At 32.7% G+C, this 72089-nt stretch overlaps 1 pseudogene; it reads left to right on the forward strand.

Moving 5' to 3' along the window:
• Window positions 1–17397: 17397 nt before the first annotated feature.
• Window positions 17398–27886, forward strand: LOC149138067 (glutamate receptor 2.7-like; annotated as a pseudogene).
• Window positions 27887–72089: the final 44203 nt, after the last annotated feature.

The following is a 72089-nucleotide window of genomic DNA, read 5'->3' on the forward strand; positions in this document are numbered from 1 at the left end:
GTAAATGGCAATAATAGTTAAGGTAACAATTCAAACATTTGCAATTTCCCATAGTATATTGTTACCAATAGACCAACACATGAACTACCATAATCACTTATTCACAACTTGCAATAAGCTTAAATGAAATCCAATTCATGCATACAAGTTTTATTAGTTAGTCAGGAAACGCTAACCAATCACTGCTACCAACCATCTTAATGCATAGTGCATTGTAGCTTCAGTCATGTTCATTAGATGTATCCTTAATATTTCCATATTTGCAAAAGTTGGCAGTTGATTGTCACTTTCCTTAGTGAGTTTTCAAAATTATTCATAAGTGTGACAAAGGTTTTGTTGTCTTTTATCCTCATCAAGATTCCAATGTCATGAACATAGTTTTGCAGCAGACTTTATTACTTACTACTCAATGCAGTTATAAACATGAACCACACATTTCATGTCAAAAGTAGTCTACTGTATATATATCAATATGTAGATTGTTGGACTCATACTTGAGCTAAGTCCCACTGGTGGCATACCTAAATTTCTTTTCCACTTACCAATTTCCAAAGGCACCAATGCTGCAACCTTTTGCTTTGATACCACTTGTAACATACCCTGATAGCCTCACATGAAAATGCAGGGAGTTAGAAAAATTTTACACAAATTACCCACCAGTAATTATCCAAACCACTACTTCACATTCCTCATTAACCATTAAATAGAATGTCCATTAATACATAAAGTAACTTTAGTAGAGGAATAGTAAGTTTTGTAACCATTAACCACCACTCTTGTAGTATATTAACATAAACTGTATGATGTAATATTGCATCCATTTCATGATTCCATTAACCATATTAATTAATCACATACTTGACATTATCAACATCACATTATGCAAGGAATCATATCATCAAACTGACATAATAAGCAATCACATCATTGAACACCAATGTACCTTGGAGATCCCATAGGGTGAAAACCAACAAATGTTTAACTTTATTATTAAACACTTGTGAGGGTGTTCACCCCTCACTCAATGGCTTATAAGGGAGCCCATCCCTTAACCATTGTCCCAAAATATTACAATGAAATATCAATTAAAATACAACATACCTAGCTAAATTCTATTACAATGATCATGAAACCATTTACCCACAAATGACCACTCTTTATATGTTTGTGGCATGATTGTCCCATCAGTGGACCATCCTACAACTCGTACTCATCAGCGTAGACCATTAGTTCTCATCTGTCACAATTTTAAACATAATTTGTCTTATTCACAAATCGTCATCCTTTCATGTCATTGATGTCGTCAACAATATTTGGTAACATGATTAGATAAAGTATTAGTCAATCAATAATCCTTCTTTGAAAGCAATCTTCTAACATCTATTCATGTGCATACATGAGATGTAAATATAATATCACAACATGCTTCTTCTTACAACACTATGCGTGTATAAACAAATAATTATCAAGCATGTCAAAATAATTACCTCATTACTATGATGATTCTCACACCAACACATATTCATATCCAAAGGAAACCACTGTAACCATTCATTTCACTTAAAGGATACTAGAAACTTATCTTTGTTTTTCATGCATGTAAGTAGATAAAAACTTATTCAAAGAGAGCTAGCCCCTTAGCTTCTTCTTTGTGCATGTAACTAAGTAATCTTTCCAATACAATAGATGTTCCCTTCTAAGGGGAAGCTAACATGATAGGCCTTATTATCATGATTGCAAATGTAAGTCCCTTTTCAAAAAAATATCTTTTCCAAGATAGATCTATTTACAAAATCTATTGTATGCACAAAGACATGCATTGTTCTAAACCAAAAGTAATGTGTTAGTCATTATTTCTTGCATGTGGATATATGTATTTTACAAAGGAAAACTAGTACATTTATTCCAACTACTTGTTTTACTTTCCATAATACTTACTCTTTTCTGCACACAAATCCATCTTTCTCTTTAAAATATCTAACACAATAGTTCTACAAATCCATGTTTCTCTTTAAATATCTAACACAATAGTTATATCTGCATACATGTAATCAACTATGGTAATCAACTATCGTTTCTATGCTTCTGCATATGTGCATATGTGTTCTTTTCACATAGTTATTTTCAAGAACCAAACATAGTTTCTCTATCATTTATGTACAAAGTTATTACACATTTGTTCCTAAGAAATTATCATAACAAAGTTTTCATGCATTTGTTTTCAAGAAAGTACCATAATCAACCTTTCTTTTGGGCATAAGAACTAAGATAATAATAATGGTAACCTTTTATGCATTAAACCATGCAATTAAATCAAACTATCCAATATGCAACACACAAATCATTTACTTTTTTACTCACCAAAACATGTAACTTTTGCAAATCTTGCAAATGAATTAACACCGTTAAATTATCTTTCATGCCCAAGGAAAACATATTCTTTCCAAAAAAGATTCATAGGACTTATATTATTTCTGTGTATTTCATCTATGCATAGGTTATTATATTTTCTCATAATTCTTTTTCAAAAGAACTCTCTTACCCATGAGATTATTTCACAAATTACCCTCTTTAGTCTATATTCACTTCCAGAAAAATGACCTATCTTTTCTTACATAAAAGACATATTCAATGTTATATAAAGACAAGAAAGGTTACTCATCCTTTAATGGTGCAAATATATTTATAATAACAATCTTTTCTATATATATATAGTAATAACAATCTTTATCTACATGTAGTAATATATTTTCTCTACCAAGAAAAGTATATAGTAACAATCTTTATCTACATGCAATAATATATTTTTCTTTACCAAGAAAAATATATTACTAACCAATATTTTTTTTACCAAGAAATTTATGATAATCATGCACATATATATGTATATATAATCACTAACACAAAACATTTTTTCATTTCTTTACCCAGAAATATATGATAATCATGCACATATATATGTGTATATATAATCACTAACACAAAAAACAATTTTTCAAATTGTGTATAAACTTGTTTTTACTTTTAAGAAAATCACATTAATTTCCACTATTTTATGCACAAGATGCAAATGTGAATTGTTTTTAAGGAGCACGATCGCTTATCTAGGTAGTTGACTCTCATAGGAGAAAAATGAATGGTTGTGAGCCCTTTTCATATGCAAGCATGGGATCCATGTCTAAACATACGACCGTACTCTTGCATGAAGTTCGACCCTCTGGTTTGAACATTGGTTGTGAGCCCTTTTCATATGTAACCATGGGATCTATGTCTAAAAATATGACCATACTATTACATGAAGTTCCACACTCTGGTTTGAACATTGGCTCCTTTCACGCAGTGCCACTAATATCCATGGAGTCCAGCGGAGGAAGAACTTTCCTTTGCCCTTTGTTACCATGTCGAGCGGAGGAACAACTTTCCTTTGTCCTTTGTTACCATGTCCAACGGAGGAACAACTTTCCTTTTTCTTTTGTTACCATGTCCACTAGAAACAAAGCTTCATAAAACAAGAGAGGAGCTCCATAGTCCTTAATGACTGAACATATTATCCAAAACCTCTCAAAAACAATTATTCCTCTCTGAGCACGAGCCCGATTCATTGTGAGATCAAAAATATATAAGGGAAATTTCCAAGAAGTAGTTTAATTCATTTGGCATATGATAGCAACTATTGTCAGAGGTAAGAGACTGATATGCCTATTCTCCTTATCTCAAGATCATTCCTTCATGTAAAACAAATGGTTATTCTCTGGTAGTTTCACCCTACCAAACCCTAACTATCTCATGTTATCACAAATTGAGAGTTTAATGGCATAATCTATGTAAAATCTATAATCATGCAACCCCTAGTTTTAAATTAATAAATTATAACCCAATAGAGTTAACTCAATCTCACACCCATGGAGCATGTTTACATAACAAGCTAATAATACACAATAATCTACAAACAATTTAGTCTTGTTATAAAAAGAAAAGTAACTAAAATTAACACAGATTGTTAATAAGCTAAATTGTTTTTATTTAGCTTGTTTCCACTATACTATATTCCAACAATATGAATTTGTAATTTCTCAACTTTGTTATTTTGATTAAAGATTTCGAAACTTGAGCTATTAACTTTAGAGTTTATAAAATTTTATGGTTTGAAATCTGACACATTTTAGGGCAAAAAAATATCAAATTTGTTTAAAAATATGCGCAATTCTTCTGTGGTGGGGGGTTCCAATCCCTTACATTAATTTTCCGTACAATATTTTGGTATGGATGAAGAAATCTGAATGAATAAAATAGTTCTAACAGCAAACAAACTGCTGCTTTTCCACAGCTGTGGATCTATTGAAAAAACAATCATTCTAATCATTCTATTTTTCAATCTTTGTTTTAAAAAAACACATATATGTATAAATATTTCCAACACCAAAAACTCCAATTGACCACTATACTTTTCATTATAATTCAACATCTACGTACATAATTCTTAATCATAATCTGGCTTTTCGTGGTTCTGATAGATTAATTACGTTTGTAAATTGTAAATTTGATAGATAGGAGACTTTTTTTTGTGAGGATTGGTGCATTTTCGCTCTTTCAAAAATTATAAAATATTAATAATTTTATTTTTACCATTTTTTGTTAGGTAGTTTAGTTGTTGTGTAAGCTATATTGTAATGTGCGGAGATATTATAGAATGTGTAAAGAGTGTAAACATTTAAATGTCATCTCAATAAAAATGTAATATAGAGAAAATATGGTAGTGTTTATAAATGAATGTAAATATTTATTTAATAAAAAATTATTTTCTCAATAAAAATGTAATATAGAGAAAATGTGGTAGTGCTTTAAATGAGTGTAAACTTTTATTTAATAAAAAAGTATTTTCAAAATTATAGATAGATCACACATTAAAAGTTATTTAATAAAACTAGTCTTAGATCTATCTTAACTTTGAATTTATTAAGGCAATCAAATCTCTTCACGTGTAAATCTCTTTTTGAGTGCAAAACTTGAGGAAAGACTTACATCTAAAGAAATTTAATCTCTCTCATTCTTTGATAGATGAGAATTAGATAAATCTAGACTGGTTTTTAATTAATCAGTTTAATTAAAAAGAAGAAAAATAACATAAATATTTTGAAGATAAATTTAAACTTTTGATTTAAATATTATTATAACAAAATCTATTTATAAATTAAAAATCTTCCAAAAAAATGAGATAAATCATCATAATTTAAAATCTTGTTATATATTTTTTAAATAAATATATGTTAATTTTTTTAAAATTAATAATAACAATAACTTAAAATAAAATTATATTTAATTTATTTTCAAGATATTTTTAATTTTAACACTATAAATATTTTATTTTTTAATTTTACAACTCATAAGGAAATCAACGCTTCCCATTTATTTGCCCAGCCCTAATCTGTTGGTAATTCAACGAAACCATGAAAATTCAAGTAAACACGTTTCTTTTTCGTTCCAAGTCCTGCCTTTGTATATCATTGTCATCACATTATTCCAGAATTCCAGAATCGAAGGTTTGACTGGGTTGTCGGTCTGGTCCGTCAAAAAGTATGGGCTTAGGAATCTGTCCCCGTCTGTAATTGATTTATAGGAAGGAAGAGAGGACTCAATGAATATGATTGATTTTTTCTCAAATCTACTGCCTCATTCAATTATTAGCATCGGGAGTAGGTTTAGTTTATGTAATTTGGCTTGTTCTTTGTTTTTTTTTAATTTTTAATTTAATTTTAAAGTATATGTTTGGTTTATTTTAATAAGATTAAAAAGCAGATGTTTTTTTTTAAATATTTTTAACTTTTATTAAATCATAAATTATTAATATAACTAATTTGGAAATTGTTAAATATATTTTTGATGTTATAATTATAATCATCGAATTTAATCTTATATTTAACTTAAGCTATTCTAACAATGTCAATTCACCTTATTATCATATTATATATATATATATAAAACATCTAACTCTCATCCTCATGAATATTTATAAACAACGATGATGTTTTTTTGTTAGCAAATGAAAATTATATATCTGGTTATATGTACATTTAAGAATCTTGTTATATATTTTTTTAAATGAATATATGTTTAAGGTATATTAATTCTTTTTAGAATTAATAATAGCAATAATTTAAAATAAAATTATAGTTAGTTAATTTTGAAGATTTTTTTTAATTTTAACAATATGAGATATGATTTTTTTAATTTTAACAATATGAGATATATAGGACATCACCCACTGACATTCATAGGACATCAATGACTCACATTCATTTTCCCAACCCTAATCCGTTAGTAATTCCTATCTCCTTGCACATTTGGCTCATTCATTGTTGTTTTTTCTTATTGGTGGCACAATGCTTCTCACGGCTCCTTCCGAGCACCTAGCCCTCAGCGCTAGCACAAATGCCATGATGCTCAGTAACCATAACCCTTTTCTAGGTATACTTGTTTACTCCTATGGTTTTTGTGATCAATGTTTTCTTCTAATTGTTGGGCAGAACATTTAACATTTTTAACCCCTATCACTTGCCCGTACAGGTTCTTCTTCAACCACCAACCACCGGGGGGGTTTTCTCCACTCCCTTCAAGAGAAGCTCACACATCCAGGGTTGAATGTTGTTACAATATATATATATATATATATATATATATATATATATATATATATATATATATATGCAGCAAAGTAAGTTGATCTCGGCTTCCAACCCTCAAACCCTTCTTTTAATTTATTCCATTCATGGTTTTATACTTGTTTCTTGTTTAAGAGTGAAGTTGTTGGCATCTTTTGTAAGAACACCTAAACCGCCAAGGACGACAACATGGTTTCTTGGATGCCGGGTCTCCGCTTGTTGTTGGATTGTGTACCTCTATCTACCAGATACGGCATTTATTCCTTGCATACTAAGCAAGAAAGAGATTTTTGTTTATGTTCATTGTTTGGTTAGCGACAACTTTGAAATTGATTTTCTGAGGGTTCCATTCCTACTTCCCTATATCAACAGTCTGGGTTTCACTTTCTTGTTTTACTTTTACCCTGTTTAGAGGCATGGGGTTTCCGACCTAACTCCTATGCCCTCACCTGTCTATCTTAGGCTAATCAAAAAATGGTATAGTCGTGTTCCTCATTTTTTTATATATTTTTTCTTTTCATGGCTAAATAGAAAGTTACAGTCATTTAACAAGTTCGTTGGGGTTTTACCGTGGCAACTTTCCCCTTCATGCCTCTCTAAGGACATTCTTTTCATTTTCCCTTCTCAAATTGGCATTTCCCCCTCTACATTTAACTCTATGGTCCGATAGCTAGGTTGACATCAATTCTCTGCTTCCCCAACACAACTTGGTGGTGGAATTCAAGATAGAAGGGTAGGCGTCCTGCTGCTCATGCAAGCAGGGGTGACCTCTCTTCTATGTCCATTCCCCGTGATAGGTTGAAAGCGTATTTCCCTTTTGTTAAATTCTAGAAATCTATAGGTTGTCGTGTTTTTGTTTTTGTTTTTTTTTTGTTTTTTGTTTTTTGTTTTTTTTGTTTTTTGTTTTTTTTTTGTTTTTTTTGTTTTTTTCTTTTAATTCGCGTCTCATTCTACATTTTCTTATATGCTGGCTATTTGTTAAAGGCCTTTGTTTCCTTATGCACACACCCTCATTCGATTATGCCTATTTGTTTTTCCATGGCATCACAGGTGGCTTATTGGCTTGGCTCACTTTCCCTTCTGGCTTCTCTATTGATAGCATTACTTCTACATTTTTCCTCCCAGGCGTATTCCCAACACTGGGTTCAGTACCATTAACGTACAACGGGTTGTGATTACAACTTCTCTTTAATTTTATGTTGTCGCTATTCTCCAGTTACAAATCATGTAATAATTTTTCCTAAAGATGTTGTTTGCACTGATACGCTACTCGGCATAAGTAACAATTTCATATAATGTTATGTAAGGTGTAAATATTTTTTGTTAACGATTGTTGGGCTATTTTCTTCCCTTATAAATTCCAGGACTATTGTGTAATGTTATAATCGTTGTACTTAACGATGTCAATTTAAAGAATGCTTATGCTTTGACATGACTAGTTGAGTTGTTTATAATATATGATGCTTGGATTCATATTAGTAGGTCATGGACACACAGATAGACCTTTGTATACTAATTTAATTCTCGTTTTCTCTATATGTAGTCGGTTTCCGTTTTTGTTCTTATGATTTATGTTTTCACAAACCCTTCATGCACAGTTTAATGTTTATGTGCTTATTTTCACAAGTGGATGAGCTCTTACAAGGATATTGTGATCATGAATTAATATTTTCGTGTTGCTACCAAATCGAAAGGAATATTTCTTTTGTTGATACTTCTAAGTCAGTCACTAAATAGTTTTATTTAAAAACTTCATGAATGCGAGATACGCTCCAATTTCCAATATTGTCTCTTTCTTAAGAAATTGGTAAAGCATAAGTAGTGATATCGATATTGTAATAGCAGGCTTAGAAATTTACTAATATATGACTGTTGGTTTTAATTCCAGAATTTCAGGGTTTCACTTATTTCTAATATTCCCAAATTCTCTTGGTATTTCTAGACTGGTTTTTATATAAATATATATGTAATGTATTAATGTATGTCTTGATAATCCTCAATGACATCTAATGCATACGCTCATATTCTACTACATGCATTGATATATATTAAATTACATATCGCAGCTCTAGGTTTACTGACTTTCCATTACCCTTCAGGGTTGTGCCACTTATATAAATGCCATTGCCTGATTTAACAACAACGGGTTTAGCTATCAGTCCACACACAAACGATTTACATAAGAAAACAAGATCTATGCTATCACATCTAAAATTATCCTGAGAAAAATGAGGTGCCTTTTACCCTCTAATGTAATGTTCTGTAATGACTTTTACTTTAGACAATTAGAAAGTAGTTAAGTAGTTTAACAGTTTTGGTAGTTACCAACTATCTCGTGATGTATAAAAAGAGGGAAAATTATAGAAGAAAGGTCTGAATTTTGAAGAACTTGAAGACTATACTATTTTGTACTTAATAGATTGATGATTAATGAAAGAATCAGGTGTTTTCCATACAATGTTGGGTATGATTTTGTAATTTATCTGTTATGTGTCATTATATTTCTTCCTCTCTTTAAATATGGTAATGAAGTTGTAGGTATTTGTTTGCTTATATGAATAAAGTTAAAATTCCTTAAAAGAGCGCTCCCATATTTAAAACTCCTTTCTCTATGTTTCTTCTAAGTTACAGATGATAGTTTCTATCAAACACAACATATTGTCTTTAATTTCTCAAAATGTTCTTCACACGGCATTTATATTCAGCATCACATGGCATCTTGAGATTTTCATATCAGCTAAATATTAAGGGTTTAAGGTCAGGTCCTTCAGATCCTTCAAAATAAGATACATTATACAAATAAGTGACATGCATAATAAAATTTAATGTCTTAAACACAATTTCTCCACAGCCTAGAAATTGGTTTCTTAAGGGACAACATTAATTGGTGCCGTTGCCGGGGATCGAAGGCAAGAACGATTTTCCCTAGGTTTTTAATATTTTCCTCTAGTTGTGCAGTGATGAGGAAATATTTGGTTGTATTGAGTAAGAATATCAACTCTGGCTTCAAAAAGGCCTCATACGAGGTCAGATACCTCACAACAAAAAGCTCAAGCCCTTTTGGATCCTGAGAGATTAGTTTCCAAGAGGGTTGGAAGACCAAAAACTCCATTTACACCAAATCCTACACTGTCTACACCTGGTAGCAGTTCTGCACATCTTTCATCCAAACATTCACCTTTTCTTGATCAAGAATTTCCTTTTACATCCACTTTATTTCAAGAACCAAACTACCAAGAATAGTCTTTAGAGTTTGTTTCTTTTTTCAGTATTTAAAAATATATCTGCTATAGTTGTTAAACCTGAACCTATATCTACATTACCCCCTTTTCATACTCCATTTACCCCTCAGACAGGTTCTACATCTATTGGTACTCAAGGTTCAATAAGTTCAGGTGCAAACATGGCAGCACCTGCATTCTTGTTGAATAGGTATGCACCTATTCAGTTGCCACAACAATTGAATCCAATGCCTCAAGAATACCTAAAAATTCTTCCTCATTTCTCAGGGGAAGATGAACAAACAACAGAGAAGCATATAGCAGTGTTTTGTAATTTTGCAGAAAATCTCAATGTTGAACACCTGGATGTTGTTTTAAGACTTTTTGTGCAATCCTTAGATGGTGAGGCAAGAAAGTGGTTTAAAGGGCTTGCTAATAACTCTATTACTACATGGGAAGAGATGGAGCGCCAGTTCACCCAAAGATGGGGAGAGAAGCGAGATCATGGGTATTCACTTACAGAGTTCAATTCTATTAAAAGAAAATATGATGAAAGCGTTGTTGATTTTATCAAAAGGTTTAATAAACTTTACAACAAACTTCCAGTGGAGATCAAGCCGCCTCCTACTGGTGCAAAAATAACTTTTGGAGGGGCATTTGAATCAGATTTTGGGTTTACATTAAGGGAGAGAAGATCCACAACCCTTGATTAGATTCAAACTGATGCTCTAGAAATAGAAGAAAATCTGGTGGCTGCAGACAAAGAACCAGAGGCACAACCTACCCAAGATAAGGGAAAGGCCAAAGAGGAATCCTCTCAAAGTCAAACATTAGAGGATATGAACAAGGTGATTAAAAATTTGTCTAGCAAATTGATTAAATTGGAATTGGAGAGTAAAAATTCTCAAAGGAAAGTACAGAAAAACAGAAACTTTAATCCCCAATATAGAAGACAACCTCTGCAGATTTTGCAAAAGGAAAGAAAAGACCAAGATCAGGTTCAAGCACCACTTTACTTAGAGGCAGATCCTAGTGAAATATCAGAAGAGCATTCTAAAGATCATGATGATCATATTTCCACATTGTATGCAGGAGATGAAGATGAACTAGGTGTTGAAGGAGAAGAATATACTGAAACAAATGCCACTTATGATGAATACTGGAAGCAATTTACTGATTTTATGTAGGCAGAATTGCATAAGAAATATGACTTGAGATCAAGAAAAAGATCTAGAGTTCAAGAAAATGAAAGTGAGCAGTGAGTTCCTGCTCCCTTACAAAAGGAGACTCCACAGGAAGCACAGCCTACAAAACAGTTAAATAAAGGAAAGCAATAGCGGAGTACAAATACAAAAACTTAGATGCATCAAGGTGAACCTTCCCAGGATAAAATTGATAAAATTCCTTTAGAAAAAATAGTTTCCATTTCAGAAGAGATTCCAGTTATGAGGAAAAGTGAAGAAAAAAAAAATACCAAACAGGTCCATGCATTTAGTCTCACTAAAGAATTGGAAAAAAATAAAATTCAGGTACCTCTCACAGAGTTGGTTAAGACACTAGTTTATAAAAGGGAGATTACTGAGTTTATTAACTTGTCCCAGAATGTCAATATAAATAACACTGTGAATCTACAAGAAGATAAACCAATAGTTGTTTTTGGCCCACATGTGGAGGAGGTAGATTCTTCAACACCTCCTTTCTACATTTCTTTATTGATTCATGACTTCATCTTGCATAATTGTATGCTTGGTTTTGGAGCTTCACACAACCTTATGCCACTATTAGTAATGAAACAGTTGAATTTACAAGTTACTAAGCCTTACAGAGACCCGTATTCTTTTGATTCAAATAAAGTCAAGTGTCTCAGTGTCATTAAGGATATGGTGGTGTCATTAGCCCAGATCCCAGCTAGAAGCTTAGTAATGGATGTAGTAGTAGCAGATATCCCTTCTAGGTTCGAAATGTTTCTATCTAGGTCATGGGGGGCTAAGTTGGGGGGAGCTTTGAAGTTGGATTTTACTTATGCTATCATACCAGTTTTTGGTGGAGAAGAGAGAAGGTTGTACAGAGAAACAAGGTTTTCTAAAACAATTACAAAGAATGGAGCAAGTAATTCACCTGTGTACAACCAAGAAAAATATGACTTTTCTTGTTTCATGGTGCATGACAATGCAGAATTGGCTGAAGATAATCAGAGGCAACTCTCTTCAGCTTGTGAAAATACATAGCTGCAAACAAAAGGAGTATGGAAGTGCTTCTTTGATGGGGCCTACTCTAAGGAAGGAACAGGTGCTAGTTTCCTATTAATTACACCTGGAGGTAACATGATCCCATTTTATTTTAAATTAGAGTTTGAAGCAACTAACAATGTGGTAGAATATGAGTCCTTAATCATTGCTCTTCAAACAACAAAACAAATGGGGGTTCAGTCTATTTCTGTTTTTGGAGATTCAAAATTGATTATAAAGCAAATTAAAAATCACTGTCAAACAAAACACCCTAGGCATAGGGCATATAGAAATGAAGTTTGGGATTTAGTTGAGAATTTCTTTGAGGCTTGCAAAATACAATTCATTCCAAGAGATGGGAACAGGTTAGCAGACTCCTTGGCTGTGGCAACTAGTACCTTTAGGCCTCCTATAAATCCAAGACTGAGATATGAGGTCGAAATGAACCACAGGCCATCTGCTCCAGATAACATAAAACACTGGTAGGTTTTTAACGATGATCAGCAGATTAAGGAATTCTTGACAATGATTGAAGACTTTCAAGGCACCGAAATTGATCAATATGGGGATGAAGTAACAGAAGGTGCAGAAGTAAGTGATTTTAAAAATTCTATAGTTAATCAGAAAATTATTCAATTGAAAGATAATATTCTGCCAAGAGGACTTGTCCCTCTTGAAAGACTTTTTAATTCTAATGATGTAGTTGTTAGTTCAGAGAAAGTTTCACAGTATGAACAGATTCAAGATTACAACATTGGAACCCAGAAGGAGCCCAAGTTAGTCAAATTGTTTAAGGGAGTTCCATTTAATTATAAAGAAAGGTATATTGAGCTTTTCAAGAAGTACACTGATGTTTTTGCTTGGTCCTATGAGGATCTCAAGACATATGATGTGAACATCATTCAGCACAAGATTCCCCTGAAAGAAGGGATTATCATACTAGCGGTTGGAAGTTCTATTGTTGTTTTTATATGATACCTCAATAGAGAATTTATTAATGGTGGTGCAAAGGGCTGTAGTGAAATCATGGTAGGTGAGATCAATGTTATCGTTATATGTTAGGTAACCAATGTTCCTCTTTAAATCTTGTAAGAAGAGGTCATTTTCATTCTTGTTAAAAAGAATGTGCTTTTGACTTTCACCATTCTTTTGCACCTGGTTGGTGTGTATGTCAAGCTTGAGGGTGAGAGATAAGAGTCTATGGTCATAATCATGCTTGTGGTCATTTAGGATGTTAAGATTTACTATATAGTTGAGGATATGGGTGTCAGATATCACATAATCAACAACACTACTTCCCAACCGATGAATGCAAGTCATCTAGCTAGAGGTAGGCTATTTACTAATCCCATTACAAATAATCAGGTCTTGGGAACTACAAAGTTTGATAAGCTCGGTACCAAATATGTTCTCAGTGGTGTCTTCGGAGTATTCGTTGAATCTATTAGCTAGGTCACAATCTTCATCAAGCCATAGGGGCTAGGGTTAGAGTTATTTCTTAGGAGAATAGCCTGGCTACTAGCAGCTCTAGCATTGAAGTCCCCAAGAAAAAATATATCACCTTCGCTTCGAATATTATGGATATCTTGTTCTAAATTGTTGAAGGGAAAATTCTTATCCAGATTGTTTTTCTTATAGGAGGTAGAGTTGATAGGGGTGAAATAACAAATTGCAATAAAGATCTTATTGGTGCTAGAATAATAAAATTCGATCCACATGTACTGATTGAGGGGGTCTATCTTATGAAGTCGAATGTGAGGAGAAATATTATCTTTTATATAACAGGCTATACCACCAAAACCTCTACGAGAGGATTTCTTGTTCCAGGTTGACTAGAGAATGAATCCATCCATGTGGGGGACCCTAGATTCATCATGCTCCCAGGTTTCAACTAAGAAAATAAGATCGATATCACTCAGGATCCAGCTTAACATAGGTCCTTTATGCCATGGGAAGCCACAACAGTTCCAGAAGAGGATCCAGAGTGTTCTTAATTCCTATTTATTACTGTTGTTTTGAATTCTCTCCCTAATAATAGCTTTTGTATTTCTAATGATTGCCCATTTCCCTTCCCTTCTTGCCTCCTTTACCTTTTGGACTTATTTTCTTAGTTCAACTTGATCTTCTAGGATGAGATCTTCATTTATAAAGATTCTTGATCTTTCCAAGCTTGGTTATTTACTGAGTATATCTACTTTATGTTCATTACAATTTAACTTGAAACATGTTAGTCATTGCTTATGTTTAAGTATTTTTCCCACCCTTTGTGCTTCTATTAGATAGGTTGTTTGAATTTTTGACTTAGATTTTAGTTGTTCTTTTACTACATCTAAAGTGTCCGCACCATTTTTCTCTTGTAATGCTCATGGTCCAATTCAATTAGCTTGGTCATTTCTTGTGTGTCGTGCTACTTTGGGCTGAGTTATTATTCAAATTTTCTTTTAATACTTTAATCTGGTCTCTCATGGAGTAATTTTATTCCACCATTAATTGTTTTTTGTATTTAAATTCTTGCATCTTATCTTTCATTCCTTGAATTTCAATCTCAAATGCTATTATTTTATTTCTAAAAAATTGTGAGGTTAAAATTCTTAATATTAATGTTTAGAAACCTTAATCTTAATCCATAGTAAAATAAACTTAATCTTAATCCATAGCAAAATATTGTGTGGAAATCTTAATCTAATAGATTCGAACCCAAGACCTATTATTGTTTTTTTTTAATGTTTGTTTTCTTAATATACTTTTATTCATATTTATTTTTTAATTAAAGGTTTTTTTCCTAATATTTTATATGATTGGGTGATATTTTTCTTATAATTCAAAATATATATATATATTTTCAATCTCTGGTGGTGGTTTGTAGATCTCTCCAGTGGGTTTTCTGTGGTACACCCTCGTGCTTTGTGGGTTTGACGTGGTTCATAAATTTGTGCGTTGGGTTTCTACGGTGAACCTACCCTAATCTCTAGTCTATAGAGCTTTCCTTCATGCCATCACCTGCGATCGCTCTACAGTCTACGTGTATAATCCGAGCTATCACTATGCGGTCTTCGTACTCATCTCCTGCCGTGTTCTTCCAAGCGCATTCTTTCTTTTCTTTTTATTTTTTTTTGGGTTATTTCTCTTAAATTATGAGTAATGTTCATCATATTTCTTTCTTTTCTTTTTATCGTCTTTATTTTTGGTTGATTTCTTTTAAATTATGATTAATGTTCCTCGTATTTCTAAATCTCTCCCTACAAAATGGAGGCTTAGTAAAATTACTTCATAGAAATTTTTTTTTATTACATTGAATTTTGAAGGAAGAAAAGAGAAAGAATCACAACTTAAATAAAAATTATACAAATACATTGAATTTGTAGAAAAAGAAAAAAAGAAAAAAAGACCATTAAAACAAGAATTACACAATTTTTGTAAAGCATAAGCTGGAATTATCTATAATATTTGATAAAGTTATAAATTTTTAGAAAATAAAATAATAACATTTGAAACTGAAATCCAAAAAACTAAAGATAAAATGCAAGAATTTGAATATAAAAACTCTTGTATCTTATTTTTCATTCCTTAGATTTCAGTCTCAAATGTTATTATTTTATTTTCTAAAATTTTGTATGGAAACCTTAATTTAATAGATTAAGATCAGATTAAAATAAAGATATTTAAAAAAACAACAAAATTTATAGAAAACCTAATCCGGGAAATAATATTCCAACTTAAAAATCATATTAAAACAGAGGATGATAATGATGATGAAGAAACGAATTATTTAGTGGTGAGAAGCCTCCCCAGCTCACTATAATTTTGACAGCCTAAAAGGCTAGGAAAGTCAGTGTTGCAACAAAGATTATGACATTGAGATCTAATATGGTTATAAGTTAGGCACTTTAAGAGGAAGTGAAAATCATATTAAGAACATAAAGATAAAAGTTAATAAATATATTTAAAAATAATATATAGATATATATATATATATATATATATGAAAAATTAAAGATAATAATAATAGGAAAAAATTAAAATTAAAATCTCAACAATAAATAATAAATAGAAGAATCAATTAATATTATTATATTTAATTTTTCCATATTGCAAATAAAATAATTTATTTTTGTTTAGTTTGTTATTTTTTAATGTTAAATATTCTGGTATATTTTGATTAAACAAAATATAATATAAACTTATTTATTAATTTATTATTTAGATAATCAAATTAATAATAAATGTATGGAGTTTGTCTAAATAATTAAATTAATACAACCATATAAATTAAATAATTAATAGATGTTGATAAAAATCAATTTATAAAAAAAAATCAAAACATCTACTTTATAATATGTTTCATATTACTAAAAGCTATATAACTAACTAAACTATGCTTATTTTATTATTATTAAATAAATAATATATTTCATATTACTAAAAACCCGTATCTCTTATTATTATTAATAAATTAATTAATATATAAATTAAAGATATATAAAAAATATGTAACAATGTTTTTTATTTAATTTATATACACTCTGACGAATGAAATAAATAGAAAAGAAACCAGTATAATGATTTTATAAATAAATCTCAATTTTTAATTTAAGTTATGTAAACTATAATGAATATTCTAAACTAATGCATAAAATAGCTCCGGTTCTACGGATGCGGAGAAAGTAGATACGGATGTGGAGTTATTCATTGCCAAATTCTACGACGGAATGAAATTGCAGAGGCAGAGATCTATAGTTGAGTACTTTGAGATGCTCCAACGAGGTGCTAGCTAGCATTTCTGGCGTTGAATTACAGTAAAATTTTATTGTAATTTATTTGTTCTCTTTTCAAAGTTATCTCGATTGCAACTTGTAGTTGCATCTAACCAGCTAAAGAAAGTCCATGGAATCTTATAGGTTTTGTTTCATTCTAGAACGTCCAGGAAACACATATTTGATTGTCTGGTTCTACGTGAGTCGAAATAAGAATGCATCTCTCAAGTCAACATCAACAATGAATTCTGGCTCCGCGTTTTGTTGGGTCAATGAGTACGGCATTGCGAGGAAGCTGATAGTAAGGAAAAGTTAAGTTGTTCAATGTTGAATTGTTCAGGTTCAACCATACCAATATATTCTTCAATAAACAATCACAACCGCTCAAATCTTGCCACACCATACCTGATAATCCTCGCAAGTCAGTCCAGACAAAATAGCGGGTTTCTTTCCGCCTTCTGTTGACAAAATAGAGTTGCAGGGATCTATTTATCGAAATCTTTGGCTCCGGTTGTGGCTGCACACGGCAACGATCATGGCGGTTTCCATTCTGAAGTTCTTCGTCTGTCTTCTACTTTGTTTGGTGAATTTCTATGGAGAGGATGCAAGGAATGCTGTAGCAGCAGAAGATGGGAGGAGGGCAATTAATTGTCAGGAATTTCTGGTTATTCCAAACAAAATACAGTGGAAAAATCCTCTGTTTCCACTGTTCAGAATTTTCTGATAAATTCCGAAACAACAGAAATATGGACAGAGAGTAATACTCTGTTTTCTGATAATTCAAAAACACAAAAACCGAGCATAAAATAATACTCCACTTTGCCTCAGGATCACAAACTAATCAAAATAACATTCTGGTTTTGACACAGGAAAATACTCTGTTTTTAACTCAGAAAAACAGAAAAATTCGTTTGCTGGAAACGGTGTTTCAGCAACACAGTTTTTTTTTCTCAGTTGCTGAAACAGGTGTTTCAGCAACGGTGTTTCAGCGACGTAAAAAATTTTCAGTTGCTGTTCGTGGTGTTTCAGCAACAGGAAATTTTGACGTCAAGTATTTTTTGAGTTACAAGCTGTTTCAGCAACTAAAAATTTTGACGAAATAACTTTTGGTGAAACAGAAACGCACAGAAAGAAATTTCTATTTATGAAAGTAAACCAACACATAAAACTAAGTCTTCCTCACGTAGAGGGATCTTCCTAACAGATTACAACAGGAACACTTCAGTTCCAGAAAACATTTATCTCAGAAAATTTCAGCACTGCTGTGCAATACAAAAAAAACTTACAAAACTGCACTTCTATGCATTTCACTGTTCTAGAAATATTTTTCTTCACGCTGCTGCGTGCTCTCATCCGCTCTCTATCTCTCATATATTTCTACTTCTGTTTCTGTTTCTATTTATAGTGCGGGAAAGGTTCTTCACCGCCTTAACTTGCTAATGAAATATCTGTTGTTCATAATTAACAGATTTGATTTCTTACTGTATTTCTTGAGTCGGTTGTGCTGAAACCCAAGACTGATAAATGCTGTTACGGCTCGAGGCTGGTTCTTATCTCTTTCAGCCGTCTGCTCATTAATACGCTTGCTGAAAAGTAACGGTGTGGCGCTGGATCTGATCTTCTTCATTCAGGCAATACAAAAATTAATTAAAGAGTAAAAAGATGGTAATAGCGGTGATTTAACAGATCGGGGGAAAAATGTGCGGCGCGGGATAAAGACAAATGAATAAAGTAAAATAGCTGCTGCTGCTGCACAGCAGTTGGAATTAATATTCCAACACTCCCCTTTTAATTTCAACTGCTGGGTTATCAGTCATACCCAGAAGTTTCCTTAAAAACTCAAAACTTTTCTGATCCAATGGCTTTGTTAGAATATCTGCAACTTGTTCCTGAGTCCTGCAATGTTGTAAAATGATTTCTCCATTGTTCACCAATTCTCTGATGTAATGAAACTTTGTGTCTATGTGTTTTGTTCTCTTGTGGAATACAGAGTTCTTAGATAATGCAATAGCTGAGCTATTGTCACAAAAAATCACTGTTGCTGTTGCTTGCTCCTGGCATAGACTTCTCAACATTCTCCTCATCCAAACCGCTTGACATGCTGCTGCTGTAGCTGCCACATACTCTGCTTCTGCTGTAGACAATGCCACAATTGGCTGTTTCTTTGAAGCCCATGAAATGGCTCCTGAACCTATGTGAAAAATGTAACCAGATGTGCTTTTCCGGTCATCTACACTTCCAGCCCAATCACTATCTGTGTATCCAACTAAATCTGAACATTCTGAAACAGTATAAAATATGCCATACCTTTTTGTACCTTTAACATACATCAGAATTCTCTTTGCTGCCTGCCAATGTGTTTCTTTTGGCTTCTCCATGAATCTGGAAATTAAACTAACAGCATACATTATGTCTGGCCTAGTTGCAGTCAAATACATGAGGCTGCCAACTATGCTCTTGTACACACTAGGGTCAAAATCTTTGCTGCTGTCCTCTTTGCTGAGTTTTAATCCCATCACTGTGGGAGTGATTGCTGCCTTGTTGTCCTGCATGTTAAATCTGCTCAACACTTCATTTACATATTTTGCCTGTGAAATAAAAATTCCATTTTCATTTTGATCTACTTCTATTCCTAAGAAGTATCTCAGCAAACCCATGTCAGTCATCTCAAATTCTTCTTTCATGACTGATTTGAAATTTTCAATGAGGTAGTCATCATTACCTGTAAAAATCACATCATCAACATATAACACAACAATTAAAATTTTACAGTCTTTTTCTTTGATGTAAACAGTGGGTTCTCCCTCACACTTCTCAAATCCATTCTCCAGTAGATAGGAATCTATCCCACTGTACCACGCTCTTGGTGCTTGCTTCAGCCCATAAAGAGCTTTCTTCAATCTGCAGACTCTGTGCTCTTGGCCTTTCTTCTCATAGCCTAGAGGTTGCTCGATGTAAACCTCTTCCATTAATACTCCATTCAAGAATGCTGACTTCACGTCCATTTGGTAAACTTTCCATTTGTTTTGTGCTGCTATGGACAACACTGCGCTTACTGTTTCCATTCTTGCAACCGGTGCAAAAGTCTCCTCATAATCTCTCCCATATTGCTGCTTGTATCCCTTGACAACAAGTCTTGCCTTATGCCTTTCTATCTTGCCTTCAGCATTACTCTTGGTCTTGTAGACCCATTTAACTCCAATGACTTCTTTACCTTTTGGTAGATCAACTAAATCCCATGTCTTATTTCTTTCTATGGCATTCATCTCCTCATCCATAGCTTCTATCCATTTCTTATCTTTAATTGCATCTTCGAAATGAATAGGGTCATCAACATTACAATACAAAGCAAACAGAGAATTCATTCCTTCATCATAAATATCACTTAAACTTCTGAATTTCTTACCTCTTTCATTCGGTGTGCAAGTGCTTGTAGATGCACTTGAATTTCCTCCTTGTGGTGTGCTTGGAGAAGCATTCTCATTTCTCCTCAAGGGTGTCTCTTGCTGTTCTGTTGTTGGTGCTGTTGTTTGGGGATGTGTTTCAGCCAACTCTTCATCATCATCATCATGAGACAAACAGTTTTTAACATTAACTGTTTTCTCTATGCTTCCATCCCAAGCTTCTTCTTCAATAAATTGAACATCTCTGCTCACAAAAAACTTCTTGGTGGATGGGATATACAACTTGTAAGCTTTGGATTCTTCACTGTATCCAATGAAAATACATTTCTCCCCTTTGCTGTCCAATTTCTTCCTTAGCTGATCTGGAATGTGTACATAAGCCACACAACCAAAAACTTTCATGTGGGTGACTCCTTGCTTTCTCCCACTCCATGCTTCTTCTGGCACTTTGTTCATCACTGCTTTTGTAGGACATCTATTCAAAATATATACTGCACAGTGTACAGCTTCAGCCCAATAATCATTTGGCAAATGCTTTGCCTTCAACATGCTCCTCGCCATATCCATGATTGTTCTGTTTTTCCTTTCAGCAACTCCATTTTGCTGCGGGGTGTACCTTGCTGTAAATTGCTTATGAATTCCATTTTCCCTGCAAAAACGTAAAAATTCTTTGGAAATATACTCACCTCCTCTGTCAGTTCTCAAAACCTTGATACGCAGCCCACTTTGATTTTCTACAAGTGCTTTGAAATTTTGAAATTTTTCAAACACTTCACTCTTATTCTTTAGAAAATAAACCCAAGTCTTTCTAGTAAAGTCATCAATAAATGTTAGAAAATATTGGCTACCTGCAAGTGATGGAGCTTGCATCGGTCCACATAAATCTGAGTGGATAATTTCTAAGGGTGCTTTTGCCCTTATGCTTTTCCCAGTTGGAAAACTTTCTCTGTGTTGTTTTCCCAATATGCAACCTTCACAAAGGCTGTCTGGTTTTTCTATCAGTGGTAATCCTCTTACCATTCCTTTTCTACTCAACAAATTAAGACCTCCAAAGTTAAGATGTCCAAACCTCAAATGCCACAACCAATTTTCATCCTTTGGTACGCTTTGGAGAGCCTCTTGTGTCACTGCTGCAACTACTTCTTTATTTTTCAGATCTGCCCTTATTCTGAGAGGGAACATCCTGTTCCTTGTCATCTTCACTTCAGCAATACAACGTTTGCTGGGTAATCTGTCCATGATGGTGCATACATCATTCTCAAAGAAAACATTGTAACCCTTCTGAATAAGCTGTCCAATACTCAAGAGATTACACTTCATTCCAGGAACATAATAGACATCTGCTATGGTTTTCTTTTCACCTTTCTTTGTAAATATCTTAACTTCTCCTTTTCCCATAACAGAAATTTTACTATCAGTCCCAAGTGTGACTTGTGACTGCACACTCTGATCTAAAGCAGAAAACAAGGCTATGTTTCCTGTCATATGGTTGCTGCAACCAGAATCTAGAAACCATATATCCTCACTGTTTGTTTTAGCCATATTACAAACTAACAACACATTATCTTGACTGATATTTTCTCTAGTGATGTTTGCACTAGATCTATTACTAATATCATGCTGCTTTTTCCTACATTCATTTGCATAGTGCCCATATTTTTTACAATAATAACATTGGACATTGGATTTTTCATACCTTTGTCCTTGAGCATGATGTTGTCCACTTTGCTGGCTGCTGCCATGGCCTTGGTTCTGATTTGGATTGCTGCCTCTTCCTTGAACGTTTGCTGGACTGTTTCTTCAGCCTCTGTATTGGCTTCTGCCTCTTCCTCTCTTGTTTCCTCTGCCTTGACTTCTTCCTCTTCCAAATGACATCTGGGTCTTGAAGGCTTGCTCTAGAGATGAGTTTTCATTTCTACTCAACCTCTGCTCATGAGTTATTAGTGATGCATGAAGTTCATCAACTGAAAATTTTGAGAGATCCTTTGTCTCTTCTATGGTGGTGACAATCACATCAAACCTTGAGGGTAGGCACCTCAATAGTTTCTCTACAATCCTCCTTTCTTCAAGAGTTTCTCCATGAGACCTTATCTGTGTGACCAAACCAATCGCTTGTGTGAAGAATGAGTCAATATTGTCTGACTCCTTCATACGCAGGTTCTCAAAATCTTTCCTCAGCAACTGTAGTTTTGCTGTCTTCACTTTCTCCATGCCTTGATAGGTTGTCTTGAGAGTTTGTCATGCTTCTCTGGATGTCTTGGCTGCTGCTATCCTCGGAAACGCGCTCTCATGCACTGCTTGATATAAGAATACAAGGGCTTTTGAGTCCTTCTTCTTATTGCTCTTCAACAGCTCTTTCTCTGCCTGAGTTAATCTAATAAACTCTTCTTCATTTGCTGGTTCTTCAAATCCATATTCAACAAGTTCCCATAAATCATGTGAGACAAACACGGCTCTCATGGTTATTGCCCAGTAGTCATAATTTTTCCCATTGAACTGTGGGAGTTGGGTATTAAACATACCCACGCTGGTGCTGGCCATTCTTTCAATACTTGACTATAAAAAAAACACTTAATTGTCTTCAGCAGCTACACAAAAAACTAATCTGAAAAATACCTTGACAGCGTTTTCACTCTGCTGAATAATTTGCTGCAGGAACAAATTTTCTTTCAGCTACTTTGATGTCTTCAAAGAGCCTGGACAAGCTCTGATACCATGTCGGGAATTTCTGGTTATTCCAAACAAAATACAGTGGAAAAATCCTCTGTTTCCACTGTTCAGAATTTTCTGATAAATTCCGAAACAACAGAAATATGGACAGAGAGTAATACTCTGTTTTCTGATAATTCAAAAACACAAAAACCGAGCATAAAATAATACTCCACTTTGCCTCAGGATCACAAACTGATCAAAATAACATTCTGGTTTTGACACAGGAAAATACTTTGTTTTTAACTCAGAAAAACAGAAAAATTCGTTTGCTGGAAACGGTGTTTCAGCAACACAATTTTTTTTTCTCAGTTGCTGAAACAGGTGTTTCAGCAACGGTGTTTCAGCAACGTAAAAAATTTTCAGTTGCTGTTCGTGGTGTTTCAGCAACAGGAAATTTTGACGTCAAGTATTTTTTGAGTTACGAGCTGTTTCAGCAACTAAAAATTTTGACGAAATAACTTTTGGTGAAACAGAAACGCACAGAAAGAAATTTCTATTTATGAAAGTAAACCAACACATAAAACTAAGTCTTGCTCACGTAGAGGGATCTTCCTAACAGATTACAACAGGAACACTTCAGTTCCAGAAAACATTTATCTCAGAAAATTTCAGCATTGCTGTGCAATACAAAAAAAACTTACAAAACTGCACTTCTGTGCATTTCACTGTTCTGGAAATATTTTTCTTCACGCTGCTGCGTGCTCTCATCCGCTCTCTATCTCTCATATATTTCTACTTCTGTTTCTGTTTCTATTTATAGTGCGGGAAAGGTTCTTCACCGCCTTAACTTGCTGATGAAATATCTGTTGTTCATAATTAACAGATTTGATTTCTTGCTGTATTTCTTGAGTCAGTTGTGCTGAAACCCAAGACTGATAAATGCTGTTATGGCTCGAGGCTGGTTCTTATCTCTTTCAGCCGTCTGCTCATTAATACGCTTGCTGAAAAGTAACGATGTGGCGCTGGATCTGATCTTCTTCATTCAGGCAACACAAAAATTAATTAAAGAGTGAAAAGATGGTAATAGCGGTGATTTAACAGATCGGGGGAAAAATGTGGGGCGCTGGATAAAGACAAATGAATAAAGTAAAATAGCTGCTGCTGCTGCACAGCAGTTGGAATTAATATTCCAACATTAATATAGGCGTCATACTAGACAATGATTGGTACGGATTAGTGGCAAGAACGGCCTTTGAATTAGCTGCAGAAGACGTAAATAAGGAGAATAAGCTCCCCAACTCCAGTCGCTTAGGGCTCCAGTTTCGCTTTTCAGATTCTGATGGACAAAACGCAGTCATGGCCGCCTTTGCTGGTATTTATTAAATCCAATAATCACAGTTTAAAATTAGAATTGACTTTGATGGCTTTAATTTTCTATTCACGATTCAACTGTATTGAATAGATAAATCAAAATGTATAAATTATTATGGGATTTTATTTTCATAGCTTTTATATATCCATGTCCTTTGAATTTACATAAAAACATTTTATTATTTAAAAAAGAAGAAGTTGTTTGTCCCAAATTTTATACAGCCGGGACAAAATATGTGAGAGGAGAGATTAAGATTTCCCGGGTTCAAATCTATTAGATTAAGGTTTCAAGAAATCTGAATGAGTAAAATAGTTCTAACAGCATTAAACAAACTGCGGCTTTTCTACAGCTGTGGATCTATTGAAAAATCATGAAGTAGTAGCGATAATAAGACCACAAACTCGCTAATAGGACCACAAACATCGCAAGAAGCCGGGTTCGTGATAGATCTGTGTACTGCTTCAAAGGTGCCAATGATTTCATTCTCTGTAACGGATCCCCTGCTCTCTGCCCGCCGGTCCCCATATTTCATCCGCTTGCCTCATAGCGACGCTGTTCAGGCCGACGCTATTGCAGCGCTGGTCGAGTCCTACGGCTGGAGAAAAGTCGTGGCCGTCTACGCCGACAACGATTACGGCACCGGCATGCTGCCCTTCTTGACCAATTCTCTCAGTAACATGGGCTGTGAAATCGCTTACAGATCGGCCATTCCAGCGAATGCAAATAGAAGCGCTACGAGAACGATGCTTTCCGAGCTGAAGGACATGCAGACGAGAGTTTTCGTTGTTCACATGACTTCAGACCTGGGCGCTGTTTTCTTCTCAGAAGCTCAGAACATGGGGATGATGAGCAGTGAATATGCATGGATTATTACAGACGGGTTGAGCGCTGTTCTCGACGTCATGAACGAATCAAGCATCGCGTCCATGGAAGGCGTTCTGGGAACCAGAAGTTATATTCTAAACTCTACACAGTTGCATAATTTTGATAGTAGGTGGAAGCAACGGTTCATAGCCGAGAATACCACTAAAGGAAAGCCGGCAAAGCTCAACATATACGGTTACTATGCCTACGATGCCGTTTGGATGATCGCTCAGGCTATCAAACGTTTTGGTAATGCCGAATTTAATTTCTCTCAATCCCCAATTAACCCAAACGAGTCGTTCAATTCACATCTGTCGAATCTTCCAGTTCTCAAACAAGGGGAACGATTGCTACACCTACTTAGGAACACCAATTTCAAAGGTTTAAGTGGGCAATTGAAAATAAGTGAAGGGGAGGTTACAGGTGCCACATATGAAATACTCAATGTCTTGGGCAAAGACAAAGTCCGCTACCGCCCAATTGGCTGCTGGAGATCAAATGGGACTTCTGATTCCTCAGGGGCAATGAGTGAGCTTGAAAATGTTACTTGGCCAGGAGGATCCACAGACCCACCCCGCGGCTGGGCAACGCCTACCAAGCCGTTGAGAATTGCGGTCCCAATTAAAGACGGATTCCAAGAGTTTGTCCGTGTCGAGAAAAATGCAACCGGCGGGCTAGTAGTCTCTCAGGATAAGCCCGGTTTTGTAATTGAAACATTTAGAGCCGTTCTCAAAAACCTTTCATATAATGTTACGCCCTATTTCATTCCTTACAATCAGAATGGGTCAGAATTGCCGGGTTACTATGATGACCTAATCCAGCAAGTCTCCTTATCAAAGGTCAGCTGTTAAAAAATTTCTTCCTCTCTTTCTCCATTATCCAGTTCCAGGTATATAAGTGTCTCTTTTTTTCAACCAGTCTAATTTGGAGTTTTTTCTTTAATGTCCTGATCAGGAGTTCGATGCAGCTGTGGGGGATTTTACCATCCTTGCAAACCGCAGCATATATGTGGATTTCACTCAGCCCTATTTTGAGTCAGGGCTGGTGATGGTAGTGCCAATAAAGGCAGCCAATCCGACCAATGCTTGGACATTTCTCCGTCCTTTTACAGGAGCCATGTGGGGTACAACCGGAGCATTCTTCGTGTTTACAGGATTAGTTGTTTGGCTGCTTGAACATAAGGTCAACGATACTTTCAGAGGAAAGCCCAAAGAACAAGTTACAACCTTTCTATGGTAATCATCTCTTTCCAATTTATTTCCATGGTTAATGCATTTTCATTTATGTTTTTTTCAAATTAAATGTAAAAAGACTATGTTGATATCTTTGGTGTTAACTAATGTTTGCAGGTTCTCATTTTCCACGCTCTTTTTCTCTCAGAGTAAGTGTGTTCTTTACCTTCAATTTTTGACATTTCATAGGAATAATTTTCTCTTTCTTCTCCTCCAAAGTTAAGGAAATGCCTTACACCAAAATTTTCATTATAATTTCAATATCTGCGTAGATAATTCTCAATCACAGCTCTGTAAAATTGTAATCGTTTTATTAATTAATGATTCAAAGAATTGCAAATGGTTCGTATTATACAGGAGAGAAAGTTGTGAGTAGTTTGGCTCGAGGAGTCATAATAATCTGGCTTTTCGTGGTTCTGATACTGCAATCTAGCTACACAGCAAACCTCACTGCAATATTAACAGCCCAACAAATGCAACCCACCATTCAAGACGTGGAGACTCTGAAATCCAGCGGACACCCCGTGGGTTACCAGGCCGGATCTTTTGTAGGTGAATACTTGGTAGAGCACCTGGGGATAGATCGCAACAAACTCCAGTGATACTCATCACCACAAGAATATGCAAACGCACTGTCAAACGGATCAGTGGCTGCCATATTTGACGAACTCCCTTATATTTGCGTTTTCCTGTCAAACCAAAGCGGCTTCACAATAGTTGGCGAGACATATAGAACCGGGGGCTTAGGCTTCGTATGTTTCCATCACATTCATTCTATTTATTGCTATTAGGGTTAAGACTAGTAAAATTGCACTCGTTTTTGGTGTTCGAAATATACTGTGACTTGATTTTATCTATAAACAGGCATTTCCGAAGGGATCTCCGCTCGTATCGGACATGTCAACGTCGGTGCTGGAGGTTGCAGAGGGCCCGGAAAATCAGCAACTTCGGGCGAAATATTTCAACAACCAGACGGACTGCAGCAACGGAGGGCCTACAGAAAATTCGAATAGGCTAAGCATGAAGAGCTTCTGGGGCCTCTTCGTCATTACGGGCTCCGCTTCAGCGATGGGTTTGCTCATATATTTGGGCCATCACATTTACACATATGTTCGCCATCGCCTTCCACAGGAGCAACAGCACTTCTCCTCCACAAAACGTTTAATCTCAAGCCGCTTGAAAAGCTTCCTGAATTACATAGTCGAGAAAGAGGAACCCGGCAATTCTAAAGAAACTAGTCGAGAAAGTGATGAAAATATCCCTGACCCCCCCAATTTTGGTACCAGTATTTCTACTCCGCCGGCGAGGGAAAGTCCAGTGAGCGAAACCACTGTTGGTCACATAGAAGAAGAAGAAGGCGGCTATGAAGACACCGGTGGTCACATAGAAGGACGCGGCGGCGTAACCACCGATAGAGGTCCCATAGAAGAAGACGACGACTATGAAGGAGGGGGCGTCGTAACCACCAGTGGAGGTCCCATAGAAGAAGAGGACGGCTAGGAAGACGCCACCTCCTCCGCGTTGTTGTCGCGCTCTTCTTGATTCCTTTGGCTACCAGGGGCATCATCTTAATGATCAATATCTTGATGCTTACAAAATAGTCAAGGTTTTTATCTTTCCCATCGAAGGTTGGATCTTGGATCTTCACATGACTTTGCCTGAAGCATACCAGGCTTAGGCTCAGGCTCAGGCTCTTCCAGGTAGTGTCTGGAGTTAATGAGTTTTGAACTCATGACCTTTCAGTATGCGAGGACCGGGAAAGCAGATTTTAGTAGTGGCTCTTATCATATTTGTGCTTCAAAATATACTCTTAGTTTAGTTGACTGTTCAATAATTACAGCTGTAACATGTAAAATTTGTTTGTATGTTATTTTTTAATTAAGCATTGAAACCATTTATGAAATTATAAATATAAGAAAAACAGACATGAATTATAAATTATAAAACAGACCAGTTATGTTAGGTTAAATAACTTTATATTATGAACTAAATAGTTATAGAAATATGTTAGGTTATATTTTATATATAAAAGTATAATATATAGTTATGTGATGTTATATTTAAATAATATTAAGTTATAATTATATATATGATATTATATTTAAATAATAGTTAAATATAATTATATATAGTTAAATATTATATATAATTAAGTTGAATGTTTTGTTAGCGTGACTATCCTAATTATAAAATAAACCAATTATGTTATGCTAAATAATTTTATGTTATGAATTAAATAATTATAAAATTATGTTATGTTATATTTTATATATAGAATTATAACATATAGTTATATGATGTTATATTTAAATAATAATTAAATATAATTATGTTATAGTTATAGTTATTATATAGGGTAGATGTCAAGAGTAAATGTTTAACAAATTTAATTTAGTGTTAATGTCAGCCCTAATTAAAAATGGATATAATTTTATGTTTAAAATAAAATATAAATTTAAGTAGAATTGGTACCATGGCAATGATGAGTGGAATTTTGTTTGTAGAAAGGGTGAAATAATTAAAGTAAAATAGTTAATTTAACATTTGTGGATTCTAGATTTTGAATTTAATATTTTTGTTTTAAAATATAATATAATATTTTTTATTTTTTAATAAAATTTCTCATTTTTTATTGGGCTGTGAGGTGCACTCCAACACAAGATGCTAGAGATGTGTAATATTAATGTAAACATTCCGACTTGACAAAAATAAAAATAAAATATTGTAGAGATGTGTAAATTAATGTAACATAATATAATGTAAACATTTTAACTCGGTGAAAAGAAAAATAACCACATAAAATTTATTAATAAAAAAATAAAAATGACCCATGGTTTTAAGAATCCATAGTATTGACCCATGGTATTCATGTGGAATATAACCTATTCAAGGGGAAATTAAACTAGCCTAAATCTACCCTAGTTTGATGTTATACTTACATACATAATTAGTTGTAGAAAATGATGGTGTTGAATCCATGTACCTGTAAAGGTAAAACTTTTTCATGGATATGTTCACACTTGGAATTTGTATGGATATGTTTGGTGGCCCTATGTCTTTTTGTATGTTTTGTTTCTATCGTTGAATGGATGAATACATAATGTGTATATATATGTAGAAGCTTTAGATCTTTCTGGATGCTATTGGGTGATTCAAGGTGTTTTTAAGAAGTGTAAGGTTAAAGAGGATTGCACAAAGTACAAAACAATAGTTGCTTCTTCATTCTAATGGTTTCTTTGATAATGTAAACATTTTGACTCGGAAAAATAAAAATAAAATATAGTAGAGAAGTGTAACTTAATGTGTGGAAATATATTGTAAACATTTTAACTCAGTGAAAATAAAATAAAATAACAAAATAAAAATAACCTTATAAAAATTAATAATAATAAAAAAATGATACATGGTATTAAGAATCCATAGTATCAGCCCATGGTATTGACCCATGAAATTCATGTGGAATATAACCTATTTAAGGGAAAAATTAAACTAGTCTAGATCCATCTTAGTTTGATGCTATATTCAGATACATAATTAGCAGGAGAAAATGATGGCGTTGATTCCATGTAGCCTGTAAAGGTAAAACATTTTTATGGATATGTTCGCACTTCGGCATAGTGCATTTGTATGGATATGTTCGGTGGCCCTATTCTTTTTGCATATTTTTATTTTTATCGTTGAATGGATGAATATATAATGTGTATATATGTATATAAGCTTTACAGAGGCTATTGGGTGATTGAGAAAGGTGTTTTTAATAAGTGTAAGGTTAAACAAGATTGACAAAGTACATAACAATAGTTGTTTCTTCATTCTAATGGCTTCTTTGATAATCATTTTCATATAATATATGTAATATATTCTCTTAATTTGTGTAATAATTTGTTATAGAAATAGAGATGATAGATCTAGGATTGTAAATTTAGAAATGAATAAGCTTAACTATGAAAGTGACTTGGGGTTAGGGGAGAAGGTGGGAGAAATATTATGTAAAATGTAATACTATAATATTATATTTTACCCAATATTTTCCCCCAATTGGTCCACTTTCTATTGTAATTTTTCTTCATATTTGAAGTTTAAAAGTAAACAAACTCAACTAATACTCGACATTTCTTTTAAGTAAAATATAATACTATAATATTATATTTTATCCAGTTTTTATTAAAAAAATTATTTATATTTGAGATTCATAAGTAAACTTAATTCCTATGTAAACATTTGATCCCAATTTGGTAGAGATATTGTAATTTTTTATTAGGTAAAATAAAAATAAAAACACATAACATTAATAATTATATTTATATTTATATAGATTTGGTCCCTCTCGGCACTTGGTAGATGTGGAGTTAAGATACATCTAAGCTGATATATAGTGACATATATATATATATATATATATATATACACCTAAAGTGGACAAATTTATTTTGTGTTCTATTTATTAAAAAGACAAAATTCCTTTAAAAGGGTGGAGTTTATGACAACTCTATTTGCTACCCCTAATGTAAATAGTACTATGTGAATTTGTTGATATAAATAAATGTAAAAATGAAAATTATCACTGAGCTAGAGGAGTAAACATGGAATCAAATATCTAAGGAAGAGTTACTTGTGCAAGTGATTACCCAAAACCACACCCACTTCATTCAATTCTATCATCCTGATAAATTTAATGTTTACATCACAGATATTGAAGAGAGCATGGGTTGTCTGAATGGAGGACGAGTCCCACATTATCCTTGTTCTCGTAGTATGTGTTTGGAAAAAAAGCCAAATTGCAAAAGAAAAGAGAGAAATAAAGCAGTGTGGTGGGAAGAGAAATAAGCATAACAAGAGTGACACAAGTGCGAGAGGAGAAGATATAATGAAGGGAAAATGAGTGTTTGGAGTGTTGGATTGAAGAAGAATCAATTTCGAGCCAAAGTGACATCGTTCCTTGTAAATTTGGTGTGTCCAATGGTTGCTTGTCCATATTGGATTAGCCAATGAAGATGGTGTGTCCAATGGTTGCTTGTCCATATTGGATTAGCCAATGAAGATTTGGTGTAGATGTTGACTCACTTATTGTTTATTAGCCAATAAAGATTTGGTGGAGATGTTGACTCACTTATTTCTTATTGAGTAAGTTGATAAACTTCTAGGTTTTTGCTACAAAGCTAATAAACCACTTAGAATCTCTTGACAAAGATCTCTAAAACCTATAACATTAATAAATTTGATAAGAATGAAGATCTTTTTAGAAATAATTATCCATTAATAAAAAAATAAAATCCTTATATATTTAAGACTAAAAAAATAATGAATCTGATGAACCATTTGCCCCAAACATGTCACATATTAAGAGAGCATAAATTATAGATCCAAATTTGATCTTTTCCATGAGTTACTAGTGATTAGTAGTTAACTCAATCAATTTTTACCAATCAAAAAATTTGTTAACATTGGATCTTCAAGAAGACTTGTTTGATTAGGTAATCATAGTAAGAAGCCACTAACCCATAGCAATCCAATCCTTGATAGAGAAAAAAAAAAGTTAAACCAAATCCAATTCAAATGGTGATTATAGAATTTGTCTCTATCACTTGAGGTAGTTATCATGGGATCTCATCATAAATCATGAGAATGAAACATTGCGTTAGGAAGCTTAATTTGTTTATTTACATGTTGTTGCGCCCATATAAGTGAGTGTATTCTAAAACCTAGTATTCATTTGTCGATGCAAATGCATGTTGACACAATAGAGCATCTTACACCAAACTAAAATTAAGTCATAATGTTGGTTAAATAAAAATAATTTAAAAATTAAAAATCCTTATATATAAAAATAATACTACAAAAATAAAAATTATATCAAACTATTGGAATGGAAGAAAAGGAACTTGATGTAATTTTTTCCACAAGGCATTATTTGCCTATCTAATCTATTTGGTATGTCGGTTGTAATCTATCAACCCACAATATTAACTATACTCTACATGATGCCAAACTTCATACATTATGTGTGTGAGAGATCACCATCATAAATTATCTTAACATTATATGTTTTAAGCACTAAGAGACTTTCATCTCAAATTTCTCTTGTAGTTTAATAAATTGAAATTTTAAATAAATGTAAATTAGAAAGTGAAACAAAAAATTGACTACTTTTCTGAAAAAAAATCCATATATAATGTGGTTTCAATATTAAACTCTCCCACATAATGTCTTGTTCTTGATTTCTTTACACCTTTGTAAAAATTAGCCAAACAAAGTAGAATGGATACAAATATTTTGGGAATGAAAAATTTTGCAATTATTGTTTTCAATGAAAGAAAATGAAAACAATTTTCAATTAGTTAAAGTAACATTTAGGAAACCTTATTTGGTCTAGGTTGACTTAGAAAATAAATCTTATTTGTTAGATCATTTGACACAATGTTGCAGATTAATTACAAATCATTGTGAGTGCTTGAATATTTAATTAAGAGAGTGATTCATTGATATATTATATAAAATGTACAAAATTGGGTTAAAGAACTTAATATTGTTGGTCATATGTATATTATTTACATGTACACTATATATTTATGCACTAGTAGCATCATGTGGATTATGCATTCATCCACATGTAGGTTATGCATTCATCCATGAGTGATAGTATATATTTATGCACTAGTAGCATCATGTGGATTATGCATTCATCCACATGTAATGTAGGTTATGCATTCATCCATGAGTGATAGTTGGGATTTAGGGATTAGGGTTATGCATTCATGCATGAATGATAACTGGGATTTAGGGATGCCTTTTGATTTATGTGTTATATTATTTGTATGTAGGCTATATATTTAAGCATTAGGAGCATCCACCCGTGATAATTGGGATTTAGGGATGGCTTTTGATTTATGATTTCACTGTTTTTTTTTTGGAATTTTTTAATCTAATCCCAATTAAGGGATTAGGGTTGCAATCTAATATAGGTTAGTGGGTTAGGATTGTATATGTTGAATAACACTTAAATTTTGTGTTATGAATGGTTTATTTGATATATTGGAGAAGATAAAGGTGAAATTCTAAGTTAGGATGGTTTCTCCAATTATTTTTCTATGTATGTGCTACGTTCTTTCTATTATGCATTGTTTTACTTGTAAAGAATTAAAACTTACATTTGGCATTAGAATGATGTTATTGGTTTCAAAGAGACATCTTTGTTTCTAGGGTTTAGCTCATTTTTGGAAGAGCATGTTTATCTTAGGTTTGTGATCAACTTGGTTTTAATGGGAGCATTGAACAATGATTCCTATGTGAAAGGGAAAGGAGAGTAGTAACAAAATTAAGATTGAGGAGCTTTTTGTAGACAAAAAAAATAGTGAGTCATTGTGGATCTTGGTACTACACCTACAAACATTGTAACAATATGCTAGATAAGTTGGATAAAACGACAAAAAAAAATAGTTATGTTTTTCCAATTTAGTGTTATTGATTATCTCAAAAGAAGTTAAGTGAAGGAATTATTGGATAATTTAAGGGTTGTGTATTAGTCTAAACAAGATTTCGTTTTGAAAGAAACTATACCTCCTAAGGATGAATGATGGAAACTCCATTACAAAGCATTTCAATGTCTTTAATAGTGTGTTAAATTAGCTATTGCCTATTGATATTAAATTTTTTGATGAAGATAATTGCATTACCCTATTTTGTTCTATTGTGTTATTTTGCTATTAAATTGATTTTCGTCACATCAAAATCAATACCAAGGCTTATCAATACCACATTCTAAAAAATGATATAGGTTTAATTTGTATGTAGGATTACCGCATCCCAAAAAATGATATAGTTTTAATTTTTATATAGACTTATCAATACCACATCCCAAAAAATGATAACTCATTTGATATAACACTTTTGAGTACTCTACATCCTAGTATGAGAGACGTGTAATTCCTTCCATGCTCAACTTCAAATTACATGTGTATCTTTTGAAATAAAAATAGAATATTCTCTAAATAAAAAGCAAATTAAAATAATTCTTTCTGTGCTCAACTTCAAGTTGAAAATTTTCTCTCTTTATATAACTCATAAAAATAAATAAATAAATAAAACTAAAAATGTACTAGTTCAATTAATTGATGATAATATAACCTAGTAAGCAAGAGATATAAAGATATTTCATTCTCATTCATGGAAAAATAATATATATATATATATATATATATATATATATATAACTTCTAATAAAAATAATAAAGAGAAATATAATTCATTTAAATTTTAATATAAAGTTAATAAATAAACATTTAAAAATATTATTAATAATAAAAATATTAATAAAAATATTCCAGGTAGATTATAAATAAAATATATTAATAAATATATTACCTAAAATATTTCAATATTAATTATATATATTATATTATATTTTATGTATTAAAAATTTAAATATCTGAAATAAAATTTAAATATTAAATGTATTTATATATTTAAAAATATAACTTAAATCATTAAAAATTAAATATATAAACCAACTATTTATTTTCCTAAAAAAAATTATAAGTAATTTCGTTTCATTGAGCAAAAGAAAAATCGAAAAAATTATGCATATCAAGACCATGGTTAAAATAAATCATTATTATCCTTTCATTTAACGTGCGAAAAAAATCAATGCAGATCAAGTTTATGTGCCAGAACGTCTCGAAATGGATATTTTCTTGTCCGGTAAGAATCCATAGGTTAGATAATTAATCTTTAGGATTAATTTTGGATTAGTTTGAATAGTTATTGGAATCGAAACTAATTCAATATTTTTAGTATGTATTATTATGTATACCTTGTATATTACTATTCAAATTATTAATAAACGTTTGAGTTTGGTTTCTACTTTGTGATTCAAATTATTAATATAAGTTTGAGTTTGGTTTCCAGTTTGTGTTTTTTTTTACAGTGTATCAAAAAAACACAAAGTTCTGAGACCACGGGTTTGTGCTAGCATGCACAACATTGAAGGGTTGAGTGAGAGTTATCTATCTTACGTGGTAAAAGCTGCTGTAGAATTTCGCCACTAGGCCATGCAATAACGTGCCCCTTTTCCTATTGCACTATTCATTGTTACATGGTTAAAAGTGGTTTGATTTATAGTTACCAAGTTCAAATTTGAATTCGATAAGTATAATAAAAATTTGAATGATAAGTACCACAAAAATTTGAATGAGAGAAATTCAATTATAAAAAATTTAATAATAGATATCATAAAAACTCTTTTTCCTAAAAAAATTCAATTTATTTTGAATTTTGAATAATTTTTATTGATTTTAAATAATATAACAATCTTACAAATAAAATTATCTAAAAAATCTACTGCTTATATTTTCTCTCCAAAACTTCAAATTTTCTATAAATAAAAACCAATTAGTTAAAATTAAGTCACTTCACAAATTCTTTCACGTCTATTTCCAAGATTGCAAAAACATAATTTTTCTAATATCAATTTTACTTTCTATTTTGTTTTGCCTTTTTAACCTTTTATTTTTCTTCTTTGTATATGCCATCTATACTCTATTTATTTCTATTTAGAAAATCTTATAACAAAGAAAAAAAATAAGCCACTTTCACTTATTTTGTCGTCTTTTCTAAATTTCCAAAATTGAAAAAACAATTTATTTCTCATTTTTCTAAATTTCCAAAAGTTTTCTCCGAGACATTTCACAAAAGAGTATATGCCATCTATACTCTATTTATTTCTATTTAGAAAATCTTATAACAAAGAAAAAAAATAAGCCACTTTCACTTATTTTGTCGTCTTTTCTAAATTTCCAAAATTGAAAAAACAATTTATTTCTCATTTTTCTAAATTTCCAAAAGTTTTCTCCGAAACATTTCACAAAAGAAAAGAGGACTCCTGGCTTAATTCATTTCTTTATTAAAGTGAAAACTTACAACATGACACGGTACTAGCTACTACTTATTTGTTCACTCGATTTTCCATTATTTATGTAAAATTGAATATGATCCTCCCTACCATGAGAAGGGCAATTACATCCTCTTCTTCCCCTCGATCTTCCACTCAAGAGTAGAATGTATAGTTTGTCAGACTCAAGTATCATTCATCAGGACCACCGTCGAGCCAATACCATCTGAATGTTATATGTTTCGGAGTATCCACTGGTACATGTCCAGCTCAGGAAGTACTCCTTGGCAGCGTCCTGCCAGTTCCACAGACCTTTCCTTCTGTCCTCCTCTGACTTTTCAGAAAGCAGAACCTTACCTTTCCTTGAGATCCCTCTTTCCTGAGCAAAGAAGGGGCAACTGCCATAACTGTCTGACAGTTGAAATTCATTTTAGATCTGTTATGTTTTTGACCTGCGAGAAATTCCAAAATACCAAAAATGCCAAGAATTATAGCCCAAAACACAAAATAAAATGAGAAAAACAACAAGTATTTTATTATTCAAAAATAGATTCAATGTTCACTTACTTCTTCGAGGGAGAAACCTCCAGCAGAATAGAGCTCGATTACAATAAGACTCAATGATCTTTCCTTTACTAACTAACTCTATTATAGCTAAATGACATCCAAAACCCTAACCACTGGCGATCCCTTGCATAACACAGGTTAACCACTTTATTTATTAACTATGGCTCGTTTACAACTATCTGTGGTCCCTTTTCTTTAATGCGGGTCAACCACTTACAATTATTAATGCGGACTTTATTTACTCTCTAAGTAACTATAACTATGACTCAGCCCATTGGGCTTATTACATAAATAAAGGGATTAGGATTGGACTCTAACAAGATCAGCATTAAAGAATTCCCACAATTCTATAATCAAATAACCATGATTAACAAACAATTATTTGTTTAAACCAAAATTCTACTTGCTACCACGAGTCCCCAATTACTTTGGTCTTTAATAATTTAATAATGTAATATGAGTAAATTAGTTTCAATCAAAAGTGTTACAAATTGCATTATTGGAGAAAGAATAAAACTTTTATGATCATTAAAGATGCTTGATATAAAAACAGTGCGCCTCTATTCTCCACCTGCCACAATGTTTTTGAAAGAAAACCCACCTCTCCTTACATAGTGGATCCATCAAAGTTGAGAATGAATAGTGTAAAAAATCGTAATTCATATACCCATTATAAAAGTTCAGAACTATCAGCATTCTCATAATAAAAGTGCACGACATAATTTTTGTGTTGAATTAGTGTTTGTTCAATTTTATTAACAACAAAAATAACATGTTTTTTTTTAAATAATAAAATAATCAAAATCAAAGTAACGTATAATACAATTTTCTTCATGATTTAAATTAAATTATAATCTGAAATATAAATTTAAAAAAATTGTAATCTAAAATATATATTTGAAAATAAAACATATTATTATAATTTGAAGGAATATCTCTTCTATAAGAGTCAAATTTCAAAAATAAGGAAAACTAATTTTAACTATATTTAAAATTAGATTTACTGTGACCTAAATAGAATTATATTCAAAATTAGATTTACTGTGACGTAAATAGAATTAATTAGTTTAGTTATTAATAAACTAAATATATATATATAATCAAATATAATTAAATTAGTTAATTCAAATATTTTTTTGTTAAGGAATATTTACTTTAGTGGTTTGGTTCTCTCAATTATGTGGGTTTAAGTTTAGCTTATGTGTGGCATATATGAAATAGTTGTTTGTTGTAATAGTGGGAACAAATATTTTGAAGTTACTAATTCTCTAAAAATTCAAAAAACACAAATTAATTTACTGTTTTTTTTATGAAAAATGTAGTTGATTCATATATCTATAATAATATTGAAAAGATGGCAGGACAATTGCTATAATGCTTTCAAATAAACTTGGAATTTTTTTTCCCACACATCACAATAATCAAATAAGCTTCTAGATTTTAACTATTAAAATATAAAATAAATAAAATAATAAATACTCATAAATAATTAGGCTAATAGTCCATTAAACTTTACATGTGATAACACTACAAATTATCAAAATAACTTCACTTAACATAACACTATAAATTATTAAAATAATTTCACATTATGCACTGAATAAAGCACTTAACTAACCAACATGACCACCAAAGGCCCAAAGTAACCAACCATCTCATTGTCTCAAGTTCATTCTAAAAAATAATAAAATCTCAACCTAACATTGAAATTATAATTCTACGTGCCTTTATATATATATATATAGTTACTTTATATGATTTATTTTCTTTCTTTAACCTAACCTATCTCAACACACCAAACAAACATTATTTGACTACATGGCCACTATAGGGGCATAACTAGCAACTGCATTAGATGTTGCAAAGGAAACGCCCTAAGGCATAAATTCGAGAAGCATTGTGACATATAAAAAAACCATTGAAGATAAAAATTAATAAACAAAATGCTATTCAACTATCTTAAATTATAAGCAGCGGTTTCATGTGAGCTATTAAATCCCTCAAAATGTCCATTGTCAGTGGAATATCTCTGAAGTAATAATTCATTCAAGAGTTGAGAAACTCTTGGAGGTCCTTGTGACCCAACTGAAATTTGATAATCCTCACCATATCCAAAACCTTTGGGTAAAAAACTAGTATAGCAAAAATCACCTGAGAAATTCTTGGGTCCAGTATTTTCAGGCATATAATAACAACTAGAACCACCTGAAAATTGTGAATCATATTCTATTTTTTGTGGAGCATACTTGTTAGGAGCATTTTTGTGGAGCATACTTGTTAGGAGCATGTGGATAAGAGTCTGTACATGGGTATCGATGAGTGGAGATTAACATCCATGGAGAGAACAAGGGTGTTCAATAAATATGGAGTTACATTTCACGAACTCAAATAAAGAAAAATTTGACATCAAAACTTAAGAAAACAATCACAATAAAGATTAACCATTATAATTAATATTGAAATAAAGAATCCATTCTTGATGACCATTCCAAAATTGTATTTCAATGCAATCTCAAAACTGAAAATATATTTAATCTGTAAATTTAATCTAACATTCATTCAGTGAGTGGAGATTACCATCCATGGAGAGAGCAAGGGTGTCGAATAAATATGGAGTTACATTTCATGAACTCAAATAAAGAAAAATCTGACATCAAAATTTAAGAAAACAACCACAATCAAAATTAATGATTATAATTAATCTTGCATTAAAGAATCCATTCTTGTTGACCATTCCAAAATTGTATTTCAATGGAATCTCAAAAATGAAAATATATTTAATTTGTAAATTTGATCTAACATCCATTCCTTCATCGGAATTTCACACCACTACTGCCAAGGCAAAATGTGGTCTTTAGAGATAAGATGTAAGGGCACTCACACAAAAAAATTTGGTGTCCTTACTGATTTGTAGTTCTCTTTTTTAGGCTCCATAGATCAATTCTAAAACAAAGTTCTAGATAGCAGAATTTGAAGCCTTGTATTCGCTCTTGGTAATAAATTCCAAATAGTCCGAGGAATGTGGCCATTATCAAGAATTAAAAGAACTGGACTCCTTGTAAGGTACCTTCCTATCTACTTTGTCTCTTCAAATATTTTTGCATTTTCTTCATTGGTGAAAGTGTAAAACAAAGAGTAGCTTATTATCAACACATTTTCCTTCTTATGCCACTCATGTGGAATTTTTATGTTATAAATAGTATAGACATGTCTGATGAGTACTTTACATGGCATAGACATTACAGATCCTCTAAAAGTGGAATCCCTTATTGTGAAGTGTCTTAACAGACTCAAAATATAACCAGAAATGTTAAAATTCCACTTTTTAAACTCCTTTTGCCATGTATGGAGCATGCTTTTTAGGGCAATGATAAATGGTTTTCATGTTGGAAAGAAACTCACATAACTTTGCAGGAAACTTATAATCATGAGTGAATGAAAGTGGTAAGTATATGAGCATGGCATTACCAAACCTCTAGTAAAAAGTCAACCCCTCAATGCAAAGAGAAGTAAAACATTTACTCCATAATAAGAGTTGTTAAGGCCTTATGTTGTAATGATATGTTATGTAAATACTTTGACTTACTGAAATAAAAATAAAAAGAATAAAATTGAAAATTGTTTAAAATAAAATTAAAATTTAGTGTTTGTAGATTTTGGGATGGAGTTTTTAATAGCTGATAGTTTTGCTAACTTTATATAATCAAATCTTTTGAGGTGCAAAACATTTAGTTAATTGTGGAATAAATTATATTAAGTTAAACAATATTCTTAATTATAGAGGGTCACAACAAATTTACTATATAGATTAATTTTGTTATAATACTATGAGCTAATACCACATAAGTGTTTGATATGACATCTTCTAACCATCTCTCGATACTAGTGCATATTTCATGGAAATGAAATCTACACCATCCACCTAATGAAAGTAAAATTCTAAAAAACTTCTTCTAAAATAAAAATAGATATACTTATAAGTATAAATTGCTATTTTAATTTTCACCACTAATATTCATATTCAACAACAATAATTTAATCCTATAAACATTCCCTATCCTTTTTAAAATTTAAAATGTAGTCTCTTAAAAACATCCAATGTCGTTCTAATTCATTTGGTGACATACATTGCAGCTTAAAAAAAGTCAGGACATTACTTCCGAAAAATATGAGAATATTAAACCTCACTAGTCACAGAAAGATGACACCAGAAACGTGATCCCTGAAGCAAAGGAAAATTATACAGCTACTTCTCTTCCTATTTTCTTTTAGGATTTTAATGATAATTTATGACATCCCATATTTTTAATATATGAGAAGACAAGGGAAGCCCATGTGTATACACATGCTAGTCAAGATAAGAATATAGGATGGCAGAGAAGGAAATTCAGTTCCTGTACTTGCTTTGTATACACACACTGGTCAGGATAAGAATATAAGATTGCAGAGAAGGCAATCCAATTCCTGTACTTGCCTTGTATACATATGTATACACACGCTGGTCAGGATAAGAATATAGGATGGTAGAGAAGGCAATCCAGTTCCTGTACTTGCCTTGTATACATGATTTTTCGTAGTCATCTCTCAATAACAGTGCATATTCCATATTCTATAGAGATTGAATCTATACTATTTACTTAATTAAACTAAAATTTTATTTCTAAAATAAAATAAATATATTTATAAATATAAAGGGTTATTTTAAATTTCACCAATAATATCCATATTTAGCAACAATAATTTAGTCATATCAACATTTCCTAACCTTTTAAAATTTAAAATATAATCTCTTAAAAACATCCAATGTGGTTCTAATTCATTTGGTGACATATATTGGAGCTTAAAAAATGCCAGGACATTAAACACACATGTTGAACAGCATAAGTATATAGGATGGTAGAGAGAAGGCCTTGCCCTATAATAGGTTGCACTAATGTTCAATAGAAATATGTAACGATGATTACAGGATCTAGCGTGTCAGTAGAGTTGGGGGATAAGCTAGGCGTGGGGATTGCTTTCAATGGAGCAACTTTGTCCAGCGAGAGTCCAATTTTCCAGTCATGTCTAACTGGGTATGAGCATGGGGAAGGGACTGGTCGAAGGAATGAAGTTGAGAAGCGAGAATGAAGTGAAGAATGCGATGGCCAATGGGAAAGCCTAGGCATATTCTTCTTCCTGATCCAAAAGGAATCAATTTGAAGTTGTGTAATCAATTGTACGCATTTGCAAGAACCGCTCTGGAAGATATTCAAGAGGCTCGCTCCATACATTGGGATCCCGTCCCATTGCCCACAGATTAATGATCATTTGGGTTTGTTTCGGTATGAAGAAACCTGTGATTTGGTAAGGGGAGTCTGCTCTGTTGCATATAAGAGGAGCCAAATGTTCAATAGAAATATTCAACTTATCAGTATCCGCATTGGTATTTACATTAATCAGAAGCCTGCGAAATGGGAAGGGGAGTTTGCTCTGTTGGACAGAAGAGCCAAAGGTTGAATAGAAATATTCAACTTTTCATATCGATATTGATCAAAACTTACAACACAAGGTCAAGATCAAGTTACGGACTATCAGAGTTAACGAAAGAAGCATACCTGAAAATCTAAAGAAAAACTTTGTTCATGGAGCAAAATATTATTGATGATGGAATTATTCAAAACTTACAACGCAAGATCAAGTTACAGACTGGCAAGAATTAACGAAAAAAGCATACCTGAAAATCTAAGGAAAAACCCTGTTCATGGAGCAAAATATTATCGATATAAGAAGTTAAGTCGATTGATGGTTCATAAGGAAGATAGTTGACAGTTTATTGCGGGATCCAACAACCCAGTAACAACCGTCACAGTTGGCCTTGTTCAATTCAAATCAATGGGTAACGATTACCCAATCGTCTAACAACAAAATCGAATGGCACATATTTTGACACGAAAGTAGTTTGGGGAGTCTTTTTCATAGGGAAATGCCTTACGGCGTAAATATATATGTTTCTCATTCTGGAACCAATCCCTATAAATGGGGGATTTTGGGTATAAGGAGGATATTTCGTTCACACATGAAATGATATAGAAAAGGGGCCCTTTTATAGAATGATTTGATAATATCAATATCGATTGGCTAATGCCTCATTCCTCCTTTTCTATATTTCTGAGATAACTATACGGAATGGAATAGGCATTAGCTCGAAGGAGAGTGTGGTTTAGGAGTTGGTCAAGTGTTCTATTTGCAATATTAGGCGACAGTAACATTGTTTTAATGCATATAAATGTATAATTAATTCATAAATATGAAAAAACGTTAATTATATATATATATATATAGATATAGATATAGATATAGATATAAACTATAACTACCATTGATAAAGCCAAAAAAAAATAACAACCATTAACTATTATTATTATTGCACCACAACAAAACAACAAAAAGTCCAAACAAAAAACCTAGTTGGAATTCCTCGTTACCCAAGCTCTTTAACCAATGAATGTGAATTTACAGAAGTACAATATGTATAACAAAGAAAAAAAAACTTTCAGGTCCAATTTCTTGACGACCTTTCCATTGGACCAAATGTCAAGGGTTGCTTACCCTTTCCATATATCATGTTATCGCTAACACAAAATATTCACTCCCATTCTACCACAGATTTCAAAGGCGGAAAGAACATCTGTGATTAATATCCATGGCTGCTATCATCTAAAATTTTTGCAGAGTAGACTTCAAACAACAATACTAACTCTGACATCATATGCGAGGCAACGAGTTTTATTGGGGGCCAGGAAAATATGTGGAGGCGAAGGAGTTTTGGTGGTCTTGAGGAGGAACCTTTCTTTGGATCCACACACCTGCCTTTATCGCAAAATTGATTGTATTCACAACTGTCTTGTGACACTTGGCACTTGCGAATTGAGGCTCTCCAGAATTATCGTAAGTTTTCAGGCAGTCCAACAATTTCTGATTGCTCTTGAAATTCATGTAATTATGCATTTGGGTGATGCAATAGTTGTGATTTTTTCAGCATCTGTCCAACCCATCGCAGGGTGCTTCTGTTAGAGATAATGGAGAATATCTTAGAATAGTGAATTGGTTCACAGTACCTCGGGATAGGAATTAGTTTCTATTTCCTAGGGTAGGGTTATAACTTCCCTAAATCCATGATTTCTATATAATGTGTGATGTACATGGACAATGTAGAGCATTTTGCAGAGCCAAACTCTCCTGGTTCAGACTCTCTGCAGTAGAGCAGACCAGTGGATGTTTTTTATTAATACAAACATCGCTTTTTTTATATGGTATCAGAGCTTCAGGGTCGAGGAACCTGTATGCTGAGTGAAGTATTTGTCCGACGTGCCTGAGGCGAAAACGTCGCGTGGTTTGGGGGAAAAATCACGCTGATCCCACTGTGATACTTCCCGCATTTTATTTTGTACAACTGTCGTGAATCCATGTTGGATAATCACGGCAACCATTGTGAATCCGTGTTGGCTAATCACGCCGACTGTGCAAACAAAAAAAAATGGCCTGTGTCTTGGTGGTGGCTGCTGAGAGAAGGCTACATGGAGGCTGAGGTCTGTCGAGAGAAGGCTGTGACAACCCTATACGTGGTTCCTCACAATACTGTCGTGGAGAGCGCGCAGTGTGGTGGAGACTTTTCCAGAGGCTGCACAGACTACAAGGGATCAGCCAGTGCTAGAGGTTGTTGAAAATACCAGAAATCAGACTCGCAGAGATCAGCGATTTTTGTCTTTGACATAGATCTGGGGTAGATCTAACATATTTTTTTTTTACCTGTCAATTTTTTTTTAATCACCAAGATGAATAATCAAATGATTGAAGCATACTTGAATGAGCATAACAAGCTTGATGGCTCCAATTATGTGAATTGGAAATTCAAGATGTAGACTCTGCTAGAAGTGCAGAGTGCTTGGACGATTGCAAATGGGGATGAGCAAAAGCCAGCAGCTGGATCAACATCGATCCCAGATTGGGAGAAGCGAGAAGGTAAAGCAAGGACACTGCTGAAGATGTCAGTGAAAGACTGCATCATACCACATATCAGAGAATGTAAATCAGCAAGAAAAATCTGGGGAATTTTGAAGGATTTGTATGAGATCAGGAATACAAATTGTCTTCTGTTCCTGAAGAGCAAGATATTATCCCTGAAGATGGAGGAAAATGAAACAGTTTCTTCCTTCATAGCGAGGGTCAAAGATCTGAAGAACAATTTAGCAGACATTGGTGAAATAGTTGTAGATACAGATCTAGTAACCATTACCATGAATGGTGTGACCGATGACTACCAAATGTTTATCACTAGGATAAATGTGAGAGAGAAAATCCCAAAGTTTGAAGAACTAACAGGAATATTTATATAAGAAGAAGAAAGAAGATTGGCTCTGAAGCCCTAGAGTGCAGATATTGTGTTGATGGCAAAAAATAACTTCTTCAAAGGAAAAGGAAATCCGCAACAGCAAAACGGAGGAAACTCACAGAAAAGACCAAATCAGACTCAAGGTATGCATCCGAATAGAAACGACTCTGAAATTAAATTTTTTTATTGCGGAAAACTTGGCCAGATGGCTAAGGAGTGTAGGAAGAAGAAATGTCATGAACAACAGAAGCAGAAAAGACATGCAGGTCATCTCGCAAATGATAATCATGAGAAGAACTTCAGATTGTTCATGGGAGACTTTGATGAGAATGTTGATGCAGACATCTGGTATGTCGATTCGGGAGAATCCACACATATGACGGGAAACAAGTAATGGTTTGAAGATTTTAAAGAAATCAACGACGGAGCACAAATCTACCTAGGTGATGATACAAGTCGTTAGATCAAAGGGTGTGGAAAAATTTCTATCATTTTACCTAATGGTATTGTAAGACAAATTCATAACATCATGTATGTGCCCGATGTAACAAAGAACTTGATTTCTGTATCCATGATTATAGATCAGGATCTTAAAGTTGAATTTTTTAAATCTCACTGTTATATTAAATATCTATTAGATGGCATGAAGACTATTGCTACAAGAATTCAAACAAGAGGTCTGTACAAATTGGATGTAAGACCAACACTAGTTCGAGCTTTGACAACAAGAAGTTTGACTATAGAAGAGCTGTGGCATTAGAGATTTGGTCATATCAATTATAATGATTTGTTGTTACTTCAGAAAAAGGAAATGGTAAGAGATCTTCCTATGTTAAAACGAGTTCATAATGATTGTGATGCTTGTACATTAGGAAAGATGCATAGAGAGGAATTCCCTATTCGAGTAGAGAAGAAACATAGAGACATGCTTGAATTAGGGCACAAATATCTTTGTGGACCCATGCAAACAAAGTCATTAGGAGGTACACTATATTTTTTACTGTTTATTGATGACTGCACAAATTTTTCTTGGGTATATTTTTTGAGTAAGAAAAGTCACACATTTGAATACTTTAAGCAGTTTAGAAACATGATTGAAAAGCAAACAGGGAAGCATATAAAAATTCTCCACTCCGATCAAGGGGGAGAATACAAGAAGGATGAGCTTATCAAGTATTGTAAAGACCATGGGATATTATAGCAATTCATAGTACCCCATACTCCTCAGCAGAATGGAGTAACGAAAAGAAAGAATAGAACATTGGTGGAATGTGCTAGGAGCATGTTGAAAGGTAAGGATCTTTCAAATGGTTTTTGGGCTGAAGCATTGAATACTATAGTTTATTTGAAAAATAGGAGTCCTACAAAGAGTCTTGAGTTTAAAACTCCTTATGAAGCATTATATGGATTTAAGCCTGCAGTAAAACATTTAAGAGTGTTTGGGTCTAAAGCATTTGCCCATATTCCAAAGGAAGACAGAAGAAAACTAGATTCAAAAGCCATCAGATGTACCTTTATAGGGTATTGTTCACAATATAAAGCTTATAGATTATTTAATCCCTCTACTCACAAGATTTTCGTTAGTAGAGATGTCATATTCCATGAGCAGGATCATGAAGAATCTGATAAGCGCAATGAGGAATGGGATATTCTGTTCTTAGTGGAAGAAGGAAGCGATGAATCAAGTGACGGAAATGAGTAGCAGCAGATGTAGTAGTAGCAGCAGTAGGAAGGAAAGAAGATGATGTAGCTATCAAGCCAATTTGAGAAAATGATGATCAGACAAGGTTTTAAGCTACCCCACCATTCAGGAGATCAGGTAGGAAAACTCAATTTCCTGCTAAATAAAGGGAAAATGCTTTTATAACTAGTATGATGAATGTTGTTGAACCTTCTAGTTATAAGGAAGCAAATGAATGTAGTGAATTGAAAACAACTATGGAACAGGAATATGAATCTATAATCAGGAACAACACTTGGGAGCTGGTTGAACTTCCTAAAGGGAAATAAACCATAGGTTGCAAATGGTTATATAAACCAAAGTTTAATGCAGATGGAACCATAGATAAACTAAAAGTTAGATTGGTAGCAAAGGGGTATTCACAAAAAGAAGGCATTGACTATGAAGAAACCTTTTCCCCTATAACTAACTAAATACCATCAGAATGTTAATTTCTTTAGCTACTAAGAAACATTGGATGATTCACGAACTAGATGTAAAGTCTACATTTTTAAATGGAGAATTGAAAGAGGAGGCTTATTTAGACCAACCCGAGGGGTTTGTCCAAAAAGGGAAAGAACATTTAGTCTGTAGATTAAAGAAAGCTCTATATGGACTAAAGCAAGCACCTAGGTCCTGGTATGAAAAGATTGATTCATTTTTTCTGCAACTTGGCTACAACAGAAGTAAAAATGACCCTAATCTGTATACCATGAAATATGAACAGGGGCACATAGTGTTGATTTATTTGTATGTAGATGATTTAATTATTATAGGTGATGTTATTTCTCTAATCAAAGAAATCAAGAAACAAATGTCACAGGTGTTCGAAATGAAAGACCTTGGTGAATTAAGATATTGTTTGGGTCTTGAGATTTGGAGAGATTCAGGACAAACTTTTTCGTCCGAGGGTAATTATGTCAAAGGTCTACTAGAAAGATTCAAAATGGATCAGTGTAAGGCTCCAGCAGTACCATTACAGCAGAACATTAAACTTCAGAGTGAGGATGGCTCTAAATAGGTAGATGTGACACTTCATAGACAACTGGTTGAGAGCCTAATCTACCAGAACACTACTAGAGTAGATTTGGCTTATGCAGTTAGTGTGCTAAGTCAATACATGACCAAGCCACTGAGAGTCATTGGACTGCAACGAAATGTGTTTTGAGGTATCTACAAGGTATTATAGACTATGTTATTATTTATATTGATTCCTATGATGTTAGATTGACAAGATTTACAGATTCTGACTGGGCTGGAAATGTAGATGATCGCAGATCCATAACAGTCTATGCATTCAGCATTGGATCCGGGGCGATTACATGGAGCAGCAAGAAACAAAACACAGTTTCCTTGTCTTCAGCGGAAGAAGAGTATCAAGCCATGTGTGCAGTGACATGTGAGGCAGTTTGGTTGCAAAGACTTTTCCAGGATGTTGGGGAAGAACAAAAAGATGCAACAACAATCAGATGTGACAATTAGAGTTCAATCAAACTTGCTAATAATCCAGTGTTTCACAAGAACACTAAACACATTGATACACAATTCCACTTTGTCAGGGAGAAAGTGCAATCAAAAGAAATCCATCTTGTATATTGTAATAGATGTGATAATGTTGCAAACATTTTCACTAAGCCTCTTGGCAAAATTAAGTTTGAAATGTTTAGGGAGTTGTTAGGCATATTTTTGAACCCCTTCTCCATTAAGGGGGAGTGTTAGAGATAATGGACAATATCTTAGAATAGTGAATTGGTTCACGGTACCTCAGGATAGATATTAGTTTCTATTTCCTAGGGTATGGTTCTAACTTCCCTAAATCCATGATTTCTATATAATGTGTGATGTACATCGATAATGTAGAGCGTTCTGCAGAGCCAGACTCTCCTGGTTCAAACTCTCTGCAGTAGAGCTGACTAGTGGATGTTTTCTATTAATACAAACATATTTTTTTAACAACTTCTCTATGGCATCATGTGTAAAATACTCCACAGTATCACCTGTACCTTAGAATTGGGGTCTCTCCAATTAAATTACATCAATAGTTGACCAGAGGGAGGTCTTTCAACACAACATTTAAATTGAAATTGAAGTAGCTTCATTACACACAACCTAAAACCCTAACATATAACCAGTGTCGTTGCTTCAAGAACCTAGTGCCGCATGCAAATTACCTATAAAATCCAAGGACGATAGTGGTCCAACGACTCAATGCAAACATAGGCAGTTAAAGATTACATAAGAACCATTTCAAAAAGGAACATACCAAACTAAGGAAAAATCAACCCAATCAATAAAATTACCTATCAATTCAATTCAAAATGTGTAATGGGTAGGGTTTCTCCTTAGAATGGCATACCATCGAGAGAAGGCCTAGCATGTAGACCTCAAATTCAAAGGACAAATGGTGGTAGAAATCTATCGGCTCAATCAATTTGATGGTCCAAACTATTTCTATGGTCTAACATCCAAATCAATGACATAAAAAAGTACAAGTGGCATGGGAGGGGAGTTCTGCCGCTTAGGAGGGGAGTTCTTCTTAGAGGGAATGCCTTACAGTGTAAATATAATATTTTTTATTTTTTAATATAATTACTCATGTTTTATTTGGTTGAGAGGTGCTCTCGAACACAGGATGTTAGAGATGTGTAACATTAATGTAAACATTTTGACTCGGAAAAAATAAAAATAAAATATGGTAGAGATGTGTAACTTAATGTAACATAATATAATGTAAACATTTTAACTCAGTGAAAATAAAATAAAAATAACCCTATAAAAATTAATAATAAAAAAATAAAATGGCCTATGGTTTTAATAATCCATAGTATTAACCCATGGTATTCATCTGAAATATAACCTATTTAAGGGGAAATTAAACTAGCCTAGATCTATCATAGTTTGATGTTATATTTAGATACATAATTAAGTGTAGAAAATGATGGTGTTGAATCCATGTAGCCTGTAAAGGTAAAACGTTTTTATGGATATGTTCACACTTGCCATTTGTATGGATCTGTTTGGTGGCCCTATGTCTTTTTGTATGTTTTGTTTCTATCATTGAATGGATTAATACATAATGTGTATATATGTGTAGATGCTTTAGAACTTCCTGGAGGTTACTGGGTGATTCCAGAAGGTGTTTTTAAGAAGTGTAAGGATTGCACAAAGTACAAAACAATAGTTGTTTCTTCATTCTAATGGTTTCTTTGATAATGTAAACATTTTGACTTGGAAAAATAAAAATAAAATATAGTAGAGAAGTGTATATTGTAAACATTTTAACTTACTTAAAATAAAATAAAATAACAAAATTAAAATGGTTGGACATTGGATAAACCAATGCTTCCCGTGTGTTTCGGGACATGGACTAACCACCTCTCATGGATCCTTATCTCCAGCGATGCGATTGTTGACTAACACTCTCATGGATCCTTATCTCTGGTGATGCGATTGTTGACTAAGACTTGCAGGTTTTGGTCTAACAACAATCATGATTCTCAACAAATGGTATCAGAGCATAGGTCGTGAGTTCGATACACACCCGACTCGCGTTGGTGGGGAGATTGTTGGACATTGGATAAACCAACGCTTCCCATGTGTTTCCCGACATGGACTGGCGGCCTCTTGTGGATCCTTATCTCTAGCGATGTGATCATTGACTAACACCTACGGGTTTTGGTCTAACGGGAATTGTGATTCCGAACCTTATAAAAATTAATAATAATTAAAAAAAAAAAACCCATGGTATTAAGAATCCATAGTATTGACCCATGTTACTGACATAGGTTATTAAGAATCCATGGTATTCATGTGGAATATAACCTATTTAAGGGAAAAATTAAACTAGCCTAGATCCATCTTAGTTTGATGTTATATTTAGATACATAATTAGTTGTAGAAATTGATGGCATTGAATCCATGTAGCATGGAAAGATAAAACGTTTTATGGATATGTTGGCACTTGGGCATTTGTATGGATCTGTTCGATGGCCCTAGGTCTTTTTGTATGTTTTTCTTTCTATCATTGAATGGATTAATGCATAATGTGTATATATGCATATAAGCTTTAGAGCTTTGTAGAGGCTATTGGGTGATTCAGGAAGGTATTTTTAAGAAGTGTAAGGTTAAACAAGATTACACAAAGTACATAAAAATAGTTGCTTCTTCATCTAATGACTTATTTGATAATCATTTTAAATACTATATGTAATATGATCTCTTAATTTATGTGTAATAATATGCTATAGAAATAGAGCTCCCATAGATCTAGAATGGTAAGTTTAGAAATGAATAAGCTTAACTATGAAAGTGACCTGGGGTTAGGGGAGGAGGTGGGAGAAATATTATGTAAAATGTAAATATTGCATTTTATCTAATATTTATGTCTACCTTCATCCACCTTTTACTAGCATTGAAAAATATTGGATAAAATATAATACTATAATATTATATTTTACCCACCATTTCCCCTCAATTGGTCCACTTTGTATTGTAATTTTTCTTCATATTTGAAGTTTAAAAGTAAACAAACTCAACTATAAAATTAGCATGGGTGAAGGGAAATATTGACTAAAATGTAATATTTAGGTTGGGGGTGATGCCAAATATTAGGTAAAATATAATACTGGTATTTTTTTATATGGTGGGAGTAGTAATAAATATTGGTAAAATATAATACTATAATATTATATTTTATCCACTTTTTATTAAAAAATTCTTTATATTTGAGGTTCATAAGTAAACTTAACTCCTATGTAAACATTTGATCCTAGTATGGTATAGATATTCTAATTTTTTATTAGGTAAAATATAAAAAATAGATAAATAAATAAAATAAAATTAATAATTATATTTATCTTTATAATGAATAATTAAACTAACCTAGATCCATCTTAAATTTAGATCTAGTGAGATGATGTGATATGATATATATAACAAAATTGTCTCTTTTATATTTTTAACTTTAAAAATTAATATTTTATTTTTAAAACTAAGCATACTATTTAAAATATAAATTAATTTAAATCTAAAATAGTAAAATAAAATAAAAGTTTATATTTTATAAATAGAGGTTCACCATGAGTCATCATTGTTTTTTGTTTTGGAGTTTTTTGGGTATAGTTTTTGTCAAATTTGTTAGAAATTTAAAATGCATTTTAAATAACAAAAAATAAAATTAAAAAATTGAAAACTGATTTCAAAAAATTCCTAAAGAAAAACTTTGATACCTAAAATAATTAGAAAATAATGTTTTTACCATTCAAATTCAGAAAATATGCATTTAATAAACAAAACATTGCAAGCAAGAAAAAAATTTAAAACCTTAATTATAATTTTATTTTGTGGTTTCAAAGCTTTTTCTAGGTTGTTTTTTGTGGTTTTCTAAGTTATTTTGTTGGATTTTTTTTATGGTTTTTCATGGCTTTCTAGGTTGGTTTTGGGGTTTTCTAAGTCGTTTTGAAGGGTTTTTTTGTGGTTTTCATGGTTCTTGTATGGTAAGGTTTTTTTTCTCAAATTAATTTGTTTAATTTTACAAAATAAAATTAAAAAAACAATAAAATAGAATACCTACCTTCATTTGAGCCTTTGAGAGGTTGGTGGGGTCGTTCACGAGATTGGTTTAAATGCTCCATGCTTCAATTGCTCGATCAAACTTCAATACTATCTGTCGAGCTCTAAAATATTTCGTGGTTTGTGCAAAGAGTATGCGCAGGTTGTGGGTAGGATATTTAATAGAAAAATATGGCTCTATCAAGCCTTAATGCTCGATTTAGCCCTAGAGTTTGATCAAGGGTTAAAATCAAACCCTTGATCAAGCTATTTTTTTAATGCTCGAGGAGCTCAATCGAGCGCTTAAATTGCTCGATCGAGCCATCTTTTTTGCCACCTAAATGCATCCTCTCTTGCCAAAAAGTGTAACTTAGCTCCATGCTATAACTTGAAAGCACATAATATTTTCCACATTCCTTTGCTTAAAACGTATGTACATGATACTAATAATATTGCTGAATGGTCTGTGATACAGGTCGAATTCGAGGGATAATTCCAACCAAAACCATAATGCATTCTGGACCAGAGGAAGATCACGCTCCAAAATAGAGTACTCTCTCTCTCTCTCTCTCTCTCTCTCTCTCTCTCTCTCTAGATATATATATATATATATATATATATATATACGAAGTGCACAAATTTATTTTGTGTTTTGTTTATCAAACACCAAGGACAATGTTCCTTTAAGGGGGTGGAGTCTATGACAACCCTGTTTGCTAACCCTCATGTAAATAACACTATGAATTCATTGTTGTAAATAAATGTAAAAATGAAAATTATGATTGAGCTAGAGGAGTGGACATGGTATCAAATATCTGAGGAGGAGTTCCTTGTGCAAGTGATTCCCAAAACCACACCCACTTCATTCAATTCTATCATCCTAACAAATTTTATGTTTACATAGCAGATATTGAAGAGAGCATGGGTTGTTTTAATGGAGGATGAGTCCCACGTTTTTCTTGTTATGGTAGTATGTGTTTGGAAAAAAAATCCAAAACGCAAAAGAAAATATAGAGAAATAAAGCAGTGTGGTGGGCAGAGAAAGAAACAGAATAAGAGTGACATAAAGAATGCCCTAGAGCAAGTAGAGTGGGAGAGGATACAATGAAGGAAAAATGAATGTTTGGAGTGTTGCATTGGAGAAGAAGCAACTTTGAGCCAATTCTTTGTAATGGGACATCATTCCTTGTAAATTTTGTGTGTCCAATGGTTTCTTGTCGGTGTTGGATTGGCCAATGAAGACTTGGTGGAGACATTGACTCACTTATTTATTAATGAGTAAGTTGATAAAGCTCATCATTCCTTGTAAATTTGGTGTGTCCAATGGTTGGTTTTCGATGTTGGATTGACCAACAAAGATGTGGTGGAGACATTGAATCACTTATTTCTTATTGAGTAAGTTGATAAACCTCTAGGTTCTTGCCACAAAGCTAATAAACCACTTGGAGTCTGTTGAAAAAGGATTTGTAAAACCTATAGCATTGATATATTTGATAAGAGTGGCGATCCCTTTGGAAATACCTATCCATAAATAAAAAAATAAAGTCATTATATAGATCCAACAATAAAAAGAATCAATGTGGTGAACCATTCACCCTAGACATGTCACATATTAAGAGGTCATAAATCATAGATCCAAATTTGATCTCTTCCATAAGAGTTACTATTGATTAGTATTTAGCTCAATCAATCTTTTACCAATGAACAATTTTGTTAACATTTGATCTTTAAGAAGACTTGTTTGATTAGGTAATCATAGTAAGAAGGCACTAAGCAATAGAAATTGAATCTTTGATAGAAAAAACAAAAGGTTAAACCAAATTTAATTCAAATTGTGATTTAAAAATTTGTATATATCACTGGAGATAGTCATCATTGTAAATCATGAGAATGAAATATTGAGTGTTAAAAATCTTAATTTGTTTATTTACATCTTGTTACATCAAGATAAGTGAGATGCATTCTAAAACTTAATATTGAAGATATTGTAGCATTTGTCTCATCCATTTTTTTTATATGTATCAATGATATAAATGCATATTAACACAATATAACATCTTACACAAAACTAAAATTAAGTTGTAATAGATTTAATGTTGACTAAATAAAAATCATTCACAAATTGCAAATCCTTATATATGCGAAAATAATACCAAAAAAAGGATTTGATAATTTTTTTCCTAGAAGGCATTATTTGCCTAGCTAATTTATTTGGTACATTTATAATCTATGTACCCATAATATCAACTATAGCCTATGATTTCAAACATTGTGTATGAGATCACCATCATAAATCCATCCCAGCATAAAAAATTTTTAGACACCCGAAGATTTTCTTCTCAAATTTCTTTGAGAGTTTAACAGATTGACATTTAAAATGAATATAAATTGTAAAGGTACAACAAAGCAAAGTTGACTACTTTTCGGAAAAAATCCATATATAATGTGGGCTCAATCTTAATCTCTCTCACATCATGTGTTGTTCTTGCTTTCTTTACATTTTCTTTGTAGAAATTAGCTAAACAAGGAGCCACTGTTGTGGCGCTAGTCCCTACCGGTTGAGATTTATTTTGTGTTTAATTTGCATTATGATCAGAGCGGGTTTGCATTACTAGTGTGTTTTAGGCATGTTTACTTGTATTAAGATTTAGTGAATTGAATAGCGAATTGTTATATGGACTTTTTGACTTTATGCAAAGAGTGAAATATAATGAACTTTGCGTTTGTTAAATAAGAATTGTGATAAATGTAAGATTAGTTTTAGATGTAATATTCCAATGTGTCATGATTTAGAAAATGTGTAGATTAATAATTAAAATGTAATAAAATTTAAGATTGAATCATGGAAACTTTGACGGGAAAAAACTATAAAAGGTAATAATAATGCATTATAATGTATGAAGAATTAAAGAGTGTTAAAGTAAGTTATGTATTTTAATAAGCATGGGGTATAAAATATATTTAAATGCATAATAATGAATTCATGGTGCATAAAAGATAGAATTTTGTTATTTTTTTACATTTGAATATTATGGAAATATTCATAAAATGATAATGAGCAAATGGAGAGTGTTCAATATTTAGATAAACGATTGTCGGAAGTCAAAGAAGAACTTAAGCATTTAAAAATTATGGAGTCTTGGACCTATGATTGAAAGATTAGATATCTAGTAACATGTTTGGACATAAGTGATACCATTCAGGTTAATGTCAATGATTGGGGAATTATTCCATGGTCAAAAGAACAAAAGATATATTTATTTAAAAATATTGTTTATCATAACTTTAGTGTGAATTTTAAATTTCTCCAATTACAAATTAGCAAAGAAAATAAACCCTGTATCTAATTTCTAATTAGTAATTTGTTGCATTTAATTAATAATTTGTTGTGATGCAAAAGGACATGACTTTTGGTCTTTTTTATAGTTTTGGGTTAGTAAATATAGGATCTAAGTACAATAGCAAAGCAATTTTGATAAGTTTATTTTATAAATTAAAAACTAAAATAAACAGATTAAAATTAAAAAAACATTCAAACTCTACGAGTTGAAATGTAAATTGATCATGATCTGCAAGAAAAAATTCATTATCTTTTGGTGTTGTGAAAGGACTTACATCACAGATAAACAGATGCCATTGAACATAGTTGTTTTTCTATTTTGTGATTATCTTAATAAGGGGGTATAGTTTAATATAATTCATTTATTTGGCATAGCATAAGCATAGGAGGTATGATGACATATAGAATGACGAAAATTGGGATAATTGAAAATAATAAAAAAATGGAGATTGACTATACCACTTCAAATTACTCTATTTTTTAGTTAGAAATAATGTTTTGGCAGCTTGATTTTTTAAAAGTTATTATGTTATTAAACTTTATATGTGGTGACAAGAAAGGCTTACCTTGGGATAAGCTAATTATTGCAGGTTAACACAACTAGGAGAAATGATATTACATGTTATAAATTATGAAAGTCATATTCAATTAATAGTGTTTTAAAAAATAGATAAGAGTTCATTTCAATGTGGGAATCTTTTTATTCAAGGAATTTTATTTCTTTGTGATTGGAAGTGTAATCTTTGCATTATGAATACTGAATAATAAAAATATTATAGGAAATTTATAGTTAGTTAAAACTATAAATAGTTTAATAGTTATAATTAAATATGAATGGATAAGCAGTATTTAATATTATATGGCTAATTTAAATTATAAAATGCATTATTTATTTAAACATTAAAGATAGAGTGTGATATTATAATTAAATAAAAATAAATAATAACAATATTTTTATATTGGATCAGAGATATTGAAATTTAATTATAATTGGCATGTTTATCATGATTAATAATAGTAAAAAGTGTTTATCATAATTAACATGGTTGTGATGCTAAGGCATGGCCCAATGTAGTTAACAAATATAAAAAATAAACAAACCCAACTATTAAAGAAATGAGTTCAAGTAACTAAATATAGTAGATAGAAAATGGTGAATGATGGTAAAGCATGAGCAACATGGCTATCAAATATTAGAAACAAACAAACCCAAATATTAGATAAATGATTTCAAGTAACTAAATATAGCAGATAGTAATTTATATTTATGGAACTTGTTCAAATTGAATTATAACATTGGTTTTCTACATAAAATCAAATATATAACAGATAAAGATGCCAATTTATTAAACATTAGCATACTGAATCAAGAGCCATAGAGACAAAATAAAAACTGCCAATGCCAATTTTTATCAACTAATAATTAATGCATTAAACATTAGCATAATGAGTCAAGAGCCATAGAGACAAAATAAAAATTGCCAATGCCAATTTTTATCAACTAATAATTAATACAACATTTGACTAGATGAATGTTCAGATACAAGATGATCATTTAAGAACATAGGATTTGTGCTGTAACATTTTGTCATTCTGTCAATACAATCTCATTTTGTCAGCAATGACAGCACTTCATTCCAAGTTTGCATGTTTCAAAAATTTCAGTTGAAGGGGATGCCAAGGAATTTGCAGAAATTTATGCTTCTTTATACTAGCTTAACTGCTGAATTTTAACAAGATCATTTCCAGACTTTCCTAGAATGGCTGCAACTGTGCATTCAGATGTTACAACTTCAACTGTAGTTTTTGTGATAAGCTGACCAGCTGCTGTTACACTGCCAAAGGTGATATACAATGCCAAGGACATTAGTACAGAAATAGTGATCAGCAAAACCACTATGATAGCAGCAATTGACAAAATTTTGCAAATGTTGTGCACCTTTCACGAGTGACACCATCATCATGCTCTGTCACGAGTTGCACTTTATATCATCAACTGCACTTGCTGATGCATATAAACTAGTTGAGTCAAAACAGTAGTCAAATTATGCAAGACTGAAATAACATGGAAGTGCAACCTAAAACATCTCAACTCAATTTTGCATCTAATAATATCTTGATCCATAAATAAAACAAAGATGTCTGGATATGGTATTTGCAAAAAAACCTGAAATAGTTGCAAACAGAAAGAACCATCAAATAGTTGCAGATTGTACTTGCCTTATGTGAGGAGGGAACAACACAATTTCAAGGCCAGCATGTTTCTGTATTTTGTAATCTGTAGAAGAAACAGTTGGTTAGAATAAAATGGTAACATTGTAAATTGAACAGAGGACATATTTGAGAGAAAACATGTTAAGGAGTTATCTGAACTAAGGCTTCTTCTGCAATACTTATGGCTGTATAAGAGTAAAACAGATCTCTAACATGGCTTGTTGCAGTTTTGCAATCTTGACGAGATCTGTTTTAATTTGCAAAAACAATTTATTACAAAGTTAGTATTGTATATACCTGAACCAACTGATTAGTTTCGAAAGCACAGTGAGCAAGGCGTTTTCTTGGTAATATTCTAATATTGGCAGCTGTTCTGTGCTTCATTTCAGAAGTCATTGCAACAGTGCTGCTAATTAGACAACAAAATTTCAAAATAATGTCAAGCTAAACAAGCAGAACAGGAACCCCACCAACAACAAACACAAATTTCATATTCATGCTAACTAGTTAAACATGGCATTGCACAAGGAGAGATCAAAACCATGAACCTACAAAGCCATAAACTTCTGAAATAAGGTTTGGACTTCAAATGATGTAAAAAATGAAATGGGTTCAGATAAACTTACTCATTTGAATTTCAGCATTGAGTCCGAGCAAGAATACCAATGGAATGAGTGGAAGCTACCAGAAATGTACATTAGCCATTGTGTCCTTTGTGCGTTGTAGATTGGAAACCATGTGAGCATTGTTCAGATTGTAAACTGCAAATCATGTCAGCAGTCTCCAGATATATGGCATATTCAGATGGTCTGTGGGATAAATTGTTTCCTCGTAATGTTACCAGATTTTATGCAAAGCAGTTACCCTGTAGCATTTGTTTCGAAAATATAACTCTACATTTGACTTTGAATCAGATGTGTTTAGGAACATGGAAAAAATTTAAGCAAATTGTAGAGCTAACAGTAAACAGAAACATAGGTAATATAAAACAAAACCTTTCGAGCCCAAAACTTTCATTTGGCTTAACAGGGAAGGAGTAATAATACCAAATGCATTATGTCATAATTGCATTTTCAAACAACATATATTCATTTTAAAGTGCATATAGTTTGATGCTATCTATAAAGTCTAGCTTCAAGCATGTTGTAGAATGCGTTCGATCTCAAATACAAGACAGAAATAGAAACAATACAAATAGACATGTATAAAGACTTTCTAGGCCTGTTTCCTGAATCGTTAGCTACAGTATGCAACAAACAAAAACTAACATAGCATTCAGCGATAACATACGAGCAGACAGAAATGACTAGCCGATTCAATATACAATTTGTCATTTAATCAATCTATGGAATCTTTGGTGTTTGCAGTCAGCAGCTGTAGATACAAAATTATTGCTCATCTGATGTTGCATTTGCTGTATTCAATGATATAGTTTAAACCAAACATGGTAGTTTTTAAGATGCGACAAAAATATACATACAAAAGCTGACAAGACAATCTCTCGTTGTCAAGCTTGAAGCATGATGCAGAATGCGTTCCATTTGAGATAGAGAACAGAAACAGAAACATTACAAACACATATGGATAAAGACTTTGTAGCCTTTTTTGAGATAGAGAACAGAAACAGAAACATTACAAACACATATGGATAAAGACTTTGTAGCCTTTTTTCATCAACTGTTGCGTTACATAATCTTTGTAAATGACTCAAAATTGCAAGTCAAATACTTGTATTATCGTGAGAGCATAATATGAAGAAACATGTCCATATTACTTTTGCATTTGTTATGGATCTGAAGGCTGCGATGCTCCTGGATTTTGTAATCTGTATATCAAACGGTTAGTTAGAACAAAAAGATAACACTGTAAATTGAAGAGAGGACATATTTGAGAGAAAACATGTTAAGGCATATGTTGATATACCTTCCATTTGTTAGTTGACATGTAATAGTTCACTATCTTCATTGAGTGTGAACTTGCTCTGAATTTTGAAGTCACGTAAAATGTAAACAGTGGTAGCTTTCTGTTGCAAATATGTCTCATATGACATTGATTTTAAATCAGGAAGTAAGTCATGTAATAAGGGCTCCCTGATAATGCACTGGACAAAGTTATTTGTAATGGATTCTATTACAGCATTTATACAATGCTTGTAGAGGAAAGGGCAATTATCATTGCATTGTGAACAGAAAATTGTTGCATTGGATATTGCTATGGATGAATTCACTGGGCAGTTACAAATTCCACAAACAGGTTCGAAAGGAGTTGAATATGGATTTGTTGTGGTCAGAATACCTTCGACCTATTTATAAAACATTGAAATGTTAATTTACATTATTACATGCCAAATGCAAATGCAGCAAAAACATTATTATTGCTATACTTACAGCATAGGTAGATGTAGTTAGTTTTGTGAGATTGTTGAGTGCATCTGTGTTCAGTTCAGTCATGAATGTTGACTTCGATGCTCTGAATATTGTTTCTGTTGTGTTTACCTTTTTTGTTAAATTTTTGAAAAGAATGAGCGGAAAGTGTCCTTTTTGCAATTGCTTTTCCATTGAAACGAAAAATTGTTCATATGTGTCAAAGAGTTGCAACTGCAGAACAGAAATTGCTATGTATTGAAAAATACAAAAAGTAATATGCAACTACATTGTTCGTATGGATTGAAAGATTGCAATTGCAGAAGACAAATTACAAAAACTATGGACAAATTAGAACAACTATCTATTGAAGTGATGCATGTTATTTACTGACAATTAGGAATAAGTAACATCTGAATACATACAGTTGCATTGTCGTTTTCAGAATCTCCGTCTTTGATATGGAGTATGTAATGCAATCCAACTCGTTTGGCAAGTGTAACGGCAGCAGTGATTGTGCCAATTGGGTACATTTCTTTTTTGTTTGCAAATTGCCTAATGGTCGTATTGGCAATGAAGTGATATTCTTTGCAAACTTCAGGTACAGTTTCTATGATACTTGATTCAGTAAGCAATATTATTTTGTCACAGTCACCGCGATCATAAACACTTTTAGGCAATATCCTGAAGTTTGTAATTGAGATGTTGTTGCCTTGCAAAATTTTGTGTTCATGTCGCTCGACCAAATATGCAGGTACACTCAACGTTATAGTCATCATTCCTTGATCATCTGTCAAATCAGCTCGCAATACTTGACGTGATTTGTTTGCTTTATCAAGGAATGCACTATAGACAACCATTATGTCTCCAACAAATAGCTGCCCAGTTTTACGACTATTGAGATCTTCAATTGATACTTTAATTGGCAGTATCTGTTTTTGCCTATTAAAATTGCCTAGTTAGAAATTGCTATAAACATTTGTAGAATACTATGTTTCTCCTAAAGACTAAATAACTAGAAATAGATTAGAGTGTTGTGTTTCATATGCATACCTTTTTGATGTATCATTTTGCACGTTTGTTGAATGAAGTTTGGCTCAGATTGTTTGAGTTGGACTAACACAAGCAAACGCATGGTTCAATATGGTGTGGATATTATCACATGTATTTTGTGATAAGCAATCAATAAAGAAATTGTGATATGTAACCTGTACATGTCTTCTTGTTGCATTGTTTGGGGGGACTTACTACTAGTGCTTTCTTCACTCGTCCAAGATTTTCTAATTTATATACATTTAAATATAGATATGTAAAAAGAGAAGATATATATAGTAAACACTAATCTGCCATATATACATTTAAATATAGATATGTAAAAAGAGGAGATATATATAGTAAACATTAATATTTTAAATAGAAAATAGCATATTTGTATAGTTGTCATACATACCTTTTCAAAGCAAGTGGTTGGTTTGCCTTTCCTAATTGACTTATGTGGTCTATTTCTTCAGTTGTTTGTTTTCCTTTTTCAGCATTTATGCTATGTTATAGAATAGGAACATATATTTAGTTCAATTTCAAAGAGCATATAGAAGTAAACAGTTAACAAGGAACATTAAAAGCATAGAACCATACATGTGTAAAGATAGAATGGATATATACTAAACATTAACATTGTAAATACAAATTGGCATATTTGTATAGTTGTCATAAACATGCCTTGCTGAACATTATTATTCTAAATACAAATCAACATATTTGTATAGTTGTCATAGACATACCTTTGCAAAACAAGTGGTTGGCTTGCCCTTTCTAATTGCGTTATGCATTCTATTTCTTCAATTGTTTCGTTTCGTCTCTGAAGATTTAGGCTATGTTATAGAATAGTAACATATATTTAGTGCAAACTAGAAGTAAAAACTGAACAAGAACATTAAAACCATAGAAGTAAAAACTGAACAAGAACATTAAAACCATAGAACCATACATATGTAAAAATAAAAATAGAATGCATATATAGTAGACATTAATATTCTATATACAGATTACCATTTTTGTGTGGTTCTCGTAGACATACCTTTGGAAAACAAGTGGTTGGTTTGCGCTTTCTAATTGGCTTATGCATTCTATTTCTTCAATTGTTTCATTTCCTTTTTCAAGATTTATGCTATGTTATAGAATAGCAAGACATATTTAGTACAAGTCAAAAGAACATATAAAAGTAAACTTGAACAAAAAGACAAGATCCATAGAAGAGGAAAGGCAAAAAGAATATACTCTGTTTGTTTATGTTGCATGTTGTTGTTCTTTTTTCTTGGTCGTTCTGTTCAATTGAAAAGGGTTTTACTAGCAGAATTTGCATGCATAAATAGATGAGGTCATATCTGCAAATTTATGGTAGGATAGTTGTGTTGGTTAATTGAAAAGGTTGTCTTTGGAACAAGTTGCATTGATCAATACAGAATGCCATATATGTAAATGTAGAATAGAATGCATAGTATGTATGCTGTTATCACTTCGTTTACCACAAAAAGATATTCTAGTTTGCTTTAGTAAAATAGATATGGTAAAACCAATGAGGTATTGCAAAAATGTCAAAATTTGGAATTTTGTAAACTGTTTCATGTGTATATCATAGGTCAAGGACAAGAGATATTATATCATGGTCAGACCAATATGCATCCAATACGAAAATTCTATACTTTATATTGCCTAGATTTGCCCAAACATGGTCAATCAATGATTTGTGCATGCTATTAGTTTTGTCAACTAGGAAATGAAGATTGTAGTTTTGCATGTAGGTTTCTAGTTGCTTTGTTTTTTGATTGCAATGCACCATATCAATATTGAAGTCCCCTAGTATAACTGTGATATTGTTCAGATCTAACTGGTATAAGGCTTTTGCAATGACGTTGAGGATATTGTTTAGGTTTGCATGTGGCGATGCATATATATTGAGTATTGCAATTTGTAATGTGTGAACTTTTATTTTTGCAAACAATGCTTCTACAAAGCAGTCTTCAAAATGGGTATGTTCAAGGATAATGATATTTTTCTTTATCAATATCATTACTCCATGCTTAATGCAACTTGAGATGCAATTGAAATTTTTGAAGTATTCATTTTGCATAGACAGCAACATATGTGTTTCTTGTAAGCACAAGATATCAGATTGCATTGTGTCATAGTCATTGCATATGTCAGTAAGATGCGCATGAAGATTGCGAGTGTTCAATGAAAGAATAAAGATGGATCGCAATGATTGTATTGATGAACAGTCATATTCTAGTTGCCATTTTGCAGTGGTTTGCAAACGTTGCATTTTAGAATTTACTTTTTGCTTGACCTTGAAGTTGCTATGTTTAAGAGGATTAAGCAAATACAATGATTCTATGTTTCTGACACGTGATAGTGCTGTGTATACTAGGCCATGCACTTGTACTCCAGTAGGGTCGAATGCAAGCCTATCCAAGGTTAAGCCTTGTGATCTATGTATTGTGCGTGCACATGCAAGTTGAATTGGAAATTGTTTTCGTATTTTCAATCGTGCCATCTTTGATGTCATAGGCATTGGTTTTGATATTCGCAATATTGGTGTCCAATCATGTGCTATCTCTGAAGTGTACAAATGACCTAGTTTTCTAGATTGTCGATGACCAATATTAGGGTCATGGAACTTAATCCACAGAACATCGACCTTATTTGTATGGGTATATGCTTTAACAATTCCATCTGCACCATTCACTAGCCCATCTGCTGCATCATAATTGCAAGCATACATTTCAACTAACATGTTCAACTTTATCAAAAGCTGTGGAGGCAAAATAGCCGCATGTTGATGAGCTTCGAAATTGTCGTTATTCTCTTGATTTTCGTCAATTGCATCAATCAAAATTTCTTTGCCAGGCATTAGCATCAACATTTTCTTGTTATGCATTGCAACATCTTTGTTTTTGTAAAATAAGTAGCGAAATGTTGGATCATTTGGTACAGGGCGCATGCAACTTGTATTCATGTATGTTATATCGTCAGATGTTTGACAATTTGTTCACATTCTATTTAACACTGATATGAATCTCTTATTTGTTTTTCGCATTGTCATATGCAATTGGAAGCACTTGACATTATCCTTCCAGAAATCATGTGTTATTGTTTGATTGTTGATTGTTGGTTGTTCAAAAATAAGAGAGTCTTGAATAGGTTGCGCTTGATAGAAATCACCACAAAATATGATGTCAATGTTCCCAAAGTATTTTGTTTGGACATGTTTTATGTTTCTGAGTCTATTGTCAATAGAATATAAGAACCGACTTCCAATCATCGAGATCTCATCTATGAAAGCTACTTGCAATTCTTGATATAGCTTTGATAAGTTGTCCAATACTTCTTTGCTTAGCGAAAACAGTTGAGACTTGTTAAAAGGCATTAGCAATGCAGAATGGATTGTTGTTCCACCTGCATTATATGTAGCTTTTCCTGTGTATGCTAATATTAGACCTTTTGGTTTCATAGGATCAGTTGTGTTTTGTGAATCATAAATTCTTATAAGCATTTGGAAAATTGCTTTTGCTGTGAGCGTTTTACCTACACCTGCTCCACCTGTAATAAAAAGGTAAATTGGTTCCTTGGGCTTTTTTTTTTTTTAATTGCAATGTCTTTTACAATTGCTTGTTGTTCTTTGTTCAAAATTCTTCTAAGTTTGTAATATTCGTTGTTCTCCATTAAAAATGGATGGGCAGTAATTTGAAATCCAAGATTGATTTGTTTCTTCATTTCAAATTGTTTTGGAAATTGCAAATCCGATTGCAAATCATATTCCTCATAATGGGAATTGTTCTCTTGATTTTGCATATTCATTTCGTTAGTATTCAAAGAACTAATTTGCTCATTTGTTGCAGTCTCTAAGTCACCCCATGTTGGATTGATGTTATATGTAAATTTGGCTTCATTAACTTGAATTGTTTTTTCATGTAATGTATATGCAGAGAGCCATGTAGGCAATTCTTGTTTCAATGTATCTTCACAATTTTCAAATGGCATATATAACAATAATTTCTCTCGACAAAAGTTTTCAATATCATTGTGTTTGTTATATTTGACAAATCGTATAACATTTGGTTTTTTCCTTTTAGATATCGGTTTGCCATTTTTCTTGTAATTTGATACAAATTCTGCAAGGCAGATTTTGCTAATGGAACTTGGTCGTCCAATGTAGTAGTCAACAATGGAATGGCACATAACATCTTCTGAATCATCACGTTCTTGTTTCAAAAGAATAGGCGGTTTAAGCATAAACGTGCGTTCATCAACTGGAGACGTGTTGACAAATATACATTCCCTTGAACTAGAATTCAATGGCAATGAAAGTGCTATATGCACTGCTTGTTGAGTTGACATTTGTTGTAGATTGAGTAATGTATTTCCAAGTTTACAAATCATTTGCATAGCATCAATTTCATCTTTTTGATGCTCTTTCCGTATTCTTCTAAATGCATTTGTCATAGACTTGTCAATTTTGGTCATATATGAACTACAATATGATGCTGCAGCATATGCATTTAGCACAAATTGTGCATCTATATTTGCATTCCATAATGCAGGGATACTGTTTGCAAAATTGTTATTCCAAATATGAGAAGGTTTTCGTTTCAAGAAAATTGTTGGTTGCTTTACTGTATGTTGCAATAGTTCTATGTACTCATTTTGTAGCACCCCTATTTCTAGGAGGAAATCGTCATGTGTTGTTGAATCATTGTAGTTTGTTTGCTCCAAGAATGCAAAAAACGATATTGATTTCTCTACAATTTTTGTATTTTCTGCATTGGTTGGTTCAATGATCATTGTTGATTTCATTGGTGGCATGGGGAAGTTGTATCTGCAATTTGAATTTTTTCGCTTCTTACAACTTTTTGTATGGTGATGTTTATGCAATTTAGCAACATCTAGCTCCAAATGATTTGTATTACAAGTGATGTAATTGTCAACAAACCTCTCAATTTCTGAGTTGCTTTCTTTTCCATATATTGGAGCATTCTCTATCCATAACAGTCCATGTTCATGTTCAGTTCCTCTATTTTGGAATTCTGTTACAAAATAGTAATAAGATATTTTTCCAAAGAATGTAGTATCTTGAGATATCAATCACTTTATAGCATTAATTCTATGTCTATAGTATTGGCTACATGTGACTGGATATTTTCTTATAAGGTAGTCAATGTCATCATCTTCTAATATATCAATAGCATTTTTATTTGCTTTATTTCTAAACAATGTGACAAGTGTATCTACTAATGGTTTCCATCGATGTTCTGCACTTGTGAATGTCACAAAGAAAGTTGGAGGGCCTAGTTGTCGTATCATTGCAAATATGTTTTTCCTAATTTGTTCCAAATGGTCAGAAGATATGTGAATGTTTTTGAAATCTATGTATCCAATGTCAGACTTCAATAACTTTTCCAAATTTGCTCGATACTTGACATCTTTTGCTAATATTTTCCTGCCTTTTAGTTGTCCCTTTCTTATTCGCACCCATATGCAAGAAAGCACTTTATCAATTATTATTCGCATTGTCTTGAAAAACAAATTTGTTGTATGATATTGGAAGTCACCACTTGCTTGTAACAATTCCCATTGCACAATTTTTTGGTAACTAAACCTATTTGTGATGTCATGATCACGTGCATCGCCATAAAATAATGTTGGAAAGTTCATTTCTTTTGCATATTTGTCCTTGAAGATGCCTAATGGTCGTTGTCCTTCAGCAGGGGCCACTTCAATAATCTTGTCTTGCAGATCGTAGATGCGTTGTGATTCTATTAATCCATGCACCAATGTTTCAGTAGGTGTTTCATTATTTGCATCACTATCTGTATCACTTTCATTGTCACTGTTTGAATTTTGTACAATGTATTCATTATCCTCTTGTAAAACATGGGCCCAATTCTCATTTATACAAATGTTGCTAGCTTTATAAAGACTTCTAGAACATAGTTCGTTCAATGCCTTCATGACAATAATGGGACGTACTTTACCTGTTTGGTATGCATTTTTGTATTGCAATCTTCTTTTCAATGCAACTGCAATTGTCATTGTATGATTTAGATATTGTGGCAATGCTTTTTGGACAATGTCCATATGAACTGGTACATTGATAATTGATCCTGTTAAGCCAATTTGTGACCGTCTATGTCCCCATTGTCTGATTTGTGCAAATGCAATTCTTAATGACACAAGTCTTTCTTCTAGGTCTGAAAGTATATTTACAGTTGGCAATGAAATGTTACATCTTATTTGTTCGGGTGCTGCAAATTGTGGTAGCTTTCCATTGTCGAGTGCTTTCTTGCAAGAAACACATATGTTTTCATTGCTAAAGGTCCTATTGTTCAACGTCAAATCCATATGCTTTTCTTGCAAATCTATAGTGAAGAACCTGATATTTTTTGCAAAATGCAATTTGTTGCAAACTGCACATATATTCCTAGGCGTGTCTTCGACTTTTTCGATATAAATTTGTATTGCATTTTTCTTTTTTGACTTCTTATTAGAAAATGGTTTTTTGCATTTGTCATTGCATTTGCGTTTTGCACGTATGAATTGCTTTAGCTTGTGATAATTCAGCCTACAATCCTTAGTTGGTTGCATTTGCTCTAAATGACATGCTATCTCAAATGCAATATTATTGCTAAAATGTACTTGAGATATACATTGCTCTTTTTCTAGTACATGCTCATGATCCAATTGATTACAAACATCATTTGCTTCCATGGACAACTGTTGAGAATTGTGAACATATTCTTGTATCATTGCATGATAGTGAATATGCGATGTATTTGTCATGAATGACAAGATGTTAACAATATCATTGCATCTTGAATAAGCGCAACTGTAGTTGACAAAGCTATTAGTAACAGAGGACCATACTTGGATATTGACTTTGAATATGACAGATATCCATTGCAGGCAAAATGGTCCGCCTTCCACTTGTCCTTTTTCATATGGCATTGCCATATTTATCAGATATTGTTGCCAATTGCTATTCATTGTATAGTGTATCGCATCAACTACCAGGTATTGCTCTAAACAATGCAATGCCTCTTGATTCTTATGCATAACTGCATTGCAAAAAGATTGCACAATGTAAAGTCGCAAAGACTCTGCATTGAATTCTGTTGCTACTAAATAGCAAATTGCATTAAAGAGACTGTCACCACAATTATATGTCACTTGCTTTGCAATTGTCAGTCCATTTAAAAGCATATTATTTGCAATGTGCATCCAATTGCTTTCAACATCTTTGCAAATAGGTGATAGGTAGATATTAGACTCATTGCAAATGCAAATTGGAAACTTTTGGTAAACCAATGGTTCATAATGACCACTAACAGGATTTGCATCATGAAAGAGAATGCAATATGGAATTGCATTTTCATGTTGATTGAAGAGCAAATATCTCGTTTTTCTTGTCAATGACCAAACTGCAATTGATATATCTAGCCATTTAGCTAACCAACGTATGCAAAAGGTATCACCCCATAAACCTCGTTCAGATTCCTTTATATTTGTAGATGCAGAATAACGCATTTTATGAAGATATGTACCAATATCATTAACACCATGTAACTCGTATAGGAACTCAGGTGCTAGTTCATATTGATATGACTGTATTGCTTCAACGTCATTGTTCTTTAAGCAAAAAAGAAAGTGGTCTATTAACCCATTTCTCAATTCATTTGAAGTATAACGAAAATGTAGAAGCATTTCGAACGAGTCAAATAGACAATCTCCTACAGTATATGAAAATGAATTTAGTCTAAAAAGACCATTTATTTTTAATACAATATCAATGTTCTCAGGCAAAATGCATTGCAATCTGAATTTGTAATTGTCAACATCTATTATTTCTTCCATCATTTGCAATTGCTTACCAGAGCTGGCTTTTGCAATTGTCTTGTACAGCTTCGCAAAAAAATTTAATGAAGTTAGCAAAAACTGAACGTGACTGTTTTGAACAAAATGTATTTATATTAAAAAAATACGCTATTGCATTATCTTGGTAAACAAATATCAAATTTCTAGCAGCAAGCCATATTTGTAAATAACAAAGAAATTGGAAATGCAAACAATGCAAAGACATAATGAAAAAAATGGAGCATAATTCTAAGAATATTTGTGCAAGTTAACAAAAGTGAACAACCGAAACACAAAATGAAGTTAACAAAAGGAAGCAATGGAAAGACAAAATGAACAAATGCAACAGAACTTTAAGAATATTTCTGAAAGCTAACATCATTGTCAATTGCATTTGTCAAATAAATTGACCATGAGCCTATTTATGAGTTTTACATAAGTGGTGCACCAATTCAACTGTCAAAATATAAAAAGTATTGTCTCTGATTTATGCTAGGTTGCAACTCTAACATATTCCAAGGTAAAAAGTTTCCTGCTATTCGTTATCAGCCTATCAGAATGACCATGATAGCACTGTCATATTGACATTTTTGAAAACTGGTTATGAAGCAACATATCTTCTCAGGCATACTTTTATCACTTCCTATGCTTAAGCATATCTCTATATCTATATTTTTTTATGGGACTGTTTATGGACATATCTAGCAGCTAATTTCTTATTAGATAAAACTCGCTTCAAAGCTCCGATATATGCTAGAATGACTATGATAGGGCTGTCATATTGACATTTTTGGAAACTGAACCAGATACGAGTAGTGCATAAGCATACTTCCATAACGATTCTCAAGAAGATCCATCATTATGGGACACTGCAGGTATGATCCATATAAATGATGAACATGTAATATGTTCAAAGGACAGCTTTGGCAAACACAGCAACAATCTGCCTAAGCAAATTGTCCCAAGACTGTTGGCAATTGTGGCATGTGAAAGAAGATGCCCAAAAATTACAGATCTTTGATGATTCACAAACTGTGGTGAATCGGATGAATGGAACAAATTGATTGGATAATTATAAACTTCAACCTATATTTCAGGAGATTCGACTTGCTTAAACAGAGTATTTAACAGATCATGTTTGAACATGTTTACAAAGACAGGAACATGGAAACTGATGGACTGTCAAAAGCAAGATTACACTTGGTACCATGAGCTTGGCCCATTCAACAGAGAGTGGAAGGAGAGCTGATGGAATGTCTTTTAAATGTCAATATCTATATCTATAATTTTTTATGGCACTGTTTATGAACATATCTAGGACCTAATTCTTTATGAGACAAAACTGGTTTCAAACCTGTGATGTATGTCAGAATGACCATGACAGGGCTGTCATATTGACATTTTTGAAAACTGGTTATCAAGCAACATATCTTCTCAGCCATACTTTTATCACTTCCTATGCTTAAGCATATCTCTATATCTATATTTTTTTATGGGACTGTTTATGGACATATCTAGCAGCTAATTTCTTATGAGATAAAACTCGCTTCAAAGCTCTGATATATGTTAGAATGACTATGATAGGGCTGTCATATTGACATTTTTGGAAACTGTTTATGAAACAAGATATGTTCCTAGCAATACTTTTATCACTTCCTATGCTTAAGGATATCTGTGAAATGCAGAAACATATATAATAAATGTAATTTTGTTTTCATAATAAAATAATTTTTTCTCTCTGAGGAGAACAAGGTAGTTGAACATCATATCAGAACCAATCTGGTTATAACTAGCTAACATGACATTTTAATCTAAGGTTTAACTTATTGACAAAAAGCAATTAGTAGAATAACACCGTACCTGCAACGAAGCCGAGCGTTCGAATTCCTTCTCGCCCAGACCATATGCATGCACAAGCCAGCCTATGCCAGTACCATGAGAAAATGTGCAAATGACGAAATTGGTTAACGAAGTCTGCACACAAAATCCTCAGTATTCAACCAGAATGCCATTAACTCATAATGCTCAAATAACCATGGACTGTTGCATGCAGCTAACAGAAACCCTCAGTATTTAACCAGAATGCCATTAACTTATAATGCAGTAGCCGAACTTAACCTCTAAACAATACGACCAAGAATCACAGTTTCACGCAGACATTTACCCAAATTTCCATAAAACCCATGCAACTAAGACAAACCCTCAGTATTCAACCAGAATGCCATTAACTTATAATGCTCAAATAACCATGGAATCTTGCATGCAAGTAACAGAAACCCTCAGTATTTAACCAGAATGCCATTAACTTATAATGCAGTGGCCGAACTTATCAAAGCGACAGCACAAAGTCGCGGGATACAAGCCGCACCTGGAACAACAGAACCGCAACCAAACGTTTGCGATAGAGTTAACCGAGCAGGCAGGAACCGCATTGTGTTTTCACCGCAGACAATACAACAAATACAAAGGAAAAATCACAGAGACCGTAGAGCTAAACAACCAAGTAACAATAATAATCCAAATGCCATTAACTTATAATGCAGTAGCCGAACTTAACCTCTAAACAATACAACTAAGAATCACAGCTTCACGCAAACATTTACTGAAATTTCCATAAAACCCATGCACCTAAGACAAGTCCTCAGTATTCAACCAGAATGCCATTAACTTATAATGCTCAAATAACCATGGACTCTTGCATGCACGTAACAGCAACCCTCAGAACAGGCAGGAACCGCATTGTGTTTTCACCGCAGACAATACAACAAATAGAAAGGAAGAATCG

The sequence above is a fragment of the Pinus tabuliformis genome, chromosome X, assembly GCF_031772625.1.
Source record: "Pinus tabuliformis cultivar Carrire ecotype Pingquan chromosome X, CPIR1, whole genome shotgun sequence".
Taxonomy (NCBI): Eukaryota; Viridiplantae; Streptophyta; class Pinopsida; order Pinales; family Pinaceae; genus Pinus; species Pinus tabuliformis.